The 72089-nt window shown below is 47.5% G+C and overlaps 1 protein-coding gene across 2 annotated transcripts; it reads right to left on the reverse strand.

Moving 5' to 3' along the window:
• Positions 1 to 1212: 1212 nt before the first annotated feature.
• Positions 1213 to 52172, reverse strand: LOC144167421 (uncharacterized). 2 transcript variants are annotated; one of them, XM_077696687.1, is made up of 9 exons: positions 51895 to 52162; positions 51632 to 51683; positions 50970 to 51112; positions 47393 to 47460; positions 31105 to 31196; positions 20734 to 20799; positions 17966 to 18073; positions 12371 to 12447; positions 1226 to 1575 (listed from the first exon to the last, which is right to left on the reverse strand). In XM_077696687.1, exons 1-9 carry the CDS (start codon positions 51906 to 51908, stop codon positions 1464 to 1466), a joined length of 732 nt encoding a protein of 243 aa, XP_077552813.1. In that variant the 5' UTR covers positions 51909 to 52162; the 3' UTR covers positions 1226 to 1463. The 2 variants fall into 2 exon arrangements, with proteins under 2 accessions (XP_077552814.1, XP_077552813.1); XM_077696688.1 differs by lacking the exon at positions 20734 to 20799 and having other exon boundaries at positions 1213 to 1575; positions 51895 to 52172.
• Positions 52173 to 72089: the final 19917 nt, after the last annotated feature.

A 72089-nucleotide genomic window follows, 5' to 3' on the forward strand; every position in this document is an offset into this window, starting at 1 on the left:
CAACAGTGATTACTCTGCAATTTTTTAGCGAAATGAAAATATTTTGCACAGCTAGTATTTGAGGTGAATACTTGCTTTGTGCACAGTTTCAAGTCGCGCACCTTGCGGGACTGGGTTCCTGAGCCATGGGAACTATCCCATAGAAATGCATGGGGAGTTAGATTTGACAGTGAATTACACAAAAACATATTCAGAAACCTGAAATTTTCTTTTACCGTTTTAATCTTCACGTTAACTTCTAGCTTTATGCCAAATATTTTCATAAAGTGGTTTTTCTAGGTTCCCGAGAGGTTGTAATTTTGAGGGAGAAAGCTGGGTATGCACCTAGGAAAGGTTCGACCCAACTTATCTGCAATACAATTTTTGGAATACCTTTACGCGCTCTATTAAAACACCCCGCACTATATTTGCACTAAAATAATTTGAGGGCGTTGCTCTTCTATACTGAATAATTCTATTTGTAAGTATTAAGATTTGTGCTTTTCCCGTGTATTCTTAAGTAATATGCTTCTTTCCTACGATGATCTTGTATATGTACCGAACTTTGTGTTCCATGTTACTTTCATTTTTATTGCATGTTTTATAAACTGCTAATTTTCTTACTCTATGTGCTTGTATATTAGCATCATCATAATTATCGTAGTCAGTTTATAGTCATTTCCACTTCATGACAAAGGCGTCTCTCACTGACCTCCTGTGCTGAGCTGCTTGAGTCCACAGTTTACCCTCAGATTTCTTTATTTCATGTGATATGTATATAGGTGATATATTTGGGCTGATGGCCGCAGGTGTTTTCCTTTTGCTCAAGGACAGGAGGTCCACCTTCAGTCTCTGGCTCTGGAACACACTTCGGTAATCTCCTACTACAAACATTTTTGTGCAACTCAAATTCATAAAAAAAAATAAAAACTCAAATTCACTGGTTGAACCTCTTTCGTGTGTGCGTTATTTGTCATTTCCTTGTTCTCCCGCAAAATTCGTCTGAAAACTGTATTGCATGGGCCCACTTTCTTGACAGATGGCTCAGGTCCCAGGTGGTCAGTGCTTTTTAATTGCAAAAAAACCTAAATATAGTATATTCTTCTTTATTACCTCGTAAACTGGCCACCAGTCAGAAAAGAAATGTTGGAAACTGTGACACGTCAAGAACACCACAGACAACAAAAATTGATGACTTCTCGCACGCACAGTGAAAAATTTATTCAATCAAAATTCACCATTTAACAAGAACGGTTCAAAAGATCTTCAAGTTACAGCAGAAAAAGGTTAATGTCCAACTTAAACTAGCGTTTGCGGCATGAAAACGTAAAAAATCATTAAGAGAATAGCAGCACGGCAGCAAAATCCACGAGAAACGCATACGTCCCAGAGCGCAAAACGTGTGACAGACAACGATGACGAACAGAGCCGCGACCATGGTTTTTGTATTCAAATGGCCGACGCTCCTTGAGTGCGCTGTCGCTTCAACGCCAGAAAAGGCAATCTCGGTACGTCTTCTCCGTACGCATACGAGACTTGTGTCCACACTTGAAGTGTTCCGTGAACTGTGGCATGAATGTGGCGATGATGTTCAACCTGCAAGAAATTATCGGTGCGCATTGAAATAGTAAGCTTTTCGGAGGGCAGTGCTTAGAGTGTAACGCGTATATAACACTTCCGTACGGTTGCACGACACACACGCACATACACTAACACACACACACGCACGCACGCACACGTACATGCTCACGCACACGCACACGCGCACACACGCACACACGCACACGCACACGCACACACATACACGCACATGCACACACGCACGCGCACACTCCCAACACACGCACACGCACACACGCACACGTGCACGCACACACAGACGCACACACACATGCACCCAAGTAAACGCACACGCACCCACGCACCCACGCACGCACACACGCACACGCAGGCGCACGCACGGACGCACAACCGCACACACATACGCACGCATGCGCACACGCACACGAACACACGCACACACACACACGCACGCACACACGCGCACGCACACACACACCACACACACGTAAACGCACACGCACCCACGTACACGCACACGCACGCACGCCCACACGCACGCACGCACACACACATACGCACGCACCCGCGCACGCACACACACACGTACCCACGCACAAACACACACACGCACACCCACGCACACGCACACGCACACCAACCCACGTACACGCACCCGCACGCACACGCGCACACGCACGCACGCGCACACAGAGAGGCATACAAATATACAGTAATCCCTTACTATAACGAACTCGCTTCACTCGAAATACCGCTTTATTCGAAATTTGTTCTGGTCCCAACCGAAACACATGCATTTTAAACCGCATTACTCGAAGCGCAGGGAGAGCCGGAACCGCTTAGAGCGAAGTGGCGGCGAGTGAGATGGTCAACATTGTGGGTTAACAAGCTGGTGTTTCCCGGGCGATTTCCTCGAGCCGGTCACGCTCTGTTCGCGCCATCCGACTTCAGAGAAAGGTTCAAAAGCATGCTAGGGTGATTGCATTTTGTTCCTAGACATTGGACAATAACGTGGACAGGACGATAGGGAACCACTGACACTCGAAGCGCAGAATTAGCAGTGTCGTCGACAGCAGGGCACGAAAAAACTCTTGTTTTGCAGACTTCGGAATGCACACCTCGGGAAAAAATTGCCCACTGATCATGAAACGCCCCTAGTGCAAAACCGGTCAATTTTCATGATTGAGTTCTCTACCCACAATGAGCGGTTAATCATTTTTAAGCTCAACAAACACAACCTCAGACTCCAGCCAAGGCCTTTGCGGTGCTTTCCTGCGCGAAAATCTCGTAGCGTTCCGTGACGCCCGCACCTGCCCGCTATAAAAGTGTCCACTGCCTTCCCCTCCTCATGCGCTTAGCAGTCTGCATGGCGTTCGGATGGCAGTCACTTCTTGGGCCAGATGGAGCAAGGTCTGCTTGCGTCCGGCAAAAACATGAAACAGCCAGAGCTCACTACCTTTTTTGAACCCGAATAAAATTTTGCGTCAGTGAATGCAGTGGGTTTTTGTTCTTCGCACTTGTGGTGTAATTGAATCTCAACTACTTTAGCTTTTCTCAAAAGGTCGCTTATATCGAAATACCGCCTATAGCGAAAATTTTCGCCGTCCCGGTGACTTAAATATAACGAGAGATTACTGTATGAGGCGTTTTTTTTCGAAATGAGCCACATCCACCTAACGCGAATTCCAGAAATAGGCGGAATTTTGTTACTAGACGTAAATGCCGCGCTCTCGAAGCCATTATATGATATATCTTACATGTCAGCTTAAGGAAGTTTATGGCCGGGAGTAAATAAAATTATGCGGTTAATCTGAGCAATTCTGGGGTGGTAAGTTTGGATTTGGCTCATATTGGATTAAAACCGTTAAGTTGATGAGGCATTCTTACGAAAACGTTATTCTAATTGACTTTCAAGAATAGTGCCATTGAGTTTTTGGCGGAAAAGGCATTGAAGGCAAAAGGCCATCAAGAACAGCACAAATATACCTGATGAGCAAGTGAGTGTTCTTGGCACAATTAGCAGCTAGTTTAGGATTCCGTAGCATAATTTTCTTGGTCACACCTGAAGGCGCTTACGAAGTAAGTGAGCTCTTCACAGCCTTGCCATGAATTTTCGATACGCTTCACAAAAAGGCTGCTCATAACCTCTTCTTTACTTTAATGAAGTGATCGTACCCACAAATGGAGGGGGGTATTTTCGAGGGCTTGTAAGAAGCGCTTATTTAGTTTAGTAGTAAAATAGGAAATATGGCAGTAAAAAATAAACATAACCAGACTTGCACCGTTCTGGACCGGAGACACAAAAGGAAATCATTATTTTGAACTCTCTTGGCCCCCTAACAGGATGCTCAGTGGCGAAAGAGCATAAAAATGCCTTAATTAAATGAGCAGCGTCGGTTCTTTATCAAGCATTTCCCCTGACTCTAGGCCAGACTCTCAAATGCTCCGAAAGAACTACGCATGCGTGCAGTTTACTGACAGTGCAGCCAGACAGTGCGGCATGCGTCGGAGCCTGTGCTCTCCGTTATTCGTATTTCTTTTTATCCCCCATGTACTTTCCCATGCATACCTCAGAAAAGGTGGCGCGGTTCACTCAAACTCACTCACAAATTTATTTTCAAATCACCACTCACTCAAACTCAGACTCATTGCTGAGCAGCACATCTGCGCTCACTCAAACTCACAGTGAGCGCGAAACTTGGAACTCACTCGGACTCAAAACTGAATATGCACTCAGAACTGAAAATCTACTCAGAACTCAATATGTACTCAAAACTCAAAATATACTCAAACTCACAATGTACTCAAAACTCAAAATTGACTCAGAATTCAAAATGTGCTCAGAACTCAAAATGTACCCAAAACTCAAAATGAACCCTGAACTCAAAATGGAAAACTCAATATAAATTCAGACCTCAAATGAGCTCACGACTCCCTCATGCTAGGAATTCACTCGGGCTCACATGGACTCAGAATTCATAAGCATTCAGAGTTTTAAAATTCACGCGTGGTAAAAATATTACAGGTGCAAATTTGTGAGCTCGAACTCCTGCACTCTGTACGACATGATACCGTAATTCCTATGAGATGGAAAATAATTTTTGTTGCCGATTTAATACAGCTATACCTGCTGGTCATGATAATTAGCGCGGCTTGCACGCAATTGCACTTATACATTGGATGCCAAACTATTGATATAGGCTACGTGTTTGTGCTCATGACAGAGGGGGTCCAGAATCGATGGTGTGCTGGGGCCCTGGGGAGAAACAAACAGCATTGGACAAGGGACGTGCGCTCACTGTTCAGTTCATTTACATCGAAGCTATTTAGGAGTACGGTTCCGTGCATTCTTGCTCTGCATACTGAAAAACGCCTCGTGTCAAAGCGAAATGTCCCCCCGAATCTCTGAAGCGCGAGGCGTTCATGGATATGGCTTTGCTTTTTTAATGCATAGCATTCTTTGCCAGTGCCCCCCCCCCCTCCCCCACCCTGGCAGGACCGTGAAACGCCGTGCATTCCCACAGAAATGCAAATATCGCGGAAGTTCAACGTGCAATCACTATAAAATCGTAAATGTACATATTAGATCAAACGAAACTGTAAAAAACTAAAAAATAAGAAATAAAGAAAAATATCGAAAATGGCGAAGCGTGTAACCTGGGAGTGATGGGTAGTCATAGATTGGGTTAAAATTCAAAGTGATGTGCCGCTGGTCATGTGGGGTACAAATTGAAGGTATCGAGGAGGAAAATCACGTGAAACAAAAAAATGCTTCGTGGCCATAATCATGACTTAGGGTGAGTCATAACCAGGGTTGAATTCATAATGATGACCCGTAAGCGTGTGGGGTGTCCAAATAAAGGTTTTGGTTACGGAAATAACGTTGGACAAATGAGAAATACATACTGGTCGTAATCATGTCGTATTTAGTAATTATGACATAATCATGACATAACAATGACTCATTACTTGGTCGTAATCATGGCATAATCATGACATAATAGGCAGGCACAGAGCCTGCCTATTTTTTTCTTCGCCCAGAAAAGACCTTGCACACCATATTGAGAACACCACACCCCAGAAAAACCGATGTGCAAAGCCAAGAACTGGGAAAAAGCAAGCTGTTATGCCCTAGCTGGACAACATTGCAGACAGGTTAAAAATGTGGGGTCCCGATATGGTGTGCGAGTTTTTTCTCGGCTAAGAACAAAACAGACAGACTTTGTTCCTCCGTGAACAACAAAAAGAAACGTCCAGACGGTGCCTGCCATAGCACGTGTGGTGTCAAACACAAGCGTGCTTTTTGTCCTTGCAAAATGTGTGTTGTCATGTAGAAGTGTGCACGTTGGGCAGACGGAGCCCTGCCTAAATTTAAGACTACGTGAGCATTCAGGGACGATGAAAAACTACTCGTACGCCAATTTTCGTGCGCAGTGCAATGAGTGTCGATGCGAACACAGTTTCAGTGATGCTGAGGTGCTCTTCGAGCACAGAAATCACAAGGTTCGGGAGATAGTAGAAGCCTTCTTCACTAAGCTTTATTAAGATGACTGCATAAGCCAGACCTCGATCAGGCTCCCCAAAAAGGAAGCCCAGATAGTCGGCCGTGTACTCCTATTAGTTGCATCAGTCCTCTCTGGCCCCTATCCGCATGTGCACGCTTTCCTGTATGTATATCTTTGGGTGTCTAATAAACCCGAGTTGTGAGTCAGCGTCTGTGTTGTGCCTCTTCATATCATCCCCTTGTTTTGCGCGCTGTGTTGTTTTTCCCACACATACAAGGTGTTTCAGCTAAGTTTAGCCAGAGTTTAAAAATATGCCAATGCACTATAAGACTACGCAACCATATGCATATTGCTGACTTTTGTATGCTGTGCGTCATGCTTTTTTTGTATTTTAATTAATCAGATAATTAGCCAACTTCTGGAGCAAGGAAGCTAGGAAAAGAATTCCAATTAGAATGTTGCACAGCGGTTTGGATACTGTCTGACTAAACTGTTTGCGTCTTTTATCTAGTAAGTGTTACTGTTTTTCAGCTTAGTGATGATGCCCGCGAAGTTCATAAAAACACCACGTGACAAGCTTGCTTGCACGTAGTGATTGCAGTGCTCCCAAACGTTACCCGCAGAATCAATCAAAGCTGCGCTGGCTGTCAGTCATAGGCGCGGCCATGCAGACAAAATAGAAGTTTGTTTTATTAGAAAGATTTCGTGTTTTATAGTGCCCTAGTTCAGCCCTTTTCCGGCAGGAACCAATGCTTTATTCACTGAGAAGTGAAACATTCTCAGAAAAATTCCAATTCTCCCACTAAATCGTGTCTTTTTGTGACATCGACAATGACGTATCCAGAGCAGGGACTTAAAACTAGACATAGCCTACTGGCCAGGGCTGCTACCATCTCACAGACAGCCGCTTGGTTACAATGTTTGTCCCCCTCTTTCCCTCGCACAGGGCACCTTCATCAATCTTGGTGACGGTGTTGGCGACACCGCAGACCCCGAGCCCCCATACTCATGCTGTGTTCTACCGGGGCTATGTGAAGGGCAGAAACCATAAACGTCGGCCTTCGCGGTCCAGTTCAAGCTCCAACGGATGGGCTCCCTGCCTGCCTATCAAGGAGGGAGCTTCGGGACCTCTCTCGGTATCGGGGTAACCCGAGCGAAGAAAGTAGCCCCGTCCCCAACTTCTATACTATAGCATATGACATTATCTAAGCCCCACCCCAAACATGATCGGCCCCCGAAAAGGGGCTACACCGGTCTCTTTTCCACCACTTCCTAACTTGAGTTTTCCGAAACCGAACAACTTCTCTCGCTTCTTAGTGAAGGAATCGGCTGACCAGTTGGACCCCCTTGTTTCCAAGTCAGTATTTCTAGTCTCCAAATTTCTTGAAGTTGTCACCGCCAAATCAAGTAAAGCCAAAAAAAAAACCAAAACCCTGTATACCCTTGGTGAGGTCAGTAGCCAGGATCAGGCTGATAAACTACTCGCACGAACCCGCACGGCCAATCTGGCCATCCGAGTCATGCCCCACCGCAGCCTAAATAGCACCGAGGGCATGATTTTCGAATATGAGCTATAAATGGAACTTAAGCTGACCTGCTGAAAGGCCTCCATCGTCAGGGCGTAACAGCGGTCAGGCGCATAACCATACGCAGAGATGACAAACAAGTACCTAGAAAGCAGCTCATCTTAACCTTCGACAGGTTGACCCTTCAAGAAATCATCAACACAGGTTACATCCTATGTCCAATCCGGCCTTACATCCCGAACCCGCGGCGCTGTTACAAGTGTCAACGATTCGGGCAAGGCACAAACTCCTGTCGCGGCCGACGTACCGCGCAAAATGCGCCCAGCACGACCACCCAAAACTGCCAGGGTACACATGCGGCCAACTCCAGAAAATTCGAAAAGTTTAAACTAAAAAAAAAACATCAACATCAAGGTCACTGAAAAGAACACCTTCCCAGATGGCGCGGAAGCGGTTCGCCTCTTTCCCTCTGGACAGGTACGCCGACGAAGTTCGGAGTGGCGTTCGTGGCGGAGCGGCGTCTGGCTTCGGCGGGGACACAGTACTGCAAGTAAGACTTTGTCCTTTGCCCGCACCGCACCCCCCCCCCCTGGCTGCCACTGGCGACCCATCCCGTCTCCACACCGCTCACCGAGCCAGTAGTGGTTGTGGAGACAACACCAAGTCTGGTAGGAGTGAAGTTGCATCCTCCACTTCCACTCCACCTTCCCAAACCCCACGCGAGGGCACAGAGGAGATTGAGACGGAAGAACCAGTGACCGCTACCACCCCCACTGCAGCGCCTGCGCCATCCGAGGCGTTCCTAAAACCCTCGGCGGTTGCGGGTTAGTCAAAGCGCGCCCAAAAGGGTGCATGGTTCAAGGAGACTGATCACACAGGCACTCCGAGGACATCCGAGGACGAAATGGACGTCGGACCCTTCTTGTCTGAGGTTCACTGCAAGGAACGCGTTCCGACGCAAAAGCCTCCCGACAAGCCAAAAAAGACGACAGCCACAGCCCCGAAAGACGACACATAAACATACACTCCAGTAGCTCTTACACTAAATAATGGGAAAAGAAAACATAATTCAATGGAACTGCAGAGGCCTTTTTAAAAACCTTGGCGATGTGTACGAGATACTTCACTCCAAATCAGCCAAGTGTAATATGTCTTCAAAAAACACATCTAAATTCAAAACACACAGATTTCTTGAATAGCTACATGGTATTTAGGAAGGACAGGGTTGGTGGTGGTACATCTTCAGGTGGTGTGGCCATCATTGCCGGGAAACCGTTGGCGTGTCACACACTCCAATTACAGACTGCCCTTGAAGCTGTCGCCATTAGAACCATAATATTTGGAAGCATATTATTTGCCATTAGAACCATTAGAACCATAATATTTAATAGGCTTATACGGTATGGTCTAGCTGCATTCTTCCGGATTTCCAGCTTTGAGCTCCGATTTCGAGGGTCTTGTAGACAAGCTACTCCAACCTTTTATGCTTATAGGCGACCAGAATGCACACAACTCTCTGTGGGGATCGTCCCGAATGGATGCGCGAGGTCGCCTAATCTAGAAATTCCTGACATCTTCAGGAGCATGCCTGTTAAATAAAAACAAGCCCACATGCTACAATATAGCACACAACACATATTCATACCGTGACTTGGCTAAGGGTTCCGAAGTTCTCTTTTCTTGTCTTGATTTGGGCATGGGCACAGACCCACATGGTAGTGACCATTTCCCCACTTCACTAACATATATAGCTACATGCCCGAGCAGTCCACCTTTCCATAAGAGGTTCAATGAAGCAAGAGCAAACTGGAATACATTTACAGAAACATCTTAACTACGCCGCACATCCATGAAATACCTACACGTGGAGGAAGCAGACAAACTCATCACGGCGCACAGCCTCGACGCCTCCGGTGCCCGACGCAACAAAAGGAGGCCGTGGTGGAGTGAGCATTGCAGGCGGGCGAGAGAGCCCAGAACAAGACGTGGGGTGTCCTTCGCCGGTACCCCACGTCAGATAATCTCATTTCTTTTAAACGGGCAAATGCCTTTTGGAAGCGAGTGCGTCGTGAGGTGGAAAAGGAGAGTTCGCTCACCTTCCTCGCTTCCGTCAATTGATACACAGACACACACAAAATCTGGACACTAATACGAAAACTAAAAGGACAACAGACACACAGCCTGCCCCTGTTAGTACAACAAATGACACACTGGAAGACCAGGCTAACACACTCCCAACACTTCCAACATGTGTCCAGTTCAGCACACTACACCAACGCTTTCATAAAACACAAAACATCCTGTGAGACGAAGTCCTTTCGAGATAGTAACAAGTCTACCTCATCTTATAACATTCCTTCTCACTTGATGAGCTGAAGATCGCATTCAGTACTTGCAAGCCTTCAGCTCCTGGTGCAGAAAACATTAAATACAGTATGATGCAACACTTACAAGCAGATACAATTGAAACCCTCCTTCACCTCTACAACAAAATATTTCTTTCCGGGCGGGTTCTGGAGGGAGGCTATATTAGTGGCCTTTCTGAAAGAGGGAAGAACCCTTCCTCTTCCGCAAGTAATCCTCCCATCCCCCTGACAAGCTACCTGTGTAAGCTGCTCGAGAAGATGATGAATAGGAGACTCATGTACTTAGAGTACAATGTTCTTCTCGACGGCTGCCGGGCTGGCTTCAAGTCGAGGAGATGCACCAACGATCGACTGGTTGCGTTCAAATAGTATGTAAAGGATGCCTTCATCCATTACCGCTTTGCATAACAGTGTTCTTTGGTAGGGAAAAGGCGTATGACACGGCCTGGTGGTACGGTATCTTGTGTGACCTCAACTCATTTCGTGTTTCAGGCAACATGCCGAACACCCTCGCTAGCTACATGTCGGACAGAACCTTTCGAGTCAGGGTTGGCAGTGCACTTTTCGATGTATATGCTCAGGAAAATGGCGTCCCTCAAGGCGGTGTCTTGAGCTGTACACTAGTCACTGTTAAGATGAACTCACTCCGGAAGGCATTGACACCAACCATTTCCGGTTCTATATATGTAGATGACGTTGAAATATCTTTTAAGTCTTGTAACCTCTCCATTTGTGAACGCCAAGTCCAGCTTGGGGTGAAAAAACTTGCTGGCTGGGCGGACACAAACGGTTTTAAACCGATCCCCGAAAAAAGTACTTCTGTTGTGTTCTCCCGTGTGGTTCACGCTGACCCTGATATCTGTAATAATGATGTAGTAATTCCTGTCAGATGGGGACACAAATTTGTAGACCTAATATTCGATAGTAAACTCACATTTATCCCGCAATTGAAACAGCTCAAATACAAATGCCTAAAAACTATGAATATTCTCACAGTGCTGTCACACCAATCCTACGGTCTGATAAAGAACTCCTTCAACGTCTGTATAATGCTCTGATAGGATCCCGGCTGCACTATGGCAGTGATGTCAATGGGTCAGCGACTAAAACATCCCTGAAAATGCTGGACTCAGTGCTGCACCTCGTGCTCCGGCTTGCATGTGGGGCTATCTGTATTAGCCCAGTTGAAAGCCTCTATGAAGAATGTAACAAGTGGAACCTAGAACGTCAGCGAAAATACATGGACCTTCTTTATGATTTTAAAATATTGTCAATGGCTAACCATTCTTTTAAGTCACTCTTTTATGGTACATCCATATCGCAGCTTCTTTTAAACCGCCCATCTATTTCTTTTCCGTTCTCATACAGAGCTAGAGAGGAAGCATCACAACTCTGTCTCCTTTTTAGATACCATGAAACCGACTGTTACTAATTCTATAGCCCCATGGAATCTTCGTCCTATACCATGTGACATCTTTTAAACATATCGACAAAAACCGAGTGCTAAGAAGGGCGATCTTGCAGCACTTCTTGTCTCTTCAACACAAATACAAGTGTGCAGACTTCTTTACTGACGCCTCAAAAACTTACACCACTGTGTCGTGTGCTGCACACGGACCCAGCTTGAATATCAGTGAAACCATGAATGTGTATACTAGTATGTTCACGGCCGAGGATCCCAGTATGCTACTTGTCATGAACCATATCCTCCAAACTTCCACAGTCCGTAATCTATACTTATTTCTTAAGTGTTGTGCGGCCATTGTCAGGGCAAAAAACTTCTAAAAACCGCGTAGTCAATCTTCTGATTAGCACCATTGTGTCTTTATATGCGTTAGGTCTCGATGTGACCATGTGCTCGGTGCCACGTCACGTTGGGATCACAGGAAACGAGACCGCAGATCAAATGGCCGCTGCTGCTGTACGTAGTACGACAGTCGACAGAACAACACTACAATACACCGACATGAAGCCACACATCAGAAAACAACTTCGAAAAACCTCAGAAACACACTGGAGTGGACAGACAGACAAATTACACGGTGCGAAGCTGGTTGTTTTTTGGATGAGTAGGGTCAAGTGCGACTGGCGGAGAAGAAGCAGCGATGACTTCATACAAGCATTTTAATTACTTTTGCCAGCAAACGGCCCCTAACTGACTTGTAAAATGTAAGACATAATAGCATTGACCGCGTTCCATTTAGGTCCGGTAAGCAAGTTTTGCTGTTTTCTCAAATTCTGTTCGGGTGCATTTCACTAATATCGACAAAAGAACTCTTCAAGTGTTTACAGCGCAGAATTGCAAGAACGAAAATGTATAACGGAACCACACCAGCGCTCATTTTTTATTTCCACCCTTGCTAATCTGCTTGTCCGCGTTAGCGATGATGCTTTATGAGCACATGACACTGACCTTTGTTCCGCTGTTTTACGCCCATATTCCTCATTCAGCAAAGCAGCAGTGGTCCCGTTGACGCGTGCACACAGCTCCTGTAAATTAAAAATAGAGGAAGATGAAAATATTGCTACTGGTGTTTGCGGGCGTTGCCGGATAAATAGAAGCAACCAAGCTGTTTTTATCGCAAATGAGCACTCGGCTCGAGGGATCCATTTTTTCTGCTTTAGATATATCTGGCCCATGCTATGACCACGAGGGATTTTTTTCCACAAGCGTCACTCTCTCTGCGCACGCAACCATTGTCGCTGAAAAATTGCTGAAATGACGCTTTTAAACGCCGCCCAAAGGTACGGGGGAGCGAAACAGTGCAGTTGTGAACAGATACAGAAACAAGAGGAGGCACACAGTGCGATAGCTATCACACGTTCTTTTATATAACGAAAGCAACAGCTTTACGCAGACCTCTCAAGACGCACACGTCGTCCCGTTACCGCCCTCCCTGCACCTGAAGGCATATACTGTCAATGGTGCTTGCGCTTACATTTACTAGCAATGAAAAAACAGTTCTTTGCTTCATTTTTGGTAAGTGCACGCTCGAGCAACCTTTTCAGTTTTCCTTCTTGTTTGTCACTAAAGGTAGGCGCGATCACCCGCACCAGACATCACGCGACACCAAATGTGCACGCGCAGGATTGAGCAAATGCCAGTTATCAGTGAGAGGGTGTTTTACTGATAAAAGGTAGTTGATAGTCAACGCTCTTCACATGTTCTTTCTGAATTTGTTCAAAGCTGCTGCGCTGCTGCACCACCGTGGGACATGGACTCGCCGAATCGTCCATCCTTATGCGACGAAAGGTACTTTGGAAGTTGTGGGGGGATTCGCAGTCGGAATGATAGGAACATGGCGGTGACGGCATGATAAGGTAACATGTTTTAGGACCTCTCACTTCAAAAACTGCCGGACGCACGCCGCAAGCCTTTGATCATTGGGCCCTATAATTTTCACCAATAGCAGTGGACACAGAACTAAAGGGACAGTAAAGGCTGAATGAACTTTTGTTTTAACTGAAACATCAGCTGTTGTTTGACGAGTAACTGTGCGGTATTTGTCAAAAATAAGTGAATAACGCTGGCCTTCTGCTGTCAAATTTCCCTTTCATTTGTTTCCGACGTAGCCTTAGCGTCACAAAGTAGGACCGAGGCACCGGCGTGGTCTAGAGTGTAAAATGTAAATGGTGGCGCTTGGCGCTATCACGCTCGCAGCGGCAGCTTTTAAGTGCCCAAGCTATGGCCGACCGCCGAGAACGTTTCTGTGGTTCAGGATGCTGGCTTTAACTTGGGCCGACGGAATGAGAAATTCTTTCAAACGCCTACACCGAACACCCAGACCACATCAGGCCGGCCTCAGGCGAAGCCCCCTTGAAAAGCGACAAGCGCCGTTTCAAATATCGGACAAAGGCGTCCCTCAGACGGGCGCCTTCATCTCACGTCGTCTGGTCGTCACGTCCATCCAATATTCTTTTCTCTCACACAAACCTCGCTTTCCGGCACTGATCTTGAAAAGTGCTCGTGTCCGAGGTCCGCCTGGCCTTAGTATAACAAGGGTAGAGCTACGCGACGCGGGATTTACGGTTTGTTTAAAAATTAGCGAAAGGAACAGCACACGTTGAGCACGTTCTGGTAAACAACTGAATTAAATACGCTGAACTTTCAGGGGTTATAACGTGCTACCCAGGTGCGGGCGTGCATTAGCGATAGCAATCTCCGCGCGCAAAGAATGGATTAGAATCTCAGGAGGGTGGCGTAGCCACATGCAGGATCTCTTGTTCCTTTTGCCGCTTCTTGTTGAGGCTATTGCTCGCAGAAGCTGGGACGTGCACCGTGGTAGGTTATTAGGTTCGCTATTGCGCAACAATGCCTTACCCAAAACAAAACTGAAAGCATGAGAGACGACTCTGAAGCGTGAAGTAAGCAGCTCGTCTCGCAATGTGCAAAGTTGTAGTCTGTTATTTAATGTAGGTAAGCTCACGGAAAGTTTTCAGTTACATTGATTTTACATGCTGAATCACTTAAAAACTGAAGAAAACATTTTTAGATGATTCTCCAATTAGCTCTCTCCGTTCCCAGCGCTTGTTACGCCACGAACCATTGTACCAAAAAGAATGATGTCGTCGTCTCCTAATTTACAGCAAAGCTTTTTACCTTTACCCCCCAAGAGTTCTTTCACGGCCGTTGGTGTCAAATGAAAACTCGCGCGAACAAATAAAAGAATTTACTGGCACCGCCAGGAATCGAACCCTGAACTAATAGATTAACAAAGCGAGAGCCCGTCGTCTTTACGATTTAGCTACGAGCCCTTTTGTTTCTTTGTTACCTTTTTAACACACAATACACGTCACGGACAGATTAAAAACTGTCGGCGGAACTTCGGCTGACGGAAAAACTTAAAATAAACATCAACCGTACACAGTTCTTCTAGTACAGGGAGCCATTCTATATCGGCCGTCTGCAAATTGTGCACTTCATAAAGCAAACTAATACTCTGTCCAAAGTATTTGCTCACAGTGAGGGCGTGCGGGTCAGCGTGGCGCACCGCCATCCTCGACCTCCAAATGACATGCAATCCTAGAGCAATGATGAGGTCATACGGCACGCTGCTGTCACTAGGTACGCAAAGAAATCGTACGCCTTGGGTTGAAACGGGCAGGTCTATTTTAGAATGCTTTGCAACAAATCCCAGAAAAAGATGGCGTCCCAGCACTCCGCGAAAACGTGGTCAACAGTTTCTGGTTTGTTGCACAAAGTGCACGTTTTAGGACCAGCGACAAAGAAGCCGTTCTCCTGCATACACGTCTTAACTGGAAGTGTACCGGTGTGTAGTTTAAAAGAAAAGGTTTTCACGGATGCTGAGACTGCCATTTTTTTAACACCAGATAACACGTCCTGGCCAGGAACAGATCTATACACTGATCGTTAAAGTGGAACAGGTAACAACACATCCTTTAAGTCTTTAATAAGAGCCTTTCTTGACACAGCTGCTAAGTACTCCAGTGAAAATCATAGTGCTAGAAACCTGAAAGAGTCTACAACCTCCTTCATATGCTATGAGTACTTGGGCGACTTCTTGTGGTAGCATGAATGTGAACTCCCGCCCAGGGTGTCATTTGGTAATCTGCTCAGAACGAACGTTTGTCCAACGATGAATACGCACACGGGCAACGGGTCTTCTTGAAATTCAAGTAAAATGAGCTGGGTGGTTACATTGATTTGTACATTAAGGTAGCCTACCTCATTGTACGTGGTGTCATGGTGAATTTCTTGCAATACACCTGTGACATACACGGCCTCGATCCACTCCATTTTGTTAGCTTGCCACCACTGGGTTAGGCGTTCGCGCAAAAAAAGCGTAGAATTTATTTGGTGCCCTCTCTGACCCAAACCAATTGTTATATTTTTTTGAGAAACGGCTGCGCGGAAATTGGTAATGAGAAAATGTGTAAGCAGGTGAGGAAACAAATCCAACGCTTATGAACTACGTTGAACGGTGGGCATATTTTATTATGATTGGTGCAAGCTGTTATGCAACTATTTGCGATGATCGTAAACTAGGCACGAAAGAAATTTTCTAATCGTCTGCTACCTCATTTGGCTCCTATCTGCCGTGAATCCCTATCGTTCGCTTTGCTCTGCATACCCCATGTGGCGGCGTCGTTCCAATATCAGCTTGCACTGGCTTGCACTCCCAAATAGGCTGCCATTTTTCCTTTGGAAAAAATCAGTTCTATTTATTTTCAGAATAAACAGGTAAGTACCGTCGTTGTTTCCGGTGTCAAACAAATTAGGCCCCAAAATGCGACCTTCGTGTGAACTTTGAGCGTGAACCGACATTCGGTTCGCACAAGGAAAATTTTTAAAGTGTTCGCATTGTGGTGTAACAACCTTGTACTTGCCTGATAAGGAAATCTTTAGAGTATGCATCAATCATATGACATCCCAATCGCTCGACTCGGATCAACGGCTCGAATCAGTCCGGAATAAGGCTCACAGGTTTAGTTCACCTTCTTACTCAACATTCCACACTTCTTTCCTTCAAAACGCGAACTCAACCTTTTAAGCCTTGACACTAGACCAAGTTTCTACGCTTGTCATTTTTTCACTCTTTATATTTTGGTGATTCATCATTCGCGGCTACGCGCATTGCTCCTGCGCATCACACTTCCACATTTGTTGATCACATTAAAAACTTATCGCCCATCTTTGCAAGAAAAGTCAACAATCAACCTTTTTGTTAGTCAAGGAATGGAATGAATCACCGCTATTAATTGTGGCAATGAAGGAATTTGCTTCATTTCAGAAAGCCATTTTACAGCGAAGTTGTATACCTCTAACCCCCAACAATTTCGTCGCCGTGGGCAAAGACGCCAAGGCCTAAGACGCCTGGCGCAGAGGTCCGGCTGATCAGGTATACAGCATACGGCTCAGCATTCGTCTAAGGTAGCCACAAAGCAAGCATCCAAAGCGCAATATGGATAATAAGGCGCCTGTGCACGATGGGACCCTCCCACCATGCATGTGTTCCTGGTATAGATTATGTTTGCAGATTAGTTTTGAAGGCCAGGCAGGACTGGTGTCACGAAATAGAGCAGTTCTTCCCCAAGACGCCGAGTGCATGCGTGAGGCTAGGCAGGACCCACCAGTTGTAGCCAGAAAAGCCGAGCGTGGTGTCAGGAGATAAGGTACCGCGATTGAGGCAGCAACTGAGCAACAGCGGCCATTTTGTCGTCTATCAGGGTTCGTTTGTTAACAACACTACTGAAGATGCAGCGAAGGAGAGTCTTTGGACATACTTCTGCTTCTGAAATGCTGTTGCACGCGTTATCTTTGATTCGCATTGCGAACGACGTCATACGCGTTCAGCAGCGGAGGAGGGAGGAAGAGTAAACCGCTAAAACACAAACAACAAATTGGCGGTGCCCGCGAACAGTCGAAGCGAAAACAAATGTCACGGAATGCAAACTGACCAATGATCATGGCGGCGGCATGGAATAGGAGAAAATAGGGCCGATAGTCTGTAACTCTACCTAGTGACACGAGCCGAGCGCAAGCGACACGCCCGCCGAGACAACGAGAAACATTCCATACCCTGCTCCGTCACTATTTCCAGTTAGTGGCTTACAACCGTTTTTCTGAACATCCACTTTCCAAGGTGGGATGGCGACCAATCTTTTTGCCTGTCTCGAATCTAGAACAGATCAGTGATGATAATCTAAGCGACTCGGACACCATTTTAAGCACGCCATGTTATAATTTTAAGACTACCACGATGTGCCCCTTTCTGCGCATGCTATTCGCTCTTCTGTTGTGTGTTTGATGTATTGATCGTGTAAATTCTCCCTTAAGTAATGCCCCTTTGGGCATTTAGTGTATGTAAATAAATATGCGCGTGGCGTGGCCACAAGCTATGCGAGAGCGTCTGCGTTCGTTACTTGTTGATACAGGTAATTAAAATGTGGGTCAACAGAATAACAGAAGTCGGTTGAGCATATCTTAACGTGTTTTCTTCCCTCGGGCGTCGGGGATTCTCCGCTGGACGCACAAAGATTCGCTTACCGATGCCAGGGCGACGAAAAACTGAGTGGTCGAAGGCACACTTCTCAGGAACGGAAGCCGTATGTCGGCGTAGTCTCCCCTGTTGCGCTGTACCGTGTCGACGTACATCTGTGAAGGGAAACAAGTCATGTATCCACTTCAGTTGGGAACTGTACAAAATGGCAGTTGTCTTAAAAACTGGGTTCATGAAGACATTCCGAAGTATGAGGACAAATGTTTGACAATTTATACGCCTTGTTCAGAAAGCATGCATGTCGCAGATTTTATACCTCCCAACGGAGCGGTCGTCATATTGCCTTACGATTCATTAAAAGGCAAATATTATGTGGAAGCAGTTTTTTTAGAAGTAGAACAAAAAGCTTCTTCCCGTCCCTTAGGGTTAAAGCATGAATGCAGAACGTCTCAGGTTGTAGCGATAAGTGCCCACGAGGAAGTAAACATTGCTGTAGCGTATCGGGTGTTTGCCCAACAAAAAAATCGGCGCTCAACTAGTTGCCGTCGCACAAAGAAATTTTAATGTTTTGCCTATCTCTAGTCGGCACCCCCGCGTGCCGATGGATAGGTTTTGATGCATTCCCCTGTTTCCACACCCGGGCAGTACCTTCGTTCGGGTGACCTTGGTCAGTTTCACACATGTGCACGGCTGGCCATACTGCTTTTGCCGGGACTTGTGCATTAACTGCGCTCGTCATGTCTATACCGTACTACGCATGTCCACGTTGCTGCAGGCAATTGTTTTTCCGACTGAAGCCTCGAAAAACAGCCGTGCTACGCCCAGCAGGCCCGACTCATGGGGCGAACACTCCTCGAGCGTTGTATTGAGCCTTTCAGTAAGGCCCCCAATCGTTTCACTGCGCTTCCCCCCGATGCGCCATTGCAGGTATCCGCCTGCCGCGCGCCACACAGCGCCGGTTTCCCGTTGCGGCACGGCCCGCACAGTCCGCTGTTTACATCCAGCGGTATCCATGCACGGCTTCCTTCATCCTTTGCGGCCAAGCACACACTGACCACTGCGTATACCATACCAAAACAAGTGCGGAGTTTTTTTTTCGAAAGGTGCAAAATCGCGACACCGAAACTAAACCAGGTACAACTGCAGTGAGAAGTGAAATCCTCCCAGAAAACAGCTCTCAAAAAATAGGTCCGGCGAACTTGCCCACAGATTGTATTGCATATCAAAAAGGGGCCAGATGCTGTAGTGGCACGGATCAAGTTGAGCCGAATCCATTTTTACCATGGAAGTGTGCTTTTGGTTCGACGTCATAAAACTAAGGAGGCAGCCTGCTCGTGAGTTCCCGCCAGACACGCGGACTGTCCGGTGGAATGAAATATTCGGTTAAGATTATGAATTAATAGTTATTTGAAAATAACAGCAAACTAATTACCTACTTACTTCAGAAGTACTTGCGCCCGTACACTTTCCCGGGCTTACGTGTAAAATATCACATAATAGGATTGGCAGCGTTCAATTTTGGTGCCGTAACCCTGCCGTTTCCTCAGATTCTGTATGGGTGGATTTGCCTTAGTTCGCAAAAAAACTGCTCAAGTGAGCATGCATGCGACCGACGTACATGAAGAGGCCGTGGATAGTAAACGACCAGGCCGTGTTTGCCGTGTTGGCCCAGGCCGTGTTTGCCCACCTCTCGTCCGGCACAGTGATCGCATAGAGTGACATATCGCGAGAGGGAAGGGCAGGACACGGAAGGAAGGCAAAAACGGGGAAAATAAAAGGAACTGCGTTAAATAACAATAAGTACTGACGTAGAACTTGATTAAAATAACCAAAAATAAATTGCAAATATCCAAAGAACCTTAAAATGCTCGGTCTATAGGCACTTTCGTGCAGAAAGTTTAGATGTGCCTTCCTGTGCACTGCGAAGGAAGGACATCCGCCGTATTTTTTGCTCTCGCCCAATGCACGTTTCAAAAGTTTCACTTTTCCCCGCTCGTCATCGTTGTAGTGCATGCAGACGACGAAATCGGACTAGGTAGAAAAGGGGCCCTCAGGTGAGTGGCTGGGTAGGGTTAGCGGGCGTCGGGGCTCTGCATGCAGGTGGCAGCCGCCCGCGCTACGTACGCCGATACAGCCGCCGCGTACTGCACATGCTTGGTTTCCTCCGAACACAAAGCTACCTTTTCGAGCGACCCCGTTCGAACCGACCGCCTTCGGTAGGCCCGGAGCACGCATAAGACGGGGGAGGGACCTGTGGCAAGAGTCCTGGGGGGAAGGCCGCGCTGCACGTACATCGGTCCTTCGGCGTCCTCGCCATTGCGTGGCTCACCCCAACCACGTGATGTTTGCGCTGGAGGTCCATATACTATTTGCGACAACATGCTCGGCGGCGGCGACGCGCTGCGAGATAACGGCAGAGTGTCGCGCGCCACCGTGTGTTCGCTGATCACGCGATCGCTTCCTGAGAGGCAGCAGCTATGCACCGTGACCGAGAAGACTGCAGTTCGCGCTGCGCACAATTTTGATAAGGCACTATAGTAATCGTCGGTAATTTTTTTTTATTTCTCCTCTTTATTTACCAATACTCCGCCTCCCAAACCGCCCCTGCTAATCCCCTCCCTGTGCCAATCTACATACTAGAGCTTCACAGAATGCAACAAAATTTTGAATAGGCGGCTAAGAACTCATCTTGTGGAACAGAAGGCGTTGATGGCAAAAAAAAAGTTTGAGACACTTTATTCTGTTCAAAAATACCGTCAACACACACATGTAATTGTCATCTCGTAAGGATGTTCAACTGTGCTTCTTCACTTACTTCGTACAGCATATGGACCGCTGCGAGTTCCGCGATGGTCTCGTACTGCTCCACAGACTTGTTTAGCTGTGTGGGAAATGGGTATTTGCGGCGGGCAAATTAGCCAGCAGCACAAGATTTGGCGTGGCACGTGCTAGGAAAATTTAAAGAGCCAACTCGCCAATCCGGCAGTCTGAAAGTGGATTAGCAGCGAAAAGTGTTCGCACAAGACATACAGGAGCCACAGATGAAAAGTACGAGGAAGTTTTATTTATCTGGAGCGTTGACGGAGGAAAGTTTTTTTCGTTCGAGTGATCTTAAAAATGGCGAATAAAAAACAACAGTAACACACTTGACATGCACATCCCACTGCGAGAGATGAGGTTCAAACAATGTCCCGAGTGGCGTGCGATTTCGTTCGTTACCGCCTTCTGTTAGTAAGCTCACGGGGAGGCTTGTTTGTTCGCATCATCAGGCGCGCACTACTTGACGAAGAAAGCCATGCATTCACGGACACACAGAGCTTCGAAGCAACACCTCGAGCCGGCCTAGTTGGAAGCTATCCATGGAAACGATTGCGTAAAAGAAACAAGGAGGAAGATGAAATGACAAGGGCGAGCGCACTCTAACAACTGAAATTTTATTGTTTCCAAGAAAGACCTATATTCCTACAAAACTACGCGACATGATCACAAAACATTTCCTACCGCGCACACAGCAAACACGTGTCGGCTCGGGCCATTACGTGCAAAATAGCAGCGACATTTCTTTGTCCAAGAAAGCCACGGAAGGGTGACCTACACACTTGTTTTTGTGCGTAGAAATACAAAACGCGTCCAGGGTAAGGCTGTGGAAGGAATTAGTACCCCCATTCTCTGATTTTACACAGTGCTGTATGGTATTGTCTAAACCCTCCTACAAGCGCGATCGGACCCCGAAAAGGGCCGCACCGAAGTTTCATTCCCGCCTCTTTCATCAACTGTCTTTCAAAAGCCGTAAACAACTATTCTCGTTTTCTTGTGACCGAGTCAGCTGACTCATTAAGACCTGTCGCTTTTTTGTCTGTATTCCTGTTCTCGAAATTTCTGCAAAACACATTAGGTGAAAAGTATAAAAATTGAAAGCACAAACAAGGTGAAAAACCTCAGGACAGGAGAAATCCTTGTCGAACTCAATACTGAATTACAAAACCGCAGTGTTCTCACCCCAACTCGCATCCTTGATCTGGAAACCAGGGTCGCGCCCCCACCGGAACCTGAAGAGCTCCCAGTATGTGATTTATGAAGCAGATCTTTCAAAGGATCTGGGCGCACCAGCAGTGCGTCGCATCACCATGCGCAGGGATGATCCTGACCTTTGACCGATCGGAACTTCCACAATATATAAATACAGGCTTCATCCGATGCTCCATTCGCCCGTACATACCGAACCCGCGCCGCTGCTTCAAGTGCCAGCGCTTTGGGGAACAGTACAACCTCTTGCTGCGGCAAAACAACCTGCGCGAAATGCGTCGCACAGGACCACCATTCCAACAATTGCAACTCTGACAACCTCGTGCAAACTCCAGGGGACCACATGCGGGCTACTCCAGGAAATGCGAGAGGTTTCAGCAAGAAAAAAAAATCAACGTGAAAGTCACAGAAAACCTCTTTCCCAGAGGCGCGAAAGAGCTTCGCCTCTTTCCCGTTGGGGAAGTGCGCCGACGAGCTCGCCGGGGGAGCGGCGTCTGGTTTCGGCAGGGACCCAGCACCGCGACTCGAACTTGGTCCGCCCCCACCCCCTGGGTTGCCTCAGGCAGCCCAACCCGTCACCACAGCGCTCGCTGAGCCAGCAGTGGCTGTGGTGGAAACAGCCACTGTCGGGACCGATGCCGCTCCGACCCGTGCTTCCTTACTCTCCACGCTTCCGCTGGAGCATGCAGAGGAGATAGGCCAGGGGGTCCCGCATGGGCTCCTAGCCCGGCCGCTCCGCCCGTGCCACCTGGGGCACATCCGACACTTTCGGCGGTAGCGGCTCAAAAAACAAAGGGCACCGGAATTGTTGCCAACTTCAGGGGGTCCAGTCCATCGGGCAAACAGAGGACATCTGACGATGAGGGGGACGTCGAGCCGTTCTTGCCTGTATCGCAGCGCAAGGAACGGGCTGCGGTGTCCAAACCAACAGAGAAGCCCACAAAGCCCAATCCGAGAATAACAGCCCCGAAAGACAACACATGAATACACACACACACATAAACACTATAGTCATGCAGAAATATAAATAATGGGAACAGAAAACATCATTCAATGAAACTGTAGAGGCCTTATTAACAATCTAGATGATGTGTACGAGGTACTACATTCACATCAGCCAAGTCTAATGTGCCTTCAGGAAACACACCTGAATAGTTAACTTACTAACATCTTGAATAGCTTCATGGTATTTCAAGAAGACCGGCAGTTTCACTTATTCTTCAGGCGGTGTGGCCATAGTAGCCCGAAAACCCTTAGCCTGTCAGACCACGCACCTAAATACCATGCTCGAAAGCCTCGCGATTCGAACAATACTTTATAATAGGTTAATAACGGTATGCTCCCTCTACATCCCTCCTGATTACCAACTATCGAGCACTGATAGTGAGGCCCTGATAGATCAACTACTTGAACCATACATAGTCTTAGGAGACCTCAATGCACAAAATTCACTCTGGGGCTCTTCCCACACAGATGCCCGAGGTCGCCTAATTGAGAAATTCCTGACATCATCGGGAGCATGTCTTTTTAACAAAAATCAAGCTACATAATACAACATATAACAAAACAGTTACTCACATCTTCACTTTGCTTTTGGCTCTGCAGTTCTTTTACCATTCCGCCACTATAGGCATTGGACACCTACGATCTGATACATTCCCAGTATGCCCGAAAGGAACACCGCAAGGCTCGGTAATCTCGCCATTGCTTTTTAATCTGGCCATGAAAGACCTGCCTCCACAGCTCCTAAACATCCCGAACTTACGGCACGCCATTTATGCCGACGACCTCGCACTATGGACACCGACCGGCTCCATTGGAGAACAACAAGAAGCCCTACAAGACGCAATAAATACAACGCAGGAGTATTTACGCGCCCGAGGCCTCCAGTGTGCCCCTGAAAAATCAGCCTTGCTAACACTCCGTAAACGGCTATCCAAAAAGAACGCGGACACAATACCAGACCCTACAGTTACCATCGATGGACAAACCATCCCCAACGTACCGCACCTGCGTATTTTTGGCTTGAAGATTCTTAGAGACGGATCAGGATCGCAAACCATCTTACCACTTCAACGCACTGTTACCCAAATAATGCACCTTATACACAGGATTTCCCAAAGACGCTCAGGGCTGAAAGAAAAGGATACTATCCGCATAATACAGGCTATTCTGATCAGTCGAATTGCTTACGGAACACCCCATCTAAGTCTGAAACCCGCCGAAATTGCCAAGCGTAATGTTATGATACGACAGGCATTCAAAACAGCACTCGGTCTCCCCCCGAAAACCTCAACAAAGAAGCTCCTGCAACTAGGAATATCCAACACCTGGGAAGAAATATGTGAGGCACATCAGACTTCCCAAATCCGCCGACTACGCCTCACCACTGCCGGCCGCTTCACTTTATCTCAACTTGGCTACCCCGTTCCTTCTCAGCAGGACCAGAAAACGCGCATCCCACCTATCATCCGACAGAACATACGGATAGCACCGATCCCCCGTAATATGCACCCCGAATACAACAAAGCAAGACGGCAGGCTCGAATCGGAAACATCCGCAAACGGTTTCAACATGTGCCGACCACCAGGTACACAGACGCATCGCCCTACCAGGACCAGCCGGCTCACGCAATCAGCGTAATCGACGCAGCAGGAAAAGAGCGATCGGCAACGACCGTCCTAACAAAATCAACGGAGATAGCAGAAGAAGCCGCAATTGCCCTTGCAGCCACCACTGGAAAAGAGTACATCACCATCATCACCGACTCACAGACGGCGTGCCGCAACTACTTAAATGGAAGAATTTCAAAACCCGCTCTGCACATACTGCAACGACACCCCCAATTGCCAAGCATAGAAATCGTATGGTCGCCCGGACACGCCGACCTCGAAGGAAACGAAGCGGCTCACGCCGCAGCCCGAGAACATTCACACCGGGCCGTCTCCGAGAGGGAACCACACGAACAGAGAGATTCATATCCCAAGTCTATGCCTCTTCACACATACGCAGAAATATTATCACACTACAGACAGGCTCGTCGCAAATATCCAGCGCCGGACCACCGACTAGCCAAAGAAGACGCCACCACGCTACGGAGACTCCAAACAAACACTTATCCTCACAACAGCATACTTCACGCCATGTACCCGACACAATACACTGCCAGCTGCAAATACTGCCCGCAGACAGGCACCCTATACCACATCGTTTGGGAGTGCTCCCACACGCCACAGCTCAAACCAAACCCCAATCCCTCCTTTCAGCAGTGGGTGGAGATGCTGACCAGTTCTGACCTCTCCGACCAGGAAACGTTGGTCGAGAGAGCGAAGAAGGCCGGTAGCCTCCAAGGGGTCCTGGACTGAGGACTCCTCTCACCGGGCGGGTGCCCCTGACACCAGCACCTTGCTGTTTAATAAAAGTTTATTCCTCCTCCTCCTCCTCTTGAGTGGCACGTGGACACAAACCCATATCATAGTGTCCACTTCCCCACCAAATCGACATACATAGGTAAATGAACAAACACTTTCCCTTCTCATAAAATGTCAAGTGAGGGAAGAGCGAACTGGAGAACATTCACAGAAACATCTTAATTACACCACACATCCATACAACACCAACACGTAGAAGAGGCGACCCAACTGCTCACGGTGCACATCCTCGACGCCGCCGATAGGTCCATTCCCCACGCCTCTGGTGACCTGCGCATCCACAGGAGGCCGTGGGGGAATGAGGACTGTAGGCGGGCGGGAGAGGTTTAGAACAAGGCGTGGGGTATCGTTCGTCAGTACCCCACGTCAGGTAATCCCATTTTGTTCAAATGGGCAAATGCGTCGGAAAACGTGTGGGCCGTGAGGCAAAACGAGATAGTTGACGCTCATTCATAACATCCATAAACTCATACACCAACACTCACAAAGTCTGGACACGTATAGGCAAACTCAAAGGACAACAAACACAGCCTGCCCCTGGTTAGTACAACCGAGGACGTAGTCGAAGACCAGGCTAACACACTCGCACAACACTTCTAACAGGTGTCCGGTTCACCATACTACACGAACATTTTCCTGAAGCGCAAATCCTCGTGTTAAAAAAAGTCCCTACACGACAACAACAAACCACATACTTCTTACAGCTCCCTGTTTTCATTACATGAACTGAGGGCTGCTCTGAGCACATGTAAATCCTCATCTCCTGTCCTAAACAGCATTACAAAGACTATGATACAACTTTTAAATGCAGACACACTTGAAACACTCCATCTGTACAACAAAATATGCCTTTCGGGGCGCCTTCCTAAGTCTTGAAGGGGGCCATAGTAGTAACTTTCCTGAAGGAGGGAAAGAACCCAACTTCCTCCTCAAGTTACCGTCAGATCACCCTGACAAGTTGCCTGAGCAAGATCTTCGAGAAGAGGGTAAACAGGACACTGATGTACTTTCTTGAGTACAAAGGTCTTCTCGAGGGCTCCCAGGCAGGCTTCAGGGTGAGTCAATCCACAAACGACCAACTCGTGGCACTTGAATCATATATCGAGGATGCCTTCGTGCAGAAACAGTTCTGTCAGATGGTGTTTTTGGACATTGGGAAAGCCTAGGACACCGCTTGGCCTTACGGCACTCTTTGTGACTTCAAATCACTCGGTGTCTCAAGCACCGCGGTCTCGGGTAACATATTAAATACCTTTGTTAGTCAGTTCTCGGAGAGAACATTGCGCCTGAGAGTCAGTACTGCGCTCTCAAGGGTTCACGTGCAAGAAAACAGCATGCCTCAAGGTGGAGTGTTGAGCTGCACTCGCTTCATATCGAAGATGAACTCTCTTGTGAAGGTGTTGCAGCCTACAGTTTTTTATTACACGTATGTAGATGACGTGCAGATATATTTTATAAACAATGCAACATGTCCCTCTCTGAGCGTCAAGTCCAGCTTGGAGTAACTAAACTTGCCGGATGGGCGGAAAAGAACGGTTTAAACTGAATCCTGCAAAAAGCTCTTGTGTTGTATTCTCCCGGAAGCGTGGGGTCCATCCGGACCCAGACAGTGCTCTTAATGGCGTGTCGCTCCCTGTGAACGAGGAGCACATGTTCTTAAGTGTTGTGTTTGACCGGAAATTCACATTCATTCCTCAAATCAAGCAACTGCAGCATGAACGTCTCAAAACAATGAATATCCTGAAGGTTCTCTCACACCAATTGTATGGTGCTGAGAAAGAAGTCCTGCTGCGCCTTTATACAGCCTTGGGTGGGCCTCGGTTGGACTATGGCAGTGTCGTTTATGGTTCGGCGACAAAAACAGCATTAGGAATGCTCGATCCAAGGCTACACTTTGGTCTTCACCTATCTTCGGGTGCTTTCCGCACTAGCCCGGTCCAAAGTTTGCATTTTGAATGTAACAAGTCGTGCCTTGAGGATCGACGAACGTACATGGACTTGCTCTACGCCTTCGGGATTACATCGCTGAATAAACACCCTTTTAAACCTGTTTTTGATGATACATCCACATCTCCTCTGCTTGTAAACGCCCGTCCATTTGTTTGCCGTTCGCACTTAGAGTAAGGCAGGAAGCTTCTGGTTTCAACATATTTTTAGACAGTTACACATATTCTTTTACTGAAGTTTTACCACCCTGGCAGCTTCAACCTGTATCTTGTGACTCGTATTTTATTAAAATTGACAAAACCAGGGTTTGTATTGTTGGTTTCTTTGGTTGTTTGTTTTGCAGTAATTCTTGACCCTTCAGTGTAAGTATCAATGTGCAGAGTTCTATAGTGACACGCCAAAAACAGCAACCATGGTGTTTTGCGCTCCTCATGGGCGACACTTTGATGCATGCAGATCCATGAGCCCATACACTACAATTTACTCAGCTGAAACATATGGCATCTTTTTTATTGCAAAACACATTCCTGAACACCAAGTTCCGAAGTTCATCATACATACGGATTCCTGGAGCGTTGTGCGCGCATTGGCATCACACAAGCCATGCAAAAACAGAATTGTCCATATGGTTCTAAACACTGTCATGTCGATATATGCCAAAAACTATTTGTGGTCTTGTGCTGGGCTGCAGGCCATGCTAGGATCGCTGGCAATGAGTTTGCTGATGATAGGGCCGCTGCTGCCGCACTCACAAACACTGTAGACGTAACAATTTTACCACACAGTGACCTTACGTCACAAATCCAAACACCTTTGTAACAAATATCAAGCACAATTGAATAAACAGACAGACCACAAACTACATGTAATAGAACCACACTTGCGATGATACAGTACTGACTCACACAACAGATTCGATTGATTGCAGGGTTTAACGCGCCGACGCAACGCAGGCGATGAGGCGCGCCGTAGTGGAGGGCTCCGGATTAATTTTGACCACCTGGGGATCTTTAACGTGCGCCGAAATCGCGAACACACGGGCGTTTTTGCTTTTCGCCTCCATCAGAAAAGCGGCCGCCGCGGCCGGGAATCGAACCGGCGACCTCGTGCTCGGCAGCGCAACGCCTTAGCCACTGAGCCACCGCGGCGGGTAACACACAACAGATTCACTGAGGTTGCCTTATGCAGGTTGTGGATAGGACACACACATGCAACGCAGTCGCACCTGCTCTCTGGATCTCCAAGTCTCCTGTGCAGCAGGTGTGGGGACAACTTACCCGTGATGCAGCTACTAATACGACGAGAGGCACTCATCACAATACGATATAAACACTTCCCACCGTTATACAGAGAAAACATTCCTTTGCACCCGCCGTACTTTTTAGGCGATGTTCGCATGATTTCAAACAAGCGCACCTTCCAGTTTCTCAATGATGTCACATTTTTACACCTTATCTCTTATCATGCACACTGATCACCTGGGTCTTTGCACCAGCCATCTCCATTGCCTTTTAATTCACTTGAGGCATATTTTAACTGCAATGCTTTAGCACTTATTTCAAACCAATCGTATGAAGTACATTGTTTTTGGCGCTCTTTGCCCCTAGTAGGCCTTGCGCCCCTAAATAAACGATCATTATCATCATCCTGGTCGTGTGTGCTGGCCCTAGTCACCGAGAGCCGGGAAACCTCTTTCGAACAAAGCCTCGGATCATTCGAGGCTTGTGAAAAATGGAAGTCCTTGCGTGCTTTAGAGCACCGTTGTTTAAATCCTCCTCCCAATGGTAGCCCAGGCTTTCGGATTACAGGTATCGCGTTTGCAAGATGCTGGCTACCCTCTAACTGTTTTTCGAGCCTCTTATAATAGGCTACTAAGAAAGCTTAGGCCTGAGACGCGAGCACAGGTACAGAGAGGACAAGCAGAAGAGTGTCTTAAGTTGTCCGTAATTCTATATACACATGGCCTGTCCCACCAACTGAAAAAGGTGGAAGCGAACTCTGAAGTGAGAGTAGTGTTCGCTGCGAAAAACAAAATAGCTAGTGTGTGTCCTATGGCCAAACAGAAATTTGAGGGTAAACATGAAGTAAAAAAAAGGCCGCACTGCTAGTCACAAGCGTCTCTTTGTTGAATGTGCAAAAATGTTGTCTACAAGATACCATTGAGATGCAAGCGCGTGTATATAGAGTAATCTTGAAGGTGCCCTAATGTAAGATTAAGAGAACAGGCGTCGAGCTTGAAAGGCACCATTTTCAAGCACTTAGGCACACATAGTAAAGAGTGTGGCTGTACACCTGTTTTCGACAACGCAGTTGTTTTGTTTACGCATCACAATGAAACTTCGAGAGAGATTGTGGACGCGTTTTGTACTTCTACGTACAAAAACAAGTGTGTAGGTCACCCTTCAATGGTTTTGGTGTACAAAGAAATGTTGATGCTGTCTTGTACGTAATGGCGCGAACCGACACCTTTTTGCTGTTGGAATTTTTTTATCTTCTCGCCCAGTTTTGTAGGTATATAGGTCGTTCTTCGAAGCAATAAAATTTCAGTTGTTAGAGTGCGCTCGTCCTTGTCATTTGATCTTCCTGCTTGTTTCTTTAGCGCAATCATTTTCTATGAAGACATAGCTTTGACATGAGCGGCGACATGCCTTTACTTTGACCTGACGCGTGCGATTGGTAAGCGGGCCTCCAAATCGTAGCCGTAGAAGCTACGATTGAAATTGCTTTCCGCCTTAATAGCAGGGGTTTACGGTATGCAGTTTGTTATTCCATGGGTCTTCTGCCTGTTGGGATGGTTGTGTCAAGTATATGTAAAAAAGTATTTGCTAACTCCGTCATAGACATTGTTGGAAAGTTGCAATGGTTTTTATATTTTTCTTTTCATTCCTACCGTTACTGTGCAATTTCGCATGTTCGCGTAACAAAACCGCTGTCAGTCAGAGCTCATCAGCCTCTAATTTGCCTACCCAGAACATCGTTTTTATTAAAAAATGAAATCAAATGAAACACGAAATGAGAAACCCTTACTGCGCTGAACTTGAAGCAGAAAACATTCCAAGTGTAATAAAAGTGGTCTTAAGACGCAATCTCATTAATCAATTTATCCAATAAATGGATAAATGGATAAATTTCATTTAGCCAATACTCCAGGCTTGGAAAGCCTAATCAGGAGCAGTAGACCCTGTAATGTACGGTGTCAGACGTTCTTGTAGAGATTTTTTCTTGCTTCAAAAATGAGTTTTTTATACACACATGCCCGTAGACAAACTTTACGAGCGATCATTGCAAAATATTAGGCGTACATAAGTTATAAAGGAAAACCAACCCGTTTGGTACAGGTGCGCCAGTAACTGCAGCCTGGCCTTACCATGGGTGTTTATGGCAGGAGGTAGGCAGGCTCTCATCTTGTTGGACAAATAAGATCCTGAAGTAAAATCTTTGACCAATCGAGTCAGCAGTACGAGGAGATAAATTTGAAGCTCCTTCGAACCCTCTCCTTCATCGGGGTTCTTGGAGACTATTGCGTTTAATGCAGAGACGTAATGCACTAGGATCTTGGTTTGGAGTGTCTCTGAACAGTCGGGTCCTGCCCAGACAATGGTGGCACCGCTCGCGATTTAGCACTCACATGATCTCCCAGGAACGTCGGGTGAACCATTATCAAGCAGTCGACCTAAAAAAGTTTTAAATGTGTTTGCTGCCAACAGGAGCTGTCTGTCTTCAAAAAAAAAGAAACGAAGCTTTGGGCAATGAAGTTGGCGCCTCCTTGTTACTTACTCACCTTGTATTTTGTCTCGATGCGGTCCTTGACGCATGTCTCTAGTTTCTGGTACGCTGGGGCCGAGCTCGTTCCACTTGTTACCCACGAGTTGCCTGCGCAATCAGACAAAATATCCTTTGCGCAAAACGTCTTTGGGACGTCAATAGCAATGTTATTGCATAGAGCATATAACTGTGTAATTCCGATAGCTTTGCGTTCCGAATTTTTTTAGGTTATGTATTGGTTTGCAGAAATATTTCTGCACTTGAGGAACGTATGAATTGTTCCGTGTTAGAAAGGCATTGATTGATTGTCCAGAGCGTTCCTCCGCATTGGGCCAAAACGATGTCCGAGGACGCCCGGGAACTTTGCATGTGTTTATCGTTCCAATGTTTGGGGTTAACACAAAGCCGAGTCGGGGCAGTCCTGTGTCAGTCCGGGGCAGCGCCAAGCGCACTTCCTCCGCCACCGGTGCTTGTAGCGTGTGCCCAAAAGACGGAGTGTAGATGCGAGCCACGTGAGGTAGGGCGCATAGCTCACTCTGTCATCGTAACAATGCATATGAAGCACATCACTTGAAGAGTTCACCTGAAGTCGTTGAGACGCCTTGAGGTGGTGTAGGACCTGGCCTGCATTTCGTTGCTTGGAATGTTTCCCCGTTTTTTGTCTGGGCACCTTCTTCGCTGCCGTTGTGAGAGCGGTTCTTTTTTGCCTGAAAATCTAGATGATGCCCCTCTTCTGCCTTTCGTCTTGGTGTTTGGTGCTTCTCCCCTTTTCTCCCTGTTTGCACTTTAGTTGCGTCCCGTATTTATCTTGGGTAGTAGTTTTCGCAAGCCCCCGCCAATCGGTAACGTTAGCATTCGTTGAAGCCTTTCTGTTCGCGATGACAGAAGATACCACGCGGGGTAGCCTATTTTAGGTGGCGCGGTCGTTTCCTGTGTCGAATTCGGGTAATTCACTTTTGGGGTTGTGGCAGTTCGACGTTTCCGGCAGTGCTTAAGGCAATAAAGAGCTATTTGTAAAATTACCGGCGTCCCATTCTCGCTTTAAGGTCCTGTTCCGGTTCGCCTATCAAGCTTATTCTGGGATTATCGTTGCATACTTCGTCAGCTACGCCCGTCAGTAATGCCGCCGACCCGCCGACCCGCCGAGAGCTGCACTAGCGAGGGCGGTCCCTTATGAAAGATGCAGCTCAACTCGTTTTATAATCACCGATACTTCTTCACGTATCTGGAGCCGTTTATAAACAAAATTCTCCATTGTTTTCCTCGGCGTTGGTAAGTCCTAAAGATCGTTGGGAGGAAGTCCAGGAAAAGCCGCTAGGCGTTCCTTGTGGTGGCTACGATCACGCACTCGTCGTTAGATGGCAGGAATGTGATGCCTTGATCGTGATTGCCTTTTGTTCATGGGCTTAAAGCTCGTTGCCCTCGGGTCATTTACTTGTGCTTCAAGCTCGTTCTGCGTCATGTTCCACGGTCCTCGACCCACTGCTCACGTTGTCGTTGGTTGGTAGCCCGCTCGGACCTACCACTGTTGGGTTCCCTTGGCGCGGCTCAAGACGAGGACAGAACTGCACCGGCGGTAACTTCTCGAAGGTCGATGGGGCCGGCGCTCGTTAGGGTGTCTTACGTTTGCGAAAGCCGCCTTTTCCGGGTTTCGGCACCATGTCGTGGAAAGGGCCGAGCCAAGACCCCGAACGGGAGCCGCTGCTTTAATGGGACAGGATAGAACACTACGTACGATGATGATGATTCGAGAGGCATGTTACTGGGGCCCCTTCTTCCTCCTCGCTACTGTTTCCAACAGGGTGCTGCAAGTGGGTGCTGGTGAAACCTCCAAGAGGCTGATACGGCAGCTCTCATTGTCCTTGGTGGCAGATCCCACAGATTGCGTGTGGAAGCCTTTCGGCTCATACGTCGCTGCCAGGGAGTTGGTACAACAGCATCGAGATTGTGAAAGCAGCTATAGGTGTGTTTTGTCAGTCCGTTTGAGATGATACGTGAAAATTGTAGGTTCCTTTGTTTGTGTGGACATTGAAGTCAATTGAACAATTGGTAACACGCGACAAAATTCTAGCAGCGGCTTTATCACTCACTGACCGATCTGGCAGAGCGGATGTGTTATGAAATCAAAGCTTCGATGGACGGCCGTATAGTCGGGAATGAAATTAAAATACATAATAAAGACGCCAACCACAAAGCACGTGGCCGCATCCCCCATTCTCTACGCCTGCCTAGGGTGGTTCCCAAAAAGTCTGGATTTTGTGCTCTTGAAAAACCGGAACGTTGCCTTCTACAAGCAAGAATCCTTGACTGCCGAAATGGGAGTAGGTCCCTGAAGATTGAAGCATTCTTTGCACGTCGGCGTCTGGAGCATCAATGTGACGTAGACATTCCAAGCATGCAGCTACACGCCATCTACAAGGCAAGTGTGCAGTCGCGTCAAAGTTAGTTCTCACAAACATAAGTTGGAGTCAATGAGGACTCATCAGACAAGCAGCCCCCGCCATGAAAGTGCCACGGTCCATAATCTTTCCAGCAACAGCCCGGACCGTGTGGAACTGGGCGTCTTGCACTTGTGCCTGAACTTTAATGTTGGCCCCAAATTACATGTTAAGATAGTGTTTGTGCGGTGGAAAGGGCTGTCTCCGTGTGGAACCGTCCCGCCGTGACGAAGCCCGCACCCGGGCGATAGGTGTTCTTTCCGAACTGCGCCCCTGTGCTCGGGAATCACCCCTTAAGTTAGATCAACGCAGAGCCCTCAAGAGCCTCCGCGATAATACGTATATCTCTACGCTACCTTCAGATAAGGCAACGCGACTGTTGTTTTTAAGAGAGCATACCAGTCCCGGCTACTCATACTTCTACGTGGTTACGACGTCATGTAGCTAAAGATACTGGAAAGACCCCGCTTAGACTGTGTTGCCACATTTTAACAAGAATAACAAGTAAAATGGTGAGCTATCACGACTGCGCGTAGGATAAAATGATCTTCGCTCCCATAAAACTTCGGCGGGCGATCTTCTGGTGCAAATATTTGTTGTAATGAATAGTAACTATATTCGATTTAAAACAGTACCGTGGTTTACAGTAAAACAACACATTTCATTCTTGGCCAACTGCGGCCATGAAAAAAAGGTTCAGGGAAAGCACGCGGATACTTGCGGTGCTACTCCAGAAGCCCCGAGTTCCGCCTACTCCCGAGTTTTCAGCTGCTACGAAAGGTGCTGCAAAAGGTGCTACAAAAGCTGCTACGAAAGGGTTACGAAAGTACTGATTCTAGAGCGTCCGTACACCTCGAGCGAACCCGGTGTAATAGCGCGCAGCATGCGTGGCGTACTCAGCGCACTGTATTGAGGCCGCCTACGTTGATACAGTACGGCTTGTGATACCATCCGCATGCAGCGTCATCTGATGTCAATGTACAATAGTCCCTTCCCAACATAAATTAGATAACCCGACTACTACTTTTCACACCAAAGCCTGGCTTTTCGCCACACCCGTCGCGGGTCGGTCTGTTTTTCTCGGTGTTCTGTTCATCCACTGAGTTATGTTTGCCACGTGGCTTGTATGTAGACCGTGGAGCTCTGCGCAAGCACAAACCAAGTAAGCAATGGTGTTTACAACAGCGAAGAGAACGCACCCTCCTACCGACCGTCCAATGTAGCTTTTGTTTACCGCTCGTTGAGTGTGCACGGCGGGCGCTTCTCAAAAATTGCCCCAATTCAGCGTCTTAAAAGCGTATTTGAGGACTAACGAGTGCGTTTTAAACGTTATGTAAACTTTCATCGACTGTGTTTTCACTGTGCATGAAGAAGGGTCTCGTGGGAAAATCTTGTCGTATTGTCTCCTCTTATCGGCTCGGACACGAGTGAACTACAGTTCGGACCGAACACCCCGCGATTGTGGGACCATAGGCTAACGGTGGCACGGAGACTTCATTTTTTTATGCTAAGTTGTTGTCGCTGCTAGCTGGCATGAAATGACAATTTCGGGGCTGCGAAGCTACGCCCATACAAAGTGGACGCCATGGGTGGGTGTGGCTTTGGTTGCTACGCCGTGACTACGAATGGAGTGAGCGTGTTTGATTAACATTATAACTCGTAGAAAACGCGGGAATGGTTTTCCGCAGCCGAGTTGAACCCGGGACGTTGGTGGCGGCCGCTGCTGCGGCGTGGGTTATTGTTATAGTCGCCGTAGCAGACATATTTATTAACCCCGACCGCTCTTTTAAACAAAGAAATTTCCTGCTCGTTTTATCTTCCCAAAAGAGCCATGCATAAATCCCGGTTTGCGACGATTTAGAGGCTGCTTTCGCTCCATGACCGTCGAGGAGCAAGCTGTTTGAGCGCTGCGTTTACCCTACGGGCAACTTACACGGAAGGATTGGTTGCAACCGCAGCGTCGACCGCCACCACTCGACAGTCAGCCAGTGCGTGCGCAATATGATCGATATGTTCGCTGTAAACGTGTTTCCCTGACCTCACCTTTTAGGTGCGGAGTACCTTAGGACCGTACAACTTCCGGCTGCATCCGTGCGCATAGCATTTAAAATCGCAAAAGAATCATACAGGCACCGGCAGGATTCGAGCCTGTGTCTGGTAGACAAGACGGAGTTAGTGTCAGTCATCTTACCCATTGGACATTACCAAGAGTTAGTACCCGAGAGTCAAACGGCTTACTCGCTCGCCTGTAACCGTGCGGAGTACCTTAGTGCCTCCCAATGTGCGTCCGCGTCCATCCGTGCGCACACCGCCATCAAGCGAAAATCAAGCGAAATTCGTTTTAGGCCGTGAGTTGCAGTTTCATTTAGGGAAAAATCAAGATGCAACTCATTGCTCAAATCGAATGATGGTCGGGGCGCAAATCGGATGTCCCTCGGAGCGCAACTTGGATGTCATTTCGAATTTTCGTACTCCTCATCCTCGCCATCCTCTACAGAGTGGAGATGCTGCCATTTTTCTTGTCGGTGGTTTGGCGGATATTGCTTCTTCAAGTTCTACCGCGCATGTATCTGTCTGCAGCCGAAGCGTGCGCTTCAATTATCTGCCCGGAAAACAGTTCCGAACAAGGCTTTTTATGCCCGGGCGTTTCGTTATCGTCTGCGTGGCAGCACAGCTTTCCTTGAGGCGTTGCGTGACGCACCTTTCTGGGGAAATCATTACTGGCAGGATAGCTTATACGTACATACGTATAGAATCAACGGCGCTTGTCTATTTTTAGAGGTGATTTCTACGGATTTAAATGAGTTTTGTTCAGCGTCACCTTCGTATGGCAGGAAGCAGAGCAGGTTAAGCGAGTAAAAAAGGGAATTGAGGATAAAGTAACCGCTTGAAGCCAGAGGGAGGGTAAGCGAGAGTGGGAAAGGTGCGTAGGAAGAGAGGGCACTGAGTGAATTGAAGTCTATGCTGCAAAAACAACTGTGGAGAGCTTCGTCGAACCAAAGAGGTGAAGAGCGGAAGGAAATGAAGCAAACAAATATGAGAAGTTGCTGTCGTTGTTGCTACTCCTTCCTTCGTAGAACATGGCCACTTGTGGGATTGGCCCGCATTTGGGAGCTAATGTTCCCGCTTCGCAAAATTCATAACACTGTGAATTTGAAAATGAAAAGTTCTCAAATAGCGCGTTTCGTGTGACGCCTGAAAATGATGTCACGGGCGTAAAACAGCTGCACACCACCCTCGCAGGGCACCGATTATAGGGAGGGTGTGGCCTGTTCATCTGCTTGCTCCCGTAATTCACACACCAAGGCGAAGAAATGAAAGAGAAGGAACTGACCCGAACACGTTATAGCAGAAAAGAAGCCGGTCGAAGTAATCCATAATAAGAGACCAAGAAACAAAAGCAAAGAAAAAGGCGCAAGTACAAGGTATCAGAAAAGATGTTGCTAATACTGTTTTATATTTGTATTGTTTCCGTGACAGCATCATAGATGGCGTTGTGATCTGTTATCCTGTCATGTCATGTATATAAGTGCACTGCGCTATAAATATTGGCAGTCATCAGTAGCCCACGGCGGCGTTCATGTGTGCCAGTTTGTTCCTTCCGAGATAACGGACCACAGCGCGGCAACACCACATTGGCGACGAGGATGGCCACCGGGGTATTGCCGCCGCCGCTCTTCGAGAATCATGGCGCGCCAGCGATCCCTTGGCACAGCTGGTTTCACATGTTCCAGAACTTTGTGCTCGCGTCAGGCGCCGACGAGCGGTCAGCAATACGCCGTCACGCCCTCCTGCTTCACTGCCTGGACCCTGAGGGCCAAAGGATTTTCGACGCCCTGCTGGCACCGTACCCACCCCAGCCGCCGTTTTCACCTGCAGCCACCGACACCAAGCCGACGAAGGAACAGACGCCAACCACGCACGCCTTTGCCGGAAGACCTCCGGACCCGTACGACGTTGCCGTTGACACATTGGCAAAGTATTTCACTGCTGCCGTCAACGCTCGAGTGAGCGTCATCATTTACGTGAGCGTTGATAGCGTTCAGGAGAGTCAGTTGGCGACTTTTCTTTGGCGCTCCGTCAACTGGAAGCTCCGTGTAATTTCGTCGCTATCGCGGTTGATAACTTCTGCGAGCAGTTTTATGCCGGAGTATCTTGCCCGCAACTCAGAGAAAGGCTGCTGCTCGGAGGCGTCGCGTTGACATTTCACCGAGCGGTAGAAATAGCCAAACTTCGCGAAAAAATCCACCAAGAAGCTTACTGAAGACTTAGAGGACCCGATTCACCGCATCACGCAACAGCGACAATGCGGACGCAACCCCGCTAGGCGTGATTCCCCGCTTTGATTCCAAAAGGTCCCCCCCTAGTCAACATCGTCGTAGCTCTACGAGCACTCGCCAAAACTCGCCCAAGCCGGACACTGCCGCTGCCTACCCCTGCACGCCGTATCTCGGGATAACTGCGATATCTGCGGTGCAACAAGATGCGAACGGTAGCACTGTCGCGCCAGCGGCCGCGGTTGCGGACGCCGCGGAAACTTCCAAAGCGTTTGTCAGAGCTCTCGTCGCGGCCGACCACAGAGACCTGCACAAGCCCGCAAACTCCTCCGCGACAATGACGCTGAAACCGTTCACAGTATTTCCACCATCCGCGTAAACAAACGCCGAGGTGTTTACGTCGAAGTGACGGTGCTCAACTCGAAGCTGCTCACGCGCAAAGTGGCGTTTTTCAACGACACAGGATCGGTAGTATCAGCAATTTGGGAAGGTCGCTTTTGAAGCCTTTTTCAGGATAAAGTGCAGCACCACCAGTATACCCAAAGTTACACTACTTGCTTTTTCACACCAGAAGACTTCTGTGCTTGGCTTGTTTGAAAGAACGTTGTCGTACAAGGTATGGACAGCCCTCATACTGCTGTATGTAACGCGGACTGCGACCTCCCCTTTGGGATTAGACGTTGTGCAAGATCTGGATCTTTAATCAAGGACAGAGCTACGTTTCCCGCACATGGTCGTTCAGCAAACGCTGCCACCACGACCTCAACGTTGCCTTCGACGAGCTGAGGCGCTCAAGAGCGCATTCCACCGCAAGGCGCTGTTGTAAAGCAGCCACAGAGTAAGCCAAAGTTTAACATGCCTGCACTGCTGTGGCCAATGTTTTCTCACAATGTTTACGCCAGGCCTGGGCCTTGTCAAATGTTTTCAACACACGGAGATGGAACAGGCAGTCCCCCGAGTCGTCCAAATGTGGAGACGCCCTCCATTTTCAGTACGCCAACCAGTGCGCAACAGCTACAGGCCCTGCTCTCCGTCCACATCATCGGAAGGATCGATGCCTCCGAATGGGTTTCGCCCATCGTCACAGCCCCGAAAAAAGATGGCAGCATTTGTCTTTGTGTGGACCTGAGGGAGCCGAACAAGCCCATCGCAGTCGACAACTTCCTGCTGTCTCACACCGAAGAGCTGCTGCATGCCTTAAACGAAGCCCGCCACTTCTCAAAGCTAGATCGCGCCTCTGCATACCACCAAATTCTGCAGCACCCAGACAGCAGAAATCTCACAGCGTTTGTTACGAACGAGGGTCTCTATCGGTTTAAAATGGTCTCCTTTGGCTTGACGTCGGCCTCAGCAGCCGTTCAGCAGCTCAATTCAAGAATCCTGCAGGGCTGCCATGGTGTTCTCTGTTACATAGACGACCTCATCGTCTTCGGGAAGACTGAGAAATAGCATCTGGAGGACCTGTAAGTAGTTCTGCATGGCATTGCGAAAGCACGTCTACACCTCAATGAGAAATGTGTTTTCGACGCAACAGAACTCTCTTTGCTGGGATATTATGTCAGTGCTGAAGGCACAGCGCCTTTTCCAGCCAACGTTGATGCAATCGTCCACGCCAACAGCAAATTCCGTTCATTCTTAGGCCTAGCAGAGTACTACGCAAAGTTCATTCCAAGGCTAGCATTTGAAGTGAAGCCCATGCATCGACTTCCACCTGAAGACTCACTTTTTGAGTGGGACACAGCCGCCGAAGCAAGTTTTGAGAGATTTAAGACGCTTCTGGCTTCCCACAAGGTGTTGCACACGTTTGACCCAGCTCCTCCAGTTATTGACGCCACTCGTGCTTCTGCATACGGGCTAGGCACGGTTTTGCAGGAAGTAGACGGTCAGAAGACTCGCACTATAACGTTTGCCTCACGTACTCTAATTCAGAAAGGAAATGCTCCGTTAGCGAGCGTGAAGCATTGACTTGCGGCATGTGAGCATGCGAGAAGTGGCATGTTGACTTTTAAGGATGACGTTTCACTCTTCAAACTGATCATCAGGCATTGGTAGCGTGGCTTTCTAGCAAGGGAACAGGGCGACACCCTTTTCGCATGCCGAGGTGGGCTGAATGGCGTATCCGCTGCACCTACACACTGGAATACCGCAACGGCTCGCAAAACAAGGTGCAGATGCGTCGTCACGTCTCCCGAAGGAAGGTAAAACGGAATGCATACCACAACCTGACGACAACTCTGCAGAAGTTGTGTCCCTGGTCTAGCTGCTGTGCATCGCTTCGCACCAGTTTGAGCGCTCCACCAGTGAAGACGCCTCTTTGGCAAATATAAAAGAATACGTTACGTTGTTATAGCCCCCACACAAGCTCGTCCCAGACTAGCTACAGCCGTACCTCATGCTGCACAACGGGTTTTCAGAGGTGGACAACTTGCTTCTGCGTGGAGACCGACTTTTTGTGGCACAGATACGCACGCATAAGGTCATCTCCACAGCGCATGAAGCTCATTGTGGCATCGTCAGCACGAAAGCGCGAATTTGAGAACGGTTTTGGTGGTCGGGCATGGATCGGTAAACAGAATCTTGAATTGCAGGGGTGCGCTGCCCAACATGATAACGTAGAGCAGGGAAAATTACACAGGAACAGACAAGGTTTTCGTGTGAGGCAGCGCACCGTTGCACTTCAAGATGTTAAAACACCAACCAGCCCACTCCCAAACCTTGTTAAACAGAAGTCACAATCAAAAACTGCAGCGCCTGTCAGAAGGCAGACAAGAGTGTGAAAGCGGCATTTGCTCCTTTTCAACCCAATCCATTTCCAAAGCGCCCTAGGTAGAAAGTCCCCATAGACATTTTTGGCGAAATGGAAAGAGCTTTAGATTGCAGGTTCACCATTACTCTGGTTGACTATTGTTAAGTGGCCCAAAGAACTATTTTGCAACGAGATGTCTCAAAGAAAAGTCACTAACTTCGTGCTGTCAATTTTTGACCGAGGGGGATACCCTGACGAGATAGTCAGTGACAATGGGACCCAATTTTATTCACGAGGATTTTCACATTTCGTAGACGAGCGTGGTATCCGGTTGACACAATCTTCAGTGTATTTCCCGCAAGCCAAAGAACTTGTTGAAATATTTAATCGTCTTTTCAAAGACTTTGTAACGGTTGCTTCATTAGAACATCGTCCTCTTCGACAAGCAGCCCTGGAGTACTTGGATGTCTGTCGGTGCACACCTCACGCAACCACCAGCCTTGCTCTTACACGGACGACTACCCCGAACACAACTGTACATAATTGGGCACCCATCCTCATCATTCTTCACAGACCCTGCCAAATAAGTCGAAGAGCTTCAGAAGAGAGTCACACAGAAGCACAAGTACAGCAAGATGTACACCAACCTCCCTCGTGCAACAAATCAAACATTGCTGTTGGAGACATGATTTGTGTAAAGAAGTCCGCGGTCTTTTTAAATAAGACCTTTTGTTCAGTCGTCCCCGGAAGGTGGTGGAACAAGGATAGCCAGTCTCTTTCTGTCTCGACGATGGAAGAGCATGGAACTAGTCTAAGTTAAGTAAGCTTCCTTCACAGGCACCCCAGCCTCACCCAGTCATTCAAATGCCCGGAGTTCACGCTGAGCCAGCACACTATTCAAGCCCGCCACCTCTGCGTTGTGAGAATGGGCAATCGGCAGTGTTACCCGGTACCCCCCTCAGTGCAGTGGCTAGTGTTCTGTGCCATTATAGTGTAGCATCGCAAGAGACACAACAGGCTGTCTTTTGTCCACCCTCTCATGAAACCACTCCTCTGAATCGGGGTGCTTAGCGCAAAAAAAGAGGACAATGGCAGACGAGACACGCGCTACTCACAAATGAATTTATTCCGGAAAGTACAAGCATATATATGACAGGAAGGCACTGAAGAAAAAGGAAAGGAAGGAATCTGACACAGCGCGAACATGCATCATAATAGGAGCTTGTAGAATGCAATTTCCTTATCATAGATAGAAAGCGACGGTGCACTCAGGAGCACGGGCCATTTTATTTTTATAAAAAATATCTCGGCGACCTCACGTGCAGTCACATCTCGGCTTCTTTCGATTAATTTTGTTTTGTCCTGATCGGGCTTACAATGACAATCTTTACAATGTTGGGGCAAATGTGAACCAAGTGCAAACCCGACCTGGACCAAAAACAAAAATAAATGTATGATAAGAAAGTGCAATTCCACAAACTTTTTTCCGATGTTGGCGCTCTGTCAGACGCCCGTCGTGCCTTCTTTTTCTTCCTTTTTTTCTCCAGTGCCTTCCTGTCATATATATGCTTGTACTTTACGGAATAAATTCAGTTGTTAGTAGCGCTTGTCTCGTCTGCCACCTCGTCCCTCACTCACTGCGAGAAGGGAACAATTGATGGGCGGTTTAAAAAAGAGTTTAGTTGTGGACGTATCATTAAAAACCGGTTTAAAGGGGTGGTTATTCATTGATGAGATTTTGCAGGCATATAGAAGATCAACATAAATTCGCTGGTACGCTAAGCACCATTTGTCGCACTCAGCATAAAGACTGTGGACAGGACTGGTACGGAATGCCCCACAAGACAGGCGAAGCCCCAAGTGAAGCACTGGGTCGAGCATTTTAAGTGCTGTTTTTTGTCTGCACCGTATGATTGGTGAGATAAGACTTTCAGAATATTCATTGTTTTGAGGCATTTTTGTTTAAGTCGTTTTATGTAAGGGATGAATGTGAGTTTCTCGTCAAACACCACACCCAAAAACTTGTGTTCTTTTGTAACTGGAATTAAGTCACCAAAGAGTTTTAGGTCGGGATCGGGCAGGATGTCCCGCCTTTTTGAGAACGCAACGCAGGTACTTTTATAACGATTAAGTTTAAATCCATTTTTATCTCCAAGATCCATTTTTATCTCCAAGATCCAAAATCCATTTTACCTCCAAGAGCGAGGAATGTGCCCTGAAAGCCATATGTTATTGTATAGATGTAGAACTGTTTCAAGGGTGTCTGAGTGTGTGTAGGTGTTGTATCATGGTGTATGTGATTTTGTCCGCACCTGGCGCTCAAGGCTTACATGTGGTCAGAGCTGCCTTCAGCTCATGAATTGAAAAAGGAGAATTGTAAGAAGTGTGCGACTTGGTGTTATCACGCAGGGACTTCTTTTCTGCAGATGTTTTGTGTTTCATGAAAGTGTTTGTGTAGTGTGCTGAGCTGGACACGTGTTGGAAGTGTTGTGCGAGTGTTATCTTGGTCTTACAGTGTGTCCCCTGTTTTACAAACCAGGGGCAGGCTGTGTGTCTGTTGTCCTTTGAGTTTGCGTATACGTGTCCATACTTTTCGTACGTCTGTGTAGGAGTTAATTGATGTTATGAATGTACGCCAACTCTCTCGTTTTGGCTCATGGCGCACACGTTTTGCGAACGCCTTGGCCCGTTTGAACAAAATGATGTTACCCGCCGTGGGGTACCGACGGAGGATACCCCACGCCTTGTTCTGTGCCTCTCGCGCTCGCCTACAGGCCTCATTCCACCACGGCCTCCTCTGGTTGCGCGGGGCACCAGAGGTGGTGGGAATGGACTTTTCAGCGGCGTCGAGGATGTGCGCCATGAGGAGTTGGGTAGATTCTTCAAGGGGTAGGTGTCCAATGGATGCGTGGTGTAGTTTGGATGTCTCTGCAACTGTATTCCAGTTAGCTCTTGCTTCATTGAACCTGTTTTGGGAAGATGGACTGCATGGGCCTTTACCTATATATGTTAGTGAGGTGGGGAAGTGGTCACTGCCATAACGGTCAGTGCCCACACCCCATTCGAGAAGAGGAAAGAGAACTGCGGAGCCAATCGCTAAGTCAAGATTTGAGTATGTGTTGTGTCCTATGTTATGGTATGCAGGCTGTTTATTGTTGAAAAGGCATGCTCCTGAAGATGTAAGGAATTCCTCTATCAGGCGACCTCGGGCATCTGTGCGAGAAGAGCCCCAAAGAGAGTTGTGAGCATTAAGGTCACCTGTAAGAATGTATGGTTCGGGCAGCTGGTCAACCAGCGCCTAGAATCAAAGCTTGAAATTGCAACATCAGGAGGAATGTATATGGAGCATACCGTTATCATCCTATTAAATAATATTGTTCGAATTGCCACAGCCTCAAGGACAGTGTTCAGAGTGACAGGGTGGCATGCTAAGGAATTCCGGGCGGTTATGGGGACATCCCCAGAAGAGTGCGTGCAGCCATCCCGGTCCTTTCTGTATACCAGGTAACTGTTCAAGAAATTTGTGTGTTGAAATTGAAATGTGTTTCCTGAACACACATTACACTTGTCTGATAAGCATGCAATATTTCGTATACATAGTCAAGATTATTCAGAAGTCCTCTGCAGTTCTATTGTATTATGTTTTCTCTTCCCATTATGATGTTTCGGAGCTACTGGAGTGTGACTATTTATGTAGGGTCTTTCGGGGCTTGGACTCATGGAAGGGGTTTTCTGGCCTTTTCTACTGACCTGGACGTCGCAGTCCGTTCCTTCCACTGCGATGAAAGGCGGAAGGGCTCGACGTCCATGACGTCATCTGAAGGCAAGGGGGTGCCCAGCGGACTGGGCCCCCTTGACTTGGTACCTTTTCGAGTGTTCTTTGCCTGCGCCGCTGGCGGGGCAGGCGGTGGAGCTCGGATGGGCGCTGCTGTGGGCCCTCCCGTCTCTATCTCCGTGCCCTCAGGTGTCCCTAGGGCCGGTGGAGAGGAAACAGTGAGAGTGGCAGAGCTCCCAGCGGCGATCACAATCGCCACATTCGCTGAAGTCGATTCCTGACACCGCCTGACACCGCCACATTCACTGGGCGATTCCTGACACCGCTGGACTACCGAAGGCATTCCGGCAAGAGAAGGGGACCCCGCAGCCTCTACAGGTGTTGTAGAGGAAGCAGGTGGGTGCTCAGCTGGGGGCTGGTACAGCAACACATCAGCAGCAAGGCTGCACTGTTTCGCTGTGCTCACCAAACGCCGCCCAAGCCCCCGGCAGGCAGCGTCTCCATAAGATGTGCCGAACGCAGCTTGTGCTTTTGGCGTGCCTCAGCAAAGGTGATGTTTTCTGTTATTTCCATTTGTAGAATTTCTTTTTCTGCTTTGAATTTTGGGCAGGTTCGCGAATAAGCAGCGTGTGGGCCACTGCAATTCGGGCATTTCACTGTGCTGTTTCAACAGGCATCCGATGAATGGTCAGACTATGAACATTTAGGAAAAGTCAGCTTTCCTCGACATGATAGAGTTCCATGGCCATATCGTTAGCATTTAAATCATTGCCTGGGATTAGGGACATATGATCGTGCATTGCAGCTTAGGAAGCCCACTTTGACCTTTTCGGGTGGGGTTGTGAAATCAAATGTTAGGACAAGATGCTTTGTTGGCATTTCTTCATTTGCTCTACGAATTACAATTTGTTTGACAGAAGTTACTCCTTGAGGTTGAAGCGTCTGAAAAAGTTCCACCTCTGTCTCAGACTGTAATTCCTTTTCTGAGATTACACCTTGAAATGAGTTGAGGGTTCTATGTGAAGTCACAGTAACAGACAGGTCCGCAAACGTGGTCTGTTTTAGAAGGTTTTCGCTTTGATTTTTTTTTACTTGACGCGTAGGTCACCGGATGAAAGCTTCTTAGCATCATAGTCTGAGCCGACAACAGACTCAATGCATTTGGCCAAAAGAATGACTGAGTTTTTGCCAACAGGGGTGTCCCCTGTGGAATGAACTTCAAGATAGTTATAGAAATGTTCTGCCTTCTCTTTAGCAAGTACTAAGGGGCGGCCTCTTTTGGGAGGCTGATCATTGGAGGGGGGAGGGGTTTGAGAAAATACCATACAGCATGTATAAAAGCAGGGAGACGGGGGTACTTTCTCCTTTGACCTTACCCTGGTAGTCATAGAGGTCCCGGAGCTCCGTGCCTGGTATACAGGCAGGGAGCCCATCCGCCGGAGCTTGACCAAGGCTCCGACGGCCACCGTTAGAGGTTTCTACCCTTTACCTTAAAACTCATTACCACGGTCGTTTACAGCGTGAGTATGGGGGCTCGGGGTCCGTGGTGTCGCCAACACCATCACCAAGATTGATCAAGGTGCCTAGTGCGGGGCGCAAGCCGTAAAAGACAAATGGTTAGTTTAGCAGCTACGAATCCTGGAGCATAAAATTTTGTGTTTTAAATACCCGAATATGGAGCGCACAGACTTTTTAGCAAACCTTGGTAGGTGGACGCAAATTAATCAAGTGGTAGAGCGGAGTTAAAACAGCCCTCAGCTTTCCTACCGTGTTGTGTCTGTAGTGTGGGTGGAAACTTTGAAACAGAAGTTTCTCTAATGAGCACATACATTGTCTTGAAAGAGGTGATTTCAAACTGTGTGCGTGTACAGATATTGCATTCCGTAACATTAGTGTAAGGCATAGGTTGGCCGAGGTATGCTTGGCATGCACTGGGGCACCAATTGCCTTCACAACGAGAATAAGGGGAAAGAAATTATTTCAAATGTCTGTAGCTGGTAGTGTTCCGCATTGCGGTAAAAACGTTTCATAGTCGAAGCTGTTTAACACAAAAATGCTGCCGTCGTGCAGGTAGAGAACAAGCAGTCTGGTAGAGCCCCGTTTGAATGATCGCACTGGAGCAGTGCGACTGAGTAAAGAGCACTTCTCTAATAAACATCGTACTTCGGGTAACTCTCTCAAAGTGAACCGAGTATGTTGTATTTATTTTATGTTATGTTTATCGTGTTATGTTTAAAGAGTCATGAAGAGAAACTGCAAGTTTGGTTCATTCAAAGACTGCTTTGTCGGGATCGAATCAATGCCATATGTCCAGTACAGTTCAAGGGAATAATACAGAGATTAGAGAAATCACATGAAATAATTAAACACACAAAAATAGCGCAGTGAGGACAAGACATGCAAGAGAGGACCAGCAGGACCAGCGGTAGCCCTGTGCGCCCTCTTCATTAAAAGTTTTACCAATTTCACGCTCCCTGAATGTTGCACTGCGGCAGCAGCACACTCACCCTCATTAATGCAGTGACGTATAAAGCAGTGGTGACACCCCAAGCATTTTCCAGCGATTTTTTATGGCGTCAACAAATATTGTTCGTGCGATTGGCTGCCTCCGCTACCGACGGGAAACCACAGTGTGGATTTGTTGTGGGCCGCTGTTATAACATGGCTTGCGTGCAGCGGTCACTTGAACACTGGCAAAATTGACTTAGTGGTGACTCATAATACGTCACCCCTACACTGATATTACATCGATGTGGCGGAAAACGCGAAAGGTTTGGAATATTTCATTTGTTTATTTCTGGAAAGACTGTTTTTCATGGTTGGAATAAAGAAAAGTGAGTTATCAAAGGCTAGCTCTTCAAATTGAACCAGATTATGTTTTGTCGTCAAGCCTTTCGATTGTAAAGCTCTGAACGAAGCATCTCTGTGCACCTACACTTTCACCCTGTAATAAGCCACCGAGAAAGCTTCTGTGGCAATGTATATAACTGAAACATCGAAGCGAATATGTTCTTTTTTTGTTGTCACGTCTAAAGCAATCTATAAAGACGTTTGACGGTGACACTTACTTCTGTAGTCAAAAACTCTGAACAGCTCGCGAACAATCTTGAATCCGTAGACAGGGATGTTGAAAGGCCTGGTGGAGAGACAGTAAAGAGTTATTTCAAATACTCTGTGTTTTATGAGCAGTGCAAAACCTTCTGCGCCGACGACAGAAAGTATTTAAGTTGCACTTCCTCTATCCTGGGCTAGTGAATTGGGTTGTAAAGGTATCAAATTCGGCGAAAGTGAGGAACTGCTGACGGGCAAACGCGTAATTAAGAAACGGTGCCTCTTCCATGTCAGCGTTTTGTTTGCTTATTGCACCTCAAATTAGTGGCATTTCACCGGTGTTAAAACGGCAGATGCAGCCTGTAAAGATTTCGCTGTTCGTGAGTCAATAACACAGGATTTGTCGAGGGAACTGATATAATGACGTCTAGGACAAGGAAAGTTCTGTAATGTAGTACAACTAGTACAACGACGGATTTGCGATCTTTTCGGCTATGGCGGCGTGCGTCGACCTTCTATTTGGCCTCATGTTCCTCGCGTTCCAGCGGCACTATCTACGCCGCATGGTGTGGGGTGTGAACGCCCGAGGCCTCACAACCGCACGAATATATCCCTCAAGGACGCCGCGATTGCAGCCCCCAGCACAACTCCCTTTCACGAACCCGGGAACCTGGCTGCCAAGGCCGAGCTCTACGAGGGCTACATGCGGTGTTTCTTGCCAGACACAAGCGTCGGCTTGCACTCCGGTACGCTCGCTACTATACTGCACGCGGTCGGAGGCTTTGAAACGTTCTCGCTTCACTCTCCTCGTAACAAGCGGTTGGCGCGCGCTTCACCCACCTCGCGCAACCAACCAACGAGTTTTACTGAGCTTTATGGGCTTCCGCTGGTACGTTAGGTTGCCCCGCGAAACGTTTTGGTCGCACTAGTCCGAACAGTACAAAATAATTAGGCGCTGTCACTATTCGTGAGCTCAGGTGGAGCAAATGCGTGTAGGAGACCTGGTGATCCTTGGCACACCGACTGTCATGTTTCGGAAAACTGTATTTTAACTTCAAGTTGACGTCCAAAGATACATAATATACATGGACGGAGGTCCGCAAATAAGACGATGACAAGCCTTGTCCAGAGACATCTCCGATCCCTCTCACATTGCACGAGATAACAAGTTTGCGTCTCGTCCAGTGCTAACGCCATTGTTGCAGTAGAGGACTCCTGTGAGCCGCCAACGTGCGAATTACCTGGCGCGATATGTATGGGAAGGAAGGCCATGTTGGCGACGCCTAAGCACACCAAGCTCGACTCCATTCACCTACAAGCCGTCGCGACGCCTGTCACGGTAAAATTTGTAGAATTCACTGTTGTCAACTACTCTGGGGTGTTCAAGATCGACACCGGAGCGCAGCTCGGCTATGTCGACACCATGCTCACCATATCGGATGGTCATCCGCTGCGCGTGTTAGACTCGTATGTGGCACAACTACAGTGGCGGAGAAAACTGGCTCTCATCTGTGCCCTTAATCCAGTTTCTCACAGTGCATCTTCGGGGACGGCAAGCGCTAAAGACCCTACAGTAAATGAACTCCACACTCCAATAGTTACGTTGCGCGCACAGCTCTCCAGGAATTTGGCACCCTCAAGGAAGAAAACCCCATACGGCCGAGGAACTATGCTCTACTGCCATACTTCCTGGATTGCTATCCTGCTGCTTGAGGACGTCCGCACATGAGGTTGACAAACTAAACAAGGGAGCAGGGATGCGCAGAGCCTACAAGCGCACACTGTGGTGCTCTTTCCACGTCTGGGAAGATCTTGGCCTTTACCGGCGGAGAAGCACGAGGGGCCGACATAGCGGCACGCGAACTCACATACCATGCTCCTGGCGACCACGACTACCGCACTGCACCCCAACAGATGTAAAGAACGTATCCTCATCCGAAGCCTGGCAGCCCGATCTTTCCCGGTGCTACAATTGGGTCTCGGCGCTGAAGAATCACATACTTTGCGAATGATAAACCAACACAAGTATCTAAATATTTGTGTTGACAAAGATGTTCAATGGCAACGTCATAAATTAACTTGAAGCTCTGCTAAAAGCGGGGAAACATCCGCCCTCTTCCAAGCGCTTTAGCCATCTGCAAGGTTATGTTCACGATTGAACTCAACCTTTGCATATTCAAGTTTTATAGAGACATGGGAGGCTGCTTTGGCCAGCTCATCACCCCAAACTCCGCGTGACATTATTGAGAAACAAGATAGGGAACTTCTGCATCTGAGGCCCTAGAATTCAGGTTCAACATTCTAGCTCCTTGCATTTGTGTGCCACCTTTACCTAAATGTCAACTATTTATTTCAAAGAAGATCCTCTCTGCGTCTCTCTTTTCGCAAAAAGCCAAATGTGTTCAGTTCAGCCCAGACATTGGAGAACAAACACTTTGAATTGCCCTGTCAGCTTCTCGCTCAAACTGACGTACACGCCTTAGCCAAAGCCTTTACTCTAACACCTTAAGCAACAGAAGCGCGAAGGGTCTCTTTTTAGCCACGGGGATTAAAACCCTTGCCGCTAGCCTTTCTCAATTCGCTGACATTGGGTGCCAGTGAAGCATACATCGTAAATGCAGAAACTGCGTTACAAAGCGCTCCCTCGCGTTGAAGAACGCCATTGCGTCTCACATCTTAAGAACAATACTTAAATGTCATTAGCAAGTTTTATTTGCTCCCAGTATTCTAACGATATCAGCGTCACCACACTAAACTAATCATTGAAGCGTCCGTCCCTTGACCCTCGTCAAAAAGTTTCTGGGCTGTGCCTCATCCACGCTTTCTTCTATCGCCCACAATCACGGCACGTAGTCTTGCAACCATCACGCAGAACGTTATCCCGCATAAATCACAGCCGCTCTATAGCAACAATCAGCGGCCGCACTTCAGCCATCAACTACCCTTTCTTTCCCAGTGGAATACCACAAGGAAATGACCGGCCCGATAGTAATGTGACAAGCTTCAACTGCTAAACTTTCTGAAATGAACTTAACAATCAGATGTCAGTACCTGACTGAAAACAGCGAACCTATACCCTTGTAGATTTCTTTTTGAAGCCATGTTTTCTGCACTGATTACCCTCGCAACACTTATTGGCAGCGCGTTTCTTTTTCTGCTATTCATGTTATGATGAGCTGTCAGTCATACCTGGTATGTAACTCATACCTTATGAAATGCCTTCGGGCCTTCAAGGTGGAATAGACAAAATGAAATGAAATCTGTCCAACCCAAAAACCTTCACCCTAAACAAACTACACTAGAAACCAGCGTACCATAACCGCTCAACTAACACCTCGATATAGCCCTCATCTCCCCAAAACTTCTACTGGCATCCGCCACACTCGCCACAGCCACCTCCATGACTGCTGAGCAACTTCCACAGCACAACAGTTTCCACCACCTCCCCACTCGCAGCATGCAGTATATATGTGCACTTATAAAGAAATGTATCTTTCCTGAAGCTCTCAACACACTACGACCCAAATGAGGCAGAACGAACTCGCCGCTGCCCGAAAACTACCCTGTTATTCCCAGAAAGCAGAACATACCCACCGGAATAGCTCAACCACTTTCCCCTCGCAGGTATCCATTTCCGATAGTGACAAAATTGCCCCATCTACTCCTTCCGTAATCCTTTCGCAAATACCAGCGACACACACCTTTGGCGACGCCTTCAGACCCCCAGCCACACGGCCCTGCAAATGAACATCCTGCTAAAGCCTCAACACCAGGAGCCACCTAACATGGCCACGCCCTCTAGCTCCTCCCGGGAGCATCGGTAATGCCAAAAATGCAGGTCGGCTGCCGCGTTGCTCGCAGCTGTTCCCACTCGGAAGGCCACCGTCTGCAGTGCCCCTTTAAACGTCCATAGACCAAAAAATACAACACTTTCGTTCGCAGCAATTAGCCGAAGCGATATCTACACCCTCCACAATTGCGACAACGATACGATATTAAAAAGGTATGATATTTGATGTTCTTGTGACAGATGTGGGGTGAACAATAATTGAATAGAAAAAAGAACGTTTTTAAAATGCTTTCATATCTGACCTATAGCTTACAGGAACGTCATGATAACTTTTACATAGATGTTCAATAGACAGACAACTCATTTTCTGCCACCAGCGAGCGTGTGTACTTTACCATAATGTTTTGAACGCACATTTTATTCGTTGAATCGCAGAAATTACAAATAGAAAGAAAAAACGTCTTACAGCTTGCTCGAAGTATCCACGTAGGCCCAGACAAAGACAGAATACGGCACATCTGCAAGAAAATTTTACAGCATACAGCGAGTTAACATAAACAACAGCGACTTCAAACACTCCAGAAGCCCCACATTTTTAAGCATTTTTAAAGTGCGGGGTGGACTCGCGTAACGTGCGTAGCACATGCACGACGGCGGCATGCGATTGGTATGCGACTGATCGTCACGACGGTCGCCACGGCTAGTCGTACGCGTTAATTTGAGACTCACTTCAAAATGCGCATGCGATGCGTCGTCGGCGTCCCGCCGCTTACTACTTTCGTTCCATAGTGTTGTCCGTGACGATGACGATAAGAAAAACACAAAAATATGCACTTTAGGTGAGCTAAACAACTTATTTAATCTGAGGAAAGGAACGTTACACAAATGATGTTTCTTCTTTGGGGCTCGGACGGCGACTGGCGCCCGTTTCCCCCGCTGTCTCGCCGCTCACACCGCCGGGTCTGGTCCCCGTTTTACGAGTCCGCCGCGCGGCGAGCATCCGGTGAAACGTAACACCACGCGCCTGAGCGCAGGGGCCGCAGGCGAAACACAAACACACCACGCAGTTGGGAGAGCCGGGGGCCGTATTGGCCGCGAGGCCCACCACTGGAGAGGCCGGCGCTGCGATCGTTTTGACGTCACTCGTAGGATCACCGCGGATCACCGTTCCTATCTTGCTGCGTAGTTGGCTTGCAGCGCGTGACACTTCGCTTAGGAAGCGTGTTCTAAAAGTATTTTCGTGTTAATTTCCTTCGTTTGAAGTTAATTCTCAGTGAGTCAAGCGCAGTTCGACCTAATGGTGACTGTATAACCGTATAAACTGGTAGATTATCCGCAAACACCATGAGCGTGGTGGTGCATTACGCATGCGACCGAAGCATAAGCAGCGGCTTGTTTCCCCGATCAACAATGCGGACTACGACGATCGCCGAGTGAAGTTTCTAGATTTCCCTCGTTTGCAAGAATTGTATAAAGCAGGAAATCGTGAAGCGTTAACTGCTCGCAGAAGCACACGCACCCGCCGTGCCTGCCCACACAGCCGATGGTGCGGCTAGAACCGACGCAGGTCGCGGCAGCAACAACTTGTCGCCGCTTTTTAAAATCACACAAGTCGTGGAAAAGAAGTTCCAGATTGGTGAAAGTGGATGTTAGTGTAATGAAAAATTCTGATAGGTAGTGTCATCAGCTGTGGTTTTCAAAGCGATGCTCAAATATCTGCCGCGATTTACGCCGACTGGCCGCGGAGGTCGGTCCCGGCAGCGCCGGCCCGTTCACGCACGGTGCGGCGAGCGGCCGAAGGATGGCTATGCTTGCGCGCAAGAATCGGCCGAGGCCATGGAGGAAAGAAAAGCTTAGGAGAGGCCCTGACGTCACACCCAGCGCAGCCGGAAACGCCATTTCTGTAAGTCGAATGGCGGACCATTGGCCCTCCATGCCATTGGCGGACTCTTTTTGCCTCTCTCTCTCGGTGCACCTTCTCCGCCTCCTCCGTCCTGTATCGCCTCTCTTGTCGTCTGCATCTGCCAGCGCCGAGCCGGCGGAAATCAGCTGATAGGCAGGTAGAAGGCCGTTTTGCAGCGCGTGACCGTGAACCTGAACGCGCGGTTACACTGTTACACGTCTTCAGTGTGGCCGCAGCAGGTTTGCGAAGCGGCTCGCTCTAACAATGCCGCAATGCTCGGTGCCAGGCTGCAAGTCGCGATCGGTACCCAAGGAATTGGGCGTCACTTTCCACCGGTTAGTGCATCATTCCGCTGACAAGTATTGCTGTACATTGGTGTGCATTCATCCTTTGTTTGCAATCGCCGCCGTTTATAGGTTCCCAAGCGATGGAGAACGCCGCAAACAGTGGGTGAACGCCGTGCGGCTACCGGACTGGAAAGTGCCCAAGTTTGCGTTGCAGTTTCACTGGCAATCCCAGAGATGACTAGTCAATTAAACGGCCGTTCTATATATATAGGTAAGCAGTACTTCATGCAGATTTCACGCTAAAAAATTGTGGAATGTTTTTACCGGTGTTCGCGTGCCTTCGATAGAATTTTTTGCGAAGGAGGAGGAGGAGGAGGCAAAACGTTTTATTGAGTAAAAAAAATGAGAGGGTGGGTGGCGTCAATAAACTTTTTTTCGCCAAGTTTCAACTTGTCTCAGTGTCAATAAATTCAAGGTGATATCAGTTGAAAACGTTCATACACTAACCTCGCAGTATGAAGCGTAGAAAAGCGAAATCCAGAGCGAGACCACAAAAAGATCCAGATTCCAGATCCAGCACTCTTCCAGTCAACAGACGGACACCTACTAAGGTAATAGGACGATGGAATTATATCAACTGGGAATCTACCTTGTAACAGTTGCAAAGGCACTGCCGCGCATTGCCGGCCTAGCAAACTATATATTGCAGCGGCGATAACCAAAAAATTGAGTTGCGAATCGTTCGGTTGCAAGTCGCCTACGTACTGCACACCGTGTATCACTTCCCGAAAATCTACCTGACGGGTGTCCGCGCGTACGACGGGACGGCGCGTTCACGATATCTGCACTTCAATAGGCGCGTCGTGATCGCGACCGGAGCAAAAGCTTGACGCGGTACAAGGTGCACTTGCAAGTAGAAATTAAATGACATATTCACATCGGCGCAGCTGTCGCAACTCGCAGCATCCTTTTCGAGTTCCGCAAGACCACAGCGCAGTAAAGCGAAGCAGCAATCTTCGCAATCGGACGACAAGGCAGGCGCTGCCTTTCCTCCATGACTGGCGAACGGCGGGCGGGCTGTTGCTAGGACGCCGTTGCTAACGCGACTTCCAATGGCCGCCGAAAACACGTGACTTCCTCCACACTTTTGCCAATGCGCGGGGATAGCTGGGGGCCTCTCCTAAGCTTTTTTTTCCTCCATGGCCGAGGCCGTGCAGGTATCTTGATCGTCGATCGCTTCAACGGAAATCACCGCGCTTACAGAGTTCCCAGCGCGTTGAAACGTTCTGTTACGGACTGTCATTCGCAACTCTAACGGTGATGAAATATATGCTGCGACGCCAAGCCTAAAGTTCCCAACATCCGTGCATCCGAAGCCGGCTGCGAGCTGTTGGCGAAGGCCCTCCCGTCGCGCACGGGCGCACGCGCGTGTTGCGTTTGGGTTCCTCTAACTTCTTGGGGGATCCCAACACTCGGTTCTCCTATTCTAAATATCCCCATTACCCGAAATCATTAACGACGTGTTTCTCCTCGTACGCAGCCTCGCCTTCTGTGAGCAGTCGTGAGTTTTGAAATTGATGCTTGAGAAATGCCGGCTTACTGTAAACATACAAAACACGCTGCAATTATAAATTACCACGCCGAGCACCTAATGAAAACTAAATATAGCCTTGTCCGAACCCGCTCGAAGGCGTTAAAAACTCGCGTTCATACCGTTCATACATTGCGGACAAGTCGCGAAAAGTAAACATCAGCAGTGCAGAGTACAGGCTACGGCAGTGATCGTTAATCAAATCCGGGCACGACTATAAAAACATCGTAGGGGAAATAGGCTCTGACCAAGCCAAACTGCAGACCATAAAAATACTTTTAAGCATGTGCGGCGAAGCAATCTGATCAGCGTTCTCGCGTCATTCATTTACCAGGCAATACGAGCAGTTCGCGCGGTGAGATCATAAGTGAGCGACGCGTTTCCGTCGCTGTTACAAGGTGTTTGCTTGCACACACATGTCCCGTCACAAGTATTTCATAATGAATTTACAGCGTACTTTTCTCGGCATCAGTTCCATCGTCCTTGGCGTTAGCTGGCTGCGTATGTAAGAGCTGTGGGTCGCGATTGTAGCAACTAGCTAAACGCGGCGGTGTCGCCGGGAACAAGCGAGTCGCTGATTGCTTGCCCGAATTATTTGGTTTACAGACAACTTTTTTTGGTAATTTGCATCAAACCCACAAGGAGCGGGCGAGACGGTGGCCACTAGAAAATAACACGCTTCCGCATACGCACGGGAAATCTGCTGTAGCAGACGACAACACGATTCGGCGTCCTACAAGTGACGTCACTCGTAGGTGGCGCCACGGTATGTCCTCGAGGCCAATATGTAGTTTCGTGGCGTTCCGTGCGCGACACATAGTTGCGTCCATGTTCAGGCGCACTCCCGACGATTTAGATACGTGCAAGACAAATCTCAGCATGACAAAGAAAACATCTATCAATTTTGGAGTAAAAATGAATAGTGCTATTACGTTACACATTGAATTTTATATGCTGAGTACAGCGCTGTGAGGCAGTTTAGCCCAGTTCATTCCGCTTGTTCATGCTGCTGGTGCCGCTGGCAACATGTGTATTGTACGAGGAGCGCGCGCAGGTGAGCGGCTCCCAACAAATTACTCGGAAATGCCACTGGCACCTTCCCCCAGCTTCGAAAGAAACTTTCAGAGTGTTATTTTATTTATTTATTTCAGTGACGTCAATATGGCGACACCTTCGGGCTGTGATTGGCTGAGGCCGCAAGACGGTCGCGACGATGGCGCGACTGCATCTGGCTCGCCAGTCGCACGTCGTGGGTCTCCTCAGACGACCGTATGACGCCAATACCAGTCCTAACAATTCGTCGTAACGATCAGTCGCATACCAACGGCATGCTCCAGTCTCGCGTGTGTGTCGCGCTTGGCATGCCTACCATTGGCATGCGACTGACCATTACGACTGATCGTTACGTTAGGACCGGTTTTGGCGTCGTACGCTCGTCGGAGGAGGATCACGACGTGCGACAGGCGAGCCAGACGCAGTCATGCCATCGTCGCGATCGTCGTGCAGTGACAGCCAAAGAGATCCCGAAGGTTTTCTCATAATGACGTCAGTCTGAAAGTTTCTTTTTAAGCCCGGGGGAGGCGCCAGTGGCAGTTACGAGTATTTTGTGGGCCGCAGCCCCACACCACCGCCGCCTACCCGAACAATACAAACACCTCGTAGACACATGTTGTCAGCGGTAGCAACAGCATGGACAAGCGGAATGAACTGTGCAGACCGACCCCACAATCAATCAATCAATCAATCAATCAATCAATCAATCAATCAATCAATCAATCAATCAATCAATCAATCAATCAATCAATCAATCAATCAATCAATCAATCAATCAATCAATCAATCAATCAATCAATCAATCAATCAATCAATCAATCAATCAATCAATCAATCAATCAATCAATCAATCAATCAATCAATTATTTTCGCTTCAAAAAGTGCAGCGAACAAGGGGTACCGGCGAAAAAGCCTCTCATTTTCGGCTTGACGGGGCTCCGGTCATACATCGGCAGTAGTCGCACCTCTTCTCTGAGCAAAAAAAACGCTATGTATATCGTAATAGCAATGTTCATTTTCACTCAAAATTGAGGAATGTTTCCTCTTCCTGCTGAGATTTCTCTGGCATGTACCTAAGGGGTCCGGAGTGCGTCTGAACAGGCGGCAACCAAGGAACGACATGTGTCTCGCGCTTATATATATATATATATATATATATATATATATATATGCGTGTGTGTCTGAGAGTGTGTGTGGGGGGCTCGTTTGCGTCGTACGCAGCTGCAAATTTGTTAATGACCGCAAAGCAACACAGCACGACAGGAGGACCATCCACGCGGCAGGTTTCCCGGCAGGCTGCCGTAAATCCCCCATTCTTTCCTTCTTTTCGTTCTTTCTTGGGGGGGGGGGGCAAGAAGGGGGGGAGCGTCGTTATTTTGTTCATTCTTGTCATGTCGTATCCTTCTTTCTGTTTGCACCCTATTTTACAGTAGGCCAAAAGAAGGCGTCTCGTGAGAGGCTATGCTGCGTTCGTTCTCCTCTGGGCTTGCTTTTTTAACAGCGGATCTGCTGATGCTAGCCATAATGTGTTTGGCGTCATCGGGAAACCCCAGGATATTGTTACGCCTTCCGTTTAGCGCGTGCAGGAGCACGCTTCTTACGAGGAGTACCGCGCGTCGTCCAGGCTTGCGCGTGGCGTTCGCAAAATATACCAAGTGAAAAGTTCACGTGCGTGCGCGCATCAAGGGGGAGCATAAGATAGTCCATGCTGGAGACGTCCAGTTCACGAATCCGGTGGCCACCGGTTCTAGCGCGTGTTTACGCGTTCCACTTGGGGAGAAATGCGCAAGCCTGCAGATAAAATCATTTGGGCCCGACAGCGAAGCATGAGGAAGATTGCGACGACAGCGATATAGATGGACATGACCGTGACCACTACTACCACAGTGAAAAGCTACGACGTAGCATGTAAATAAACAATTTCAAACATAATGCAATGCATCGTGGAGGGTTTTTCAGTGCTTTCGTGAAAAGAAATCCTCAAACTTCGCTTTTTTTAAGCCTTACGCGACTTTTCAAGCTTCGTCATTGTTTTTCAATTTGTATTCTTGAAATAATAAATGAATAACTTTATTTGGCACAACATGGGGTTAGGAAATACGGGAGTTTGCCAACAGGTAGGTATAAACAAGGTTGTATGCCATGGTAAGACTTTTGAATTGCGAGAGATTGCCCTATGGCATAAAAGGAAGTGTTAAGGTACCACATTGCACCTGTTTCAGGCAAAAAAGTGTGGTTGGTGGCTCTTTAATAGGAATCGGTAGGACACGAAAGTGCAATGGGCCTTTGCATGAGCATTTATTGTGCATCCATATCAACTTGCACATCGTTATTTATGTTACGCCGCCTATATGGCACCGTTAGACGCATCAACATAAGACACTGGTTTGCACGCGGTGGAACATTGCGTAAATCCGACTGAAACCGCCGCCCCTAGAAAACCGTGTGAACTAAACAGAACCGAAACCAAAAGCAGTAGGTGGCGGAGGGTGCCTCAATTTACCCACGTCTCGCGTGCACGAAGACGTTGGCATCCCGGCGCCAACTGTCGGCGCTCATTAGTATCATGATGAACTACTTTGCTTCACTTCTCCTAGACGGCAGCATCTCCTAGACGGAAAAAAGTAGTGGGAAAGTGGGAAAGGCGCGCTCGTAGAACTACTCGCGCTTGAATTTGTAGCGCAGTGGGCAGAGCGCTGTATTGACCAACGTTATGTATTGATGGTAGGATGTTTGAGTGGCGCCCCCTGGGTCTGACGTGGGCTTTGGGACCCGCGCCGCTGTCGTCTGCTATACTCGCGCCCATGCTACACTCACGCCGCTGTGGTCCGCTCGAGCCGAGCAGGAGTGCACACGCTAGAAATCGCCCGCTTTGATGCTTTCGGGCAATAAAAAAAGTATTTCCAGTAATTCAGTAGTTTTTCCAGCTTGTGACTTCTATGAATAATTTCAAGCTATATCCCGCACAAGGTTGCAACACACGAGGAGCGAGAGAACAACTTTCCTGGAGCATCACACAGAAGGTAGTGTGCAACTCGTCCTTTCTAGCTTATTTGCGAGGTTCGGTGCTCAGAGATCCTCGATAAGTATAAAAAATGTGTAGGCTTCTCTGAAGTAGTTTTGAGATGTTCTTATGGTATAATGGTACGCTCTAAGCACAAGGTCGTACACGCGCATCGCCCAGCAGGAAATAAAACGGCTGGCTTCTATTTCTTTCGTTGTCTTGTATTAGATAATTGTTTTTTCTGTGCCCAACGCAATAATTTTTCTGCACCATCACTAACATCTGATAGGGGTTCCGGGATGTTAGGTAGGCTCACAAATTTCGTGCCGATGATTTATTCTGAATGTAAGTCCTACCCTACTTCTTCAGAAATTGAATTTTGTTATGGCCGCGTACAAGAATGTGCATATTCACAGCGTGCGCTGTTTATTCGCATGAAAAATGCAATCAGAAGGTTTATGCTACGCAGCCACGATCGCGCCCCAGACAACGTTGTCGAGTAGTCGAAGGCAGCTTTTCCGCCCTGGATTTCTATTGTAACCATCGCTATCATAACAAACTGGATGTCGACCCGAACAGTTTCGAGAACTTGATATACTCGCTAACTAACACCATAGATCGTATGCGTGCCGGTTTCCAGTATAACAAGGATTGAAACCGATGAATATGTCCAACCAGCATGTTATTGTTCTCCAACCCCTTCAGGCGTAAAGAAATCCTGGCCTACCCGGGGTAACATTCCTTGAATTGAAGAAAGTTACTCCTACTCTCTCGTCCTCGATTGAGAAGCCCACCCATTTTACCAGCTCGATTTTACTGTCAAATAATGTTTTGTCCTCCTCCCCCTGCTCTTGAGGGCAGTTTCACAACGCATATCTGAATATAGAGAATATATGGCTGAGAGAAACGTACCGAAATATCCCTCCAGGTCCAAAGAAGCATAGTGTCACTGCATTTTTACCATTGACATGACACGTTTTGATCAGTAGGGCTCCATACCGGTTAGAAGCCTGGTATAAAAGGAGCACGCGGCTCTAAAACCGTAGGTTATTTGTAAATCAACCTACACTCTTTGCGCCCCATAGTGCATGTCGGCATACTTCATGCCATGACAACATAAAAGGATTATTACAATGCTTTCCGGCGTTCGGCAAGGTTTCAAAAACTGTTTTACCTTGCATACGGGTACAGGGAATCGTGATGCCTACTGCCAAAGCCGACAGTGCAGAAGGCCTGGATTTATTGTTTTGGTCTTGTGTTGTCAATGTTGTGGGTTATTAGACTCTCAATCTACCCTTTGCTCGAATGATTGTCAATCATGAAGAATAGCTAAAGACAGCCGTAGAACCGGTTATAGAAGAAGTTAAGACACCCATAGGAATGGCGATACGAATCGCTAAAGACAGCTACAGAAAAGTCTAAAGAATATTGGGCCAAATAGCTAAAGACGACCATAAAAAGAATTTTCTATAGCCGACCATACAATGTATTTGTATGGGCAATGGTCTGCACTTCTGGCAGCTTTTAGGTTGCAGTGAACGGCTTTGTTTTTTTGTAAATTTTTTGCTGACTGCTGAATGTAAAGTTTATTTCAAATTATATATCGTTATGGCGTAGCCTTTGGTTTCAAACAAACTTTTGGACAGTATTCCTACACGATGTTGTGTGTAAAGCCTCAAAATCGAAAAAGACGGCAGCCACCAGAAACGGCGCGTCACCCTCCATTTTTTTTCCAGCGAAGTACGCATGCCGAGGAACTTCCTGCATTGTGTGTGACAATGCTAGTCTTGCTTTGCTTAGTTTTTTTGTATTGTTGCTCCTCCTGCGTTGGCCTAAATATTGGCCTGTAGTACCAAAAAATAAAAAATAATAATAATGTCGCGATAATTATTTGGGATCGATATTTCCAAATGTTTCACTTTTCCTACCCACTCCTACGGGTTCGTTGAGAACGCCAATTTGAGAGTTTCGGCTTTCCCGTGGCCACTAGAGTAGCTGCAGACCAGGACTGCCAAAACCGAAGTTGTCGGTTCGCCAAGGTGCTGCTCAAATGGGACGTGACTGAAGCCAATGATTGAAATATTGATTGAAGCCATGCCGGTGCCGGTGGCCATACGTATCCCACTCCTTCAAGGGGCCCTATTCTCGACTGCATAAATTCACGGTGAATTCACCATGTTTTTCGCCTAAGAAAGATGTAAGCAATCAGTGACGGGATGCAAATATAGCTATGACAACAAGCAGTGTAATTTGAAACTAAGCTTATAAAGATCAAAACCAATCTTTTAAATATTGCGCATTAAAACTCGACATGTTTCATCAAAATAGGACGGTCGCTGAGGCTGGGAAGAGGAACGCAATTTTTATGTTAAAATTGGCGTCAACGCCACAAGGCGATCCACTAATGTTGATCCAAAAGCGAGCGAAAGACGGATGTTGACCTAAGAACATCACACATTCTTTTGACTGTATCTGTTTTTTAAAGCGCTTTTTGTAGCTCAGTTGAAATCTTTGCTTCAATGCAAGCTTTATTGCGTTCTCACCATCCCGGCCGTAACCACGTCCACGCTGTCGTCTGCTGCTATGTTACAAGTTGATGGCGTGATTAAAGAAGAAGGCCGCCACCATCAGTTGTATGACGCGGTAAGGGCAGCAAAACCCTACGCTTCATAACGGCAGGGAGTACTGATGGCGCCGATGCACTTATTCATCAACTCGAACTCAATAACCGCAGTGATGAATAAAATAGTCACTTTTATTTGTTATTTCTCTCTTGAATTTGACCATGTGACCCACCAGCTTACTAGGGGAACGTGGACAAAAGTTGCTTGAACTGCCCTTCTATGTTGCTGGTATACGCCAAACAAACAAGTTTATTTTAGTGCCAGTCATATCAACAAAATACGGCACGTTATTTTTATGCACCCTGGTCGCTGACTTAAATACAGTCACCCCTAATATTTCTTTCGGAAGAAAACAGTTTTGAACCGCTCGTCATACGCATTCTACAAATTCACGGGGATATCATGATGCCGAAGGTAGATGAAACTTTTTGCCCCATTTCACGGCTACGGCAGCCGCCATTTTGAAGCTGCTACGGAACATCGGGACACTTTCACGCAAGCTGAAGTTGCCACTGTATGACGAGACCGTTCCCGCCAATTGTTTCTATAACGTCACGTCTTTCCACCAAATCAGAGAGAGGGCTTGACCTACAAGCCGCGCTTTAGTTGCATAGCCAAGGCAAGCCGACGTTTTCATGCCCGCCTAGTTTTTCATTGCCGGTCAAGAATTGTGTGCTTTCATTCGAGAGAAACACGGCAAACTGGGGCTGATAAACGTCAGGGAAGGTCCAAATCACGAAAGCACACACAACCACTTTGTCAACCGGAAGCATGTGACCGCAACTGAACGCCAATAAGAAAAGACTTCCAGCGAATTCGCTGTTCACGGTAAATTTATGCAGTCGAGAATAGGGCCCAAGGTGTACGCCGGCCAGACTGGGAGACGCGCTAACGACAGGTTCAAAGCAACGAGGAAGAAGCGCGGGAGGAAAGAGATAAAAAGTTCATTGGCAAGCCATTGCTTCGACTGCCAAGAATGTTCACCCGCCCAACCTTCACGCTCTTCCCCTCCCGTCTCTGTCTCCCAATGATAAACAAAGTGGAGGATTTGTAATGTCAATTCAATTTTCCCACGTTCCCGTGCTCGCATGCCATTTATTTTAACTTGCCGTTATTGTTGGACTTCGAGTGCCACCCCGAGTGCCAACAATAATGGTTGTTGGTGTGTATTTTGGTTGTGTATTATTACTGGTTTTGTTGTAATCCTGTGTTTTCTACGTTCCTTACAACGCTGTACTGTGTGTGCTTACATTTATGTTGTATGCTATTATGTGTAGCTGTTTGGTTATAATTTGCGGTTCTTTTTATTATTTCTTCCTACTGTAACCCCACACGACAATGCGCAATGGGCGACGTAGGTGCTAATAATAAATAAATAAATAACCGGACGAAAAGAGGCAATTTCGCAAATCAATATTATAGAGTAGCACAAAACTGGCCCCAGAGTAGGGCCCTGAGATACACCAATGCTAGTTGGTTTGTGTGCCGAAAGCACATTAGAAAGTAGTAACTTCTGGGTAGGCTTACGGAGATAGCTACGCAATAATAGTAAGACGGTACCATTATCCCAAATGTTTCAAGTTTATTATGAGGAATGTTATGATTGATCGTCTCGATGGCTTTTGTTAGGCCGATGAAAACACTGTCTGCGTATTATACGCTGTCTAGCCTTTTTTATGGGTCAGTAGCTGAAATAAGTGCCAGGTTACTCGTGTAGCCGGAAGGGAAGCGAAATTGACCGCGATGTAGTATGCTAAATTTGTTCACGTAATGTTTCAGTCGCACAGATATCAGAGGTAAAATGCAAATGGGGTGGTAGTTATTCGGCGAGGAAGAACCTCCCTTTTTATGTATCGGGATTATTTACGCTGTACAGTTCCTGTGGGAAGACACCTGTTTTAAAGATTAAATTCACAATAAAAGCATATGCGCTTGATATAAAGTTACCAATTGTGGTGAATGGATGCCATCAAGCCAGCACCTGTCACCTTTAAGGGGCCTATTCTGCTAGGCGTTTCGTCTGGAGTCTTGGGAAATATCGAACGAATGAGGTAATTGATCTCAGACCACTTAGCTTATTGGAGGCAGAGTTTGCTGGACCTTACAAAAATGTTTGCAAACTGATAGGAAATGTCGCTTGGATCACTATAAGTGAGTCATGTGAACAACTGTAGTTATTTTATTCAGATGTCGGTTACTGTTTTAAAAGAAATTATTGATTTCCCATTTTTTGTCGTGCTATATCGGGTCCCAAATTTGTTTTTTTGTTATAATGCCTTCTTTTAGCATTTTTATAATGCCTTCTTTGTTATAACGCCTTCTTTTAGCATCGGATGCAAACTATTTGTTTAGGGAGCACACAAATTCGTGTTAAACGGTTGTGCACGTCTGTTAGGAATCTGTTCGTCAGCCGCGGATTTGCTGGCGAGGCTATTATTTTTATTTTTTTGTACAAGCCATCCATGCCGCGGCTAACGGACAAACTTAGCCCTTTTCGACCACGCATATGCCTTAATGGCTAAGTAGCGGGCAAAATAACTCACAGAGGGTGTTCTTATGCGGCACGTAGAGGGGCTCGTGGGCGAAGGTGTGCAGTGGCCATCTGTAGGGGGAAAAGAGGCGGTGTCGGTGAGAATTTCACTTGTGCACGTAACTGCAATGGACGTTCGCGGAAGAGCGAACCAAATAGCGCGAACGTTGGGACTCGATGACGTCGCGCTGTAAGTCAGCGCGTAGTGGGCGCAGGACGCGCGGCGCACCGGCCACGGCTTATTTTGACCATAGCATGAGGAGAGACGCTGGCGCACTCGCGGCCAGCCACCGTCCCGGTCACACGTGCACCGACAACACCAACCGATAGTTGATATTTTCAAGCCCTCCCACTTGTCCACCTCCCCAAGGTTAAGCGTTACATGAGCTTGCCCTTTCAGCGATGTACGACGTGGACCCATGATGATGACAAGGCGAGAGCCCCGCAGAGTATCGAAAGAAGTTGCTACTGAAGAAGCTACTGAAGAAGCTGCTCAGAAAAAAAAAAATTCCCCGCATTTCCCCGAGGGGAAGAATGTGAAAGTGCGAATACACGAGTTGAATTTGCGCGGTTCGGTAAAGTTCGCGAAAGAGAGATCACACACACACACACACACAACTACAAAGAAGGAAAGATGCATTTATTCACAGACACCTATTTGTGTTGTCGTTGTACTTTATTGCTAGAGCGGATCTCAGCTTTGAAATTTCGTGTCAGTACTCCTTTAAGCAGGTGCATTAGCCCTTCTCACGCCCGATTCTTGGCCAATCCCCCACGTGGGTATGTGCCATGTCAGCGGCCAGGCTGCGCGCTCCCATCTCCACGGGCGCGGACATCGCCGGTGGACGCAGGTTCAGGGTCGCTTAAGAAGTGCATTGCACTTAAAACCCATCACGATGCACATTCTTATTGAAAGCATTATATTGTTCATGCAAACAGAACAGCCTACTCCCCGCATGGGGCACCTTGAATAATCTTGGTGACGGTATTGGCGACAAGTCGGACCCCGAGCCCCCAAACATAAGCTGTATTCAACCGTGGCGATGTGTTTATAGGTGGATGGTGAGAAACCACGAACGGTAGATGTCGGAGCCCAGGCCAAACTCCGGCAGATGTGATCCGTGTCTATTTACCAGGCAGGGAGCTCCGGGACCTCTTCAGCTATCAGAGTAAGGCTGACGTAGAAAGTACCCCCGGCTCCCGGCTTTTATACTATGCTATAAGGTATCTAAATATTCTAAATCCAAAGGTCGGCCTTCTAAAAGTGGCCGCACCGAAGTATCCTTTCCTCCGTTGCCAATAACAAGTTTCCCAGAGCCGGACAACTATGCTAGGTTTTTGGCAATGGAATCTGTTGACACGTCAAACCCCCTTGCCACAAAGTCTCTCTTTCCCATCTCCTAATTTCTTAAGGGCATTAGTCGTAAATCCTACAAAACCCACGAAATTAGAACCGGAGAAGTTCTTGTACAAGTCAACGACAAGCAACAAGCTACAAATCTTTTAACTCAAACTCGCATCGCAGATCTCGGCATCAGGGCCACACCCCACCGAAGCCTTAATAGTTCCCAGGGTGGGATCTCTGAGCCAGATCTGATGAATGAAACTGAAACCGATCTGTTGGAAGCCCTAAAGACCAAGGTGTGACAGCAGTGAGGCGCATTATGATGAAAATGCCAAGAGAACATGTAATATTGACTTTCGACCAATTGACAGTTCCTGAATCAGTAAATGCAGGCTTTATTCATTGCCCCATCAGGCCATACATCCCCAACATGCTCCGGTGTTTTGAACGCCAGCGGTTTGGGCATAGCACCAACTCCTTAGGGGCCGACGTACGTGTGCAAAGTGTTCCTAGCACGATCATTCATCTGACAACTGCCCATCGCAAACCCTCATCTGTCTTAACTGCCAGGTACCCCACGGGGCCTACTCTAGAACATGCAAGAAGGTCAAACAGGAGAAGGAGATTGTAAAGGTGAACGTCACTGAGGACTTTACCTTCCCAGAGGCGCAAAAGAGGCTCGGCTCAATCCCCATGGGAAGGTACGCCGACACAGCTCGCCGGTGGGCGGAGCGTCGTCTGGTTTCCGCGAAGACCCAGTTAAGCGTGTCTGACCTTGTCCCGCCCCCTTCCCCCCGCTGGGTTGCCTAACGCAGCCCAGCCCGTCATCCCACCGCTTGCTGAAGCAGCAGCGGTTGTTGTGCAAAACGGTTCTGTCCTGAGCGGTGCGGCTCCGGCCCCTGCCTCCTGGTCCTCCAGTGCGTTGGAGGGTGCCGAGTGGATGGACACCGGGGCCCCGCATTGGCTCACACCGCCACCGCACCGCCCGTAACACCTCTGGTGCCTAGGACGCCCTCGGCGGCGGGGGCTCAAATGAAGGGCCCCCGAAGGGGGGCCAAGTCCAGGGGGCCCGGTCCGTCGGGCACCCCTCTGACATGCGACGAGAAGATGGATGTCGCGCTGTTTCTGCCTGGAATGCAGCACAAGGAGCAGTCTCCGTCGTCCAAGACAACAGAAAAGCTAAAAAATCCCAGAATAACAGCTCCGAAAGACAACGCATGAACACACAGACACACTCCAGTAATTATTAAATGTAAATAATGGGAACAGAAAACATTATTCATTGGAACTGCAGTGGACTTCTTAAAAATCTTATGCGCCATGCCAATCAGCCAAGTGTCATGTGTCTCCAGGAAAATCACCCTAATTCCAAGCAAACAAATTTCTTAATAGGTACATGGTAACAGTCAAACCCAGTTATAGCGAACTGCAATATGCGGCACGATTAGTTCGATATATCCAATAGTTCGAAATATCCGAACCCGCCTATAACGAATTTTTTGTTACGAGTTCGCAATACGCGGGACACCCCCCCCCCCCCCCCCCCCCCAACCTTCACGCTCCCTCGTTCTGCCATCCCAGCATGCAGAAACGAACATAATAAAGTATGTCATTGCCTTACATAAAACTATGTATTCATTGCAAGCGATAACGCCACTTTCCGCTGTAACTACCTACTTTCCCAAAAAAGCGGTGATTCTTGTTTTCAATGACATTTTGGCGGTGTCAACTAGCACAGCATTTTCTCCATAAGACATAATTTGCATCAGTTGCAGCCCGCGTTCTTCAATATCGAAATAATATTGGTGGAGTGAATTGGCTGCCGAAAGCGCTTCATTAAGCATTGGACGGCTTTCACTCGCGACATCCTCTGCCTCTTTGGTGCTTCGAGCAGCGCCAGTAGCCATGACATCGGCAACGGTGTCGGCGTCCGAGGGGCTCACAGTGAAGGGAACGTCGTCGTCGACACTCAGGCAATGCTCGAAGGGCACTCCTGTCAGCACAACATCGGCAACGTTGGCGAGCTCTTCTCAGAGTTCATCAATACTTCCATCTTGTTCCGGACTGACTGACTGGGAGGGTTTAATCATGAGAGAAGCACGTCTGAAACACTTACGGAAATGCCGGGAGTCACATCGCTCCATGGGAGGCTCCAAATCTCCATCGCAGCCAGTGAACATATCATCGCCGCTCGAGACCATGTATTTTGGCGGCAATTCTAGGCACGCCGTGTTCGATGTATCAGATGTGACCTTCGTTATAAGGAATATGTTTCGAATGTATTTTTGTAACTGAGTTTTTTTGTTCGATATATAGCATAATTCGCTCTATCCGTGTTAGTTATAAACGGGTTTGACTGTGTTCCGAAAGGATAGGGTTGGCTGTACACCCTCTTCGGGCGGTGTCGCCATTGTCGCCCGCAAATGATTAGCATGCCACCTTGTCACTTTAAACACTCTCCTTGAGGCTGTAGCAATCCGTACAATAATATTTAATAGGTTTATAACGGTGTGCTGAAGTGACATTTCTTCTGATTTTACACTTCTGAGCTCTCATTTCGAGGCACTGGTTGACCAGCTACCAGAACCATACATCCTCACAGGCGACTTTAATGCGCCCAACTCTCTTTCTGGCTCCTCCCGAACGGATCTCCGAGGTCGCCTGATAGAGGAATTCCTTGCATCTTCAGGAGCATGCCTTTTCAACAACAATAAACCCACATACATTAATATAAGACAGAACACGCACTCACTCATATCTTCACTTGGATATTGGCTCAGCAGTTATCTTTCCTCTTCTCGAGTGGGGTACAGGCAGTGACGCATATGGCAGTGACCACTTCCCCACCTCACTAACATATATAGGGAAAGGCTCATGCAGGTCATCTTCCCAGAAGAGGTGTAATGAATGAAAAGCAAACTGGAGTACATTCAGGAAACAATTAAACTACGCCATACATGCATAAAACACCTACACGTGGAGGAAGCAGCCGCACTCATTATGGCGCACATCCTCGACGCCGCCGAAAAGACCATTCCCCGCGCCTCCGGTACCCCGCGCAACCAGAGGAAGCCGTGGTGGAATGAGGACCGCAGGCGGTCGCGATAGGCCCAGAACAAGGCGGGGGTATCCTCTGTCGGTACCCCTTGTCGAATATTCTGATTTCTTTTAAACGGGCAAAGGCTTTTGGGAAGCAGGTGTGTCGTGAGGCGAAAAGGGAGAGTTGGCGCGCTTTCCTCACTTCCATCAACTCATGCACAGACGCACAGAAACTCTAGACACGAATGCGAAAAGTCATAGGACAACAAACACAGAGCCTGCCCCTTGTAAGTACTACAGGGGACACACTCGTAGACCAGGGTAACACACTCGCACAACACATCAAACACGTGTCTAGCTCAGCACATTACACTAACACTTTCATGCAACACAAAACATCTGCAGAGAAAAAGCTCTTACATGACAAAGACAAATTAAACACTTTCTACAGCTCTCAATTCACACTCTATGAGTTGAGGGCTGGTATGACACGTGCAAATCTTCAGCTCCAGGCGCAGATAAGATTACATTTACCATGATACAACACCTTCACCCAGACACTCTTGAGACACTCCTATATATATACAACAAAATATGGCTTTCGGAGCAGCTTCCAAGGTCTTAGAGGTAGGCCATTGTAGTGGCTTTCCTTAAGGATGAAAAGGACCCTTCCTCTCCCGCTAGCTATCGACCCATTGCCCCGACCATCTGCCTGTACAAGCTTCTAGAGAGGAGGATTAACAGGAGAGTAAAGTACTTCTTAGAGCACGATGGTCTTCTCGAGAGCTGCCAGGCGGGCTTCAGGGCGGGGAGATCCACCAACGATCAACTTGTTGCGTTGGAATCATATATAAGGGATGCCTTAGTTACCAAACAAATTTGTGTTAGTGTTTTTCGACATGGAGAAGGCCTATGACACGGCTTGGCGTTACGGCATACTTAGTGACGTCAAGTAATTCGTTGTTTCCGGTAGCATGCTAAACACCCGTATTAGTGACTTGTCGAAGAGAAAGTTTCGAATTAGAGTCAGTAATGCACTCTCAAAGGTTCCCGCCAAGAAAACGGCGTGCCGCAAGGTGTCGTGCTGAGCTGCACTCTCGTCATAGTAAAGACGAACTCTCTTGGGAAGGCATTGCCACCTACAATTTCTTATTCTATGTATGCAGACGACGTTTACATTTCCTTTAAATCTATTATTATGTCAATATGCGAACGTCAAGTCCAGCTGGGCGTCAAGAAACTTTCCAGTTGTGATGACAAGAATGGTCTTAAACTTAATCCCAGAAAACGCTTGTGTTGTGTTCTCCAGGAAGCGTGGGGTCTACCCAGACCACGACATCACTCATGAGAACGTGCCGATTCCTGTTAACAAGGAGCACAAGTGTTTAGGTAATTTATTCGATGAAAAGCTTAGATTCATTCCTCATATCAAACAGCTCAAATGCATATGCTTACAAGCAATGAACATTCTTAAGGTTCCCTCACACTAAACTTATGGGGCCAGCAAACAACTCCTGCTGCGCCTTTACACAGCCTTGGTGGGGCTCCTCACTAGATCTTCGCGACCTATGTGTAGGAGGTGTGGAAGGGACCTATCCGCAGTCCACATAGTGATCACATGCAAGACACTTGCACAACACGGCACCAACATTTCTCTGAATTATACAGACGACACATTCCACTGCATCTATCATACTTCTTTAGCCGACGAACAAGTGTTTTCTAGTCAACGTGTTTTTAAGTCTTTAGCTGAGGTAAAATTTCTGCAGCTCTTTTCATATCACGTGTAATCATCCTGACCCTATACTCCAGCTATCTGCATTGTCCTTGGTTTTGTGTCACTTTTACTTTTACTCACATGTTTTAGTATTTAAGGTGTCATAAAAAATTCAGTAACTTCTCTGGCGCTCTTTGCCGTTGTTGGCCTTGCGATATTAGGCACCAGCCATCAATTAGAACAGCCTATACTATTTCGCACTACATTATAACTATGAGGGCGCTCGTGTTGGGGTGCACGGCGGCAAAAACTAAAGTTGCTTGTCAATTTAACGGTTGCAAATATGACGACAAGATCCCTCCTCACCATTCGAAAGAAAAAGAAATTGCCGCGCATTTTTTGCTGAGCGGCTAATGATGTCAGATAAGGATATCAATTCTGACCGCCAACAGGGCAACGCAGTTCAATGGCAATCTTCTGCTGATTATAGTATTTCGCACACAATGACAGAAATAAAGTCAGTTACTTGTTTTCCTAGGTGCTCTGCGGCGTGTGCAGTGCTCACCAGTGGCTGGGCCAGCGATCCACTCTTATGCGGCCACAGCTGTGTGACCGCAGATTACTAGAAAGCCAGCCAATTGTCCTGCATAGCTACGGTAACGCGCGGAGTCACTGAGGGGTCGTGAATAGGTGGAACGTGTCATCGGTTAAGAGACCTGCCATTATGTGCCAACAAGCAGTGATGCCCCAGGGAACCAAAATTGAATTCGGGTGGAATGAAGAGTGCGACGGATGTCCTTCGTGTCGGGAAAACACACAAGCAACAATTGAAAACCGACTGTACCCGTGAAATTTTGTAAAGGCGAACGCGTTTCGGGCTCTCACGGGAGCCTTGTTCCCAATAAAAATGGTCACAAATTTAGAGAATTGTCTAACAATGCGTAGCATTCCTATGCCGCTTGTCTAGAGTGCGAGTTCTTAAGAGCCAAATTTCGCTATGAATAGCAAAAGAAATTGGGATATTATCTCTTTTTTAAGTTCTCTTTTCTTTTTTTCTGCCCATGGTGTCAATTTATACAATTAAAGCGACTAAGTGCCATTACCTCGCATTTAACGATTTTTTGCAGAGAAGTGAACGGTATGGCAGAGTCGACCTGTTTTCGTTATTTTTATGCGCATTTGAAATGTCTTTGCGGAATTTCTTATTCATCAGTTGTGGGAGGAGATGTATAAGATATAAGATGCATATACATGATTTTGTGAGATCAAGTTGGTGAAAACTTCAGCTCTTTTATTTTTTTGGTTTTGCAAAATTTTGTTCGACCAGTTATCGCTACGCTATTATAACGAGTGCAGGCGTCGCATCCGCCAATTTTTGTGGAACTGTTGGGCGTTAGACCGTTCGCCATTTTCCGCATTTTCATTCACATTTTGAATGCCTTTTTGGGCACTTTTTTGTTTATTCTGGGGTTTGGGAGCGAAATATATATATTTCATATATTTGATTTTGTTAAGCAGTTTTGTAAGAGGTTTTTTTGTTTTTTCTGGTTCTTTTGTTTTTGAAAATTCTTTGAAACCAACAACCCGCATTTACACGCTTTTAACGATTACTCATGTTGTTTTAGCTAAATCTACATTTTTGTGAAAATGAAGGGCGCTGTACATTTTTTGCCGTTTTCGCCATTATTTATTCATAATTTGAACTTTCTTTCGAGAACTTTTTCATTTATTCTTGGCTTTTATGGGAGATGCATAAGATGGTAATTTTTGCTTTTGTCAGATAATTTGTCAGAAAAAGTTTTTTCTGTCTTTCTTACTTGTCGTTTTTCAT

This window comes from Haemaphysalis longicornis, unplaced genomic scaffold, assembly GCF_048455015.1.
Source record: "Haemaphysalis longicornis isolate Haplotype H1 unplaced genomic scaffold, Haemaphysalis longicornis Haplotype H1 scaffold_2, whole genome shotgun sequence".
NCBI classification, from domain to species: Eukaryota; Metazoa; Arthropoda; class Arachnida; order Ixodida; family Ixodidae; genus Haemaphysalis; species Haemaphysalis longicornis.

Excerpts from the sequence above, each read along its gene's own strand:
- LOC144167421 (XM_077696687.1), bottom strand. Across the intron at positions 51,113-51,631 it reads GTGGATACTTCGAGCAAGCT|GGCCGTGTGGCTGGGGGTCT; the intron begins GTAAGACGTTTT and ends GTTCATTTGCAG. Across the intron at positions 1,576-12,370 it reads CGTAAAACAGCGGAACAAAG|GTTGAACATCATCGCCACAT; the intron begins GTCAGTGTCATG and ends AATTTCTTGCAG.